General features: G+C 28.3%; 5 protein-coding genes across 6 annotated transcripts; 2 read left to right on the forward strand and 3 right to left on the reverse strand.

Annotated features, from left to right (window-relative positions):
• Window positions 1–11,532: 11,532 nt before the first annotated feature.
• On the reverse strand, window positions 11,533–14,386 carry LOC113383104 (another transcription unit protein-like). Its single transcript, XM_026621356.1, is given in 11 exon segments — window positions 11,533–11,675; window positions 11,678–11,725; window positions 11,910–12,081; window positions 12,200–12,415; window positions 12,574–12,695; window positions 12,698–12,735; window positions 12,824–12,965; window positions 12,968–13,022; window positions 13,176–13,384; window positions 13,599–14,244; window positions 14,339–14,386. Coding segments are annotated over 11 exon segments (1,839 nt in total).
• On the reverse strand, window positions 14,243–15,157 carry LOC113383745 (pre-mRNA-splicing factor CWC21-like). Its single transcript, XM_026622001.1, has 3 exons — window positions 14,990–15,157; window positions 14,767–14,881; window positions 14,243–14,563 (listed from the first exon to the last, which is right to left on the reverse strand). The coding sequence occupies exons 1-3, from the start codon at window positions 15,030–15,032 to the stop codon at window positions 14,386–14,388; spliced, it is 336 nt and encodes a 111-aa protein (XP_026477786.1). The 5' UTR covers window positions 15,033–15,157; the 3' UTR covers window positions 14,243–14,385.
• Window positions 15,158–15,359: 202 nt separating this feature from the next.
• On the forward strand, window positions 15,360–17,832 carry LOC113383735 (probable aminopeptidase NPEPL1). Of its 2 annotated transcripts, none has more exons than XM_026621989.1 (11): window positions 15,360–15,531; window positions 15,598–15,759; window positions 15,820–16,002; window positions 16,065–16,223; window positions 16,297–16,386; window positions 16,447–16,599; window positions 16,679–16,896; window positions 16,977–17,133; window positions 17,220–17,396; window positions 17,475–17,585; window positions 17,653–17,832. In XM_026621989.1, the coding sequence occupies exons 2-11, from the start codon at window positions 15,613–15,615 to the stop codon at window positions 17,767–17,769; spliced, it is 1,512 nt and encodes a 503-aa protein (XP_026477774.1). In that variant the 5' UTR covers window positions 15,360–15,531; window positions 15,598–15,612; the 3' UTR covers window positions 17,770–17,832. The 2 variants fall into 2 exon arrangements, with proteins under 2 accessions (XP_026477774.1, XP_026477773.1); XM_026621988.1 differs by having other exon boundaries at window positions 15,360–15,517.
• Window positions 17,833–21,612: 3,780 nt separating this feature from the next.
• Window positions 21,613–29,081, forward strand: LOC113383742 (transforming growth factor beta-1-induced transcript 1 protein-like). Its single transcript, XM_026621998.1, has 5 exons — window positions 21,613–21,808; window positions 27,709–27,765; window positions 27,831–28,004; window positions 28,318–28,548; window positions 28,629–29,081. Exons 1-5 carry the CDS (start codon window positions 21,806–21,808, stop codon window positions 28,704–28,706), a joined length of 543 nt encoding a protein of 180 aa, XP_026477783.1. The 5' UTR covers window positions 21,613–21,805; the 3' UTR covers window positions 28,707–29,081.
• Window positions 29,082–32,633: 3,552 nt separating this feature from the next.
• Window positions 32,634–34,318, reverse strand: LOC113383105 (protein yellow-like). The gene is made up of 5 exons (XM_026621357.1): window positions 34,187–34,318; window positions 33,959–34,114; window positions 33,506–33,845; window positions 33,016–33,397; window positions 32,634–32,913 (listed from the first exon to the last, which is right to left on the reverse strand). Exons 1-5 carry the CDS (start codon window positions 34,316–34,318, stop codon window positions 32,634–32,636), a joined length of 1,290 nt encoding a protein of 429 aa, XP_026477142.1.
• Between the last annotated feature and the right edge of the window lie 18,748 nt (window positions 34,319–53,066).

Raw genomic sequence — 53,066 nt, forward strand, 5'->3', positions numbered from 1 at the left:
AAAGATTTAAAACAATTGTTATTAATCATTCATCAATTTTTAATGAATTATTGATGAATTTTATTCCTCTAATGTTTAGTTACGGTAATAAATAAATAAATCACAATATCCAAAGATAAATTATATCTATTAATCAGTATCTTTTTTAAATAATTATATTTTAAACCAAAAATCAAGTAATTTTCTTTATAACAGCACGATGTCATTATATAATAATTTTAAGCCAATTGAATTATAGATTATATAGTAAATAATCTTAAAATGTATAGTGTAATATAGGAGCATTTATATGCATATACAGTTTCCTCAAATTTTATATTATAGAGACTTTTATATTACCTTGAATATTTTTATTAAATTTCATCTTTATAGATGCAATTTCAAAGCACAACACTTTTTGTGGGGCGTGTTTTAAAATGTTTATTTAATAGAGAATCATTTTCCCCATACTCTACATCGTCAAATATAAAATAATCAAAAAATATTTGTACAAAACTACATCTTTTAGGTATAAAAAGAATCTATTACAATTGCCATCTGCGTAGTTGTCACTCAACTTAGAGTTGCAAAAATTTATCTCCCCTTAAACCAACATTAATCAATATATGGATAAGTATTTTCTATAATAATCCCATATCAATCAATATTTTCTTACTTGATGTTAACAAAGAAATATGATTTACCATTGTGTCTCTGTTTAAATACCGGATGAGTCGAATAAGACATGAACGCCGGTTACTTCGATGAATGTTACGTGCACTTCTATATAGACAGGGTATTTTTAATGCTCGTTTCTTAATTTACTTTAATTACTATATGATGATGTAGAGACATTTTACTTTCATTTGTAAATGTAAAAACAAAAAAATATATACGGTAAAAGTACGCTTTTCAACTCAGTTTCGACCTAAATAAACAAACAATTAATCTGCGGATTTTGGTGTTTAAATCATTGTGTTATTTTGCCCATCTTTGGTACATCCCAGCATGACCTTTGGGAATATTGTAAAAAAATACAATGTATCAAAATACACATTACGATATTCCTATTATTCAATATTAGATCTGAAATTAAGTCAAACTAGGAGAAAAATAATTGTACTACACTTCCAGTAAGTACTTGTAAGTAAGTAATGATCAGTTATTAGCAAGTACTTGATCAGTCACTAATGATAAATCAAATAAAGTTTTGATTAAATTTCGAAGAATTTACTTGATAATATTTATAGACTATAGATAATGATTATAGTTAAGTTAGGTTAGATTAAAATAAATTATAATCATAAATAAATTACGTATGGTTTGTTCTAATTTCAGAAAACTGGCATAACAATAAGAAATATCAGTTATCTCTATAATTTCTAAAAATAACTGTACAAATCAGATATTTCTCTCGAAGTATTGATCAAGATGCCTAATTGATAGACTTCAACTCATCTTATTAATATATCAATAAACAACTCATTTGTTTGATTTTTATGATCACATTTTATGATATTAATCATATACTAAAAACATTTTAGCAGTTACAGAAAAAGAAATTCCGATTTGTCGACACATTCACCTCAGCTCTATAAATTTGCTTTGTGACTCATTTCTCGTTTGACTCAAATTCGCGGTTTAAAAATAACATTACAATTCTTTTTATAAACACTTATATAAAAAACAAATAATCTTCGTTGAATAATTTGAAAACATATCGATTTTTAAAAAAATTACACTACTGAACCAAGTAGTGACAACAAACTCTACAAATTGAGTTTCAGAAAATATTTATCTAAAATTTCCAATCTTATTTCTTCTGATAAATGTAAAAATATAAATTATCACAAATGTGATGTCAATAAATAAAGATAAGGTTTCAGTTAGCAATAGCATAAAAATAATGAATATCTAAGATCATATCTGTTCTGCAAGGGATTATGGTTAAATAGAATTAATTTCATGGTTTTTAAAATTAGTATTTACCATGTTATAGTCAATTCCAGTCTCTGCATATAAAATAACAGTCCGAAATACCTAATCATAGAAGACCATATGCAAACAATGTTTTTCAATGCAAATTTCTGTCATTTATGAGGGCCCATAAAATTTATGAACACACCTGCTGAATAGATTAGGATATTTACAGTTACTGTGTCGAGGAAAAATTACACCACGGTCACATAAAATTACACGTTAAATGATGTAAGTATAATTAACTTTTTAAAAATTATTTATACATAATATACATTTTAGTAATTTATTTTATAAATTTATCAAGATTCGTCACCAAAGAAATTGATACAAATGGGATGGTTCTTTTAAAATAATAGTGTGAATAATAGTAGTTTGTACAATACTATCCAACATGTGCAACAGTTAAATAATATTAGTAACTAGTGCTTCATTAAAAAAAATGTATCCGCACCTACATACACACACATAAATCAATTTTTCCTAATGTTCAGAAGCCTTTGAAATGTAATGTCGATCATACACGCCAATTCACCTAATATATTTAGGATTTCTTTAAAATATATTTAACTTTCCTTTATTTCGAAGCATTTTCAGTATTCGATTAAGTTCAATAACTTTGCCGTGAATCATTTATCGAATCTGACCTTGCTTATAAATTAACAGCAAAGCAGAAATACAATATATTGTTTATTATTAACAATTTATCGCATTTAGATCACAATAATAACAAAGTGGTGATTAGTCATGTTGATAAATTCGTCTTATCGACGCAGACTGTAGCCGCGGTATGAACATTGTTGGCAGTATGCTAATTCGTAATAGTTTGCAATTAAAATGAGTAATTATTTAAAAATTTATATGTTTAATAATGACACAGTTCCTCAATCTTTTAAGTAATACGTAATACTTTTGAAAAGCACGAGTTACAGTTCGAATTGTATTAAGTGCTAAGGACCCCCGAGGGGTCAGTGACGACATTCAGGGACTTTGGCAATATTCTTCGTGCTTTTTGAAACTGTAATAATATTTCTCAATATGAAAAGTGCTAAAGATAAAAAACTATTCAATGGTTTTAAAATAGAGAGTAGAATGTAGGTTTAGCATTACTACTGATCCCCCCCAAAAAATGTAGACTGGTCATCATTAGCCCGATGATTCCTACTTTAAATATTTGATGATAAACTTTTACTAAATAGTATTAGTTAGAATAATACAGTTAGAAATTTATAAAAAAATCATCAATATCGAGTACGTAGAAGGTCCTTGGCCAAACCCAAGAGGTTTACGACCAAAAAGTTTGGGAACCTATGATGTAGAAGTGCAGACTGATATTTGAAATCGATCATAACGACCAATACATTTTTATAATTATCCATAAGAAGCAAGTATGTACAAAAAGTACGTCGACTGTTAGATGTTTAGAAACTAAACTTCCAACGTAAAGCATCTTTTGCAAAAATAACAATAAAATTTCCCAAGAAATTCGAAATGTTTATTATTCTCTATTTGAACATAGTTTATTTGTTAGAATCGGACGATTTGTAGTGCAGTCACACGAATTAGTAAAAACAAATAGAACTTTTCTAAATGATGATTGAAAAAATAATCTAAATTGATGTTGAATATGTTTTTGATATAAAGGTGATGTACGTGCCAAATCTCTACTTCAAATAAAAAGTACAGAAAGCCTTAAGGAAAATTAAAATCACTACAATAGCTATTTTTATTTGAAGTTTTATTTAATATTAAATAGTATTCACAAAATATTTATCTCTCAATTTATTTCATGTTCAAAATAAGTATCGATTAAACCATTCTTTAGATATTTCAATGTACTTTATAGGAAAGTTTTATAGTTATTTGAAAGGCGCACTTTCAAGTTTAGAAACGTACAAATAATTACATATATAAATCATTTATCAAAATAATCATTCATTGGCAAGATAAGAAAAAATATTACAATCTAAGATTATGCTATACCGATTATGATGTATACATAATCACGAGAATTGAAAACAACTCATGATTATTTACAATAATTCGATACTAATCTGCATTTGTTATCGTTTCACAGATTCCCAACATTCTGAAGCTATGAAGTAAATAAAATCATTGGAATAGAAAATTATTTATTTATTAATTCAATGCAGCAATGTCGTGGCAGGCCTAATTTAAAGGCAAGTCTTATTTAGGTATATCATAAAAATTAAAGCCAATATCATTACTGCTTGATATCTGGCTATCTGGGTAGGCCGTCCAAGGTGGGTATCAAACCTTAAACCAAATGGCCAAAGCTCTTGACACAAGCCTACGAATAAGCCCCAAAAAATATCAGAAATTGTATTATAAACGCAATTTTGTATCAGCATCTCGTTTTATGTATTTTCGTATAAAATGGTAAAATCTGAATTTCTAACTTTTACTGCCATATTTTTAAATCCATTTCTTTTATCTAAATGCCTTAAGATAGTTGACTTGAGAACCCCCAGCAGTAGTTTTTACTTCAGTATACATGATTGATTGTTTCATTCAATAAATTGATATCCATACATCCGACGTCGAAATGATGATTCGTTCAGCAATTCGTTCAATTCGTTTGCAGTTTGATAATACAATTTATACAGACACAAAAAGAAAAACTGTATTAATTTGTCGAGAGTACAGATATCTACAACAAACTTATTTCCTTGTTAAATGACAACTTTACTTATCCAGTCAGGAAATTTATTTCATCAAAGGTATACTATTAGTTGAACTATCCACCAGTGGATTATGTATTAGACAACTTGTGATAATATTTCTTCTCTTTAACAGTCATCAGAACTACATTTTCTATTAACTGTGCTTGTCATCATATACTCTAACCTTTTCTCAACAGAGCAACCCATCGGTCAATTATTCACCCTTTCTATATGTAACCTCCATATATTGAATATGTATATTAACCAATGTTGGAGTGTATATGTTGCAGCAATGCCCCCGAAGAGCGATTTTCACTTGAAATATAGAACCTCAGATGAGAATTTAATATCATGCTGCTTGATATTGAGCCGAGACCGAAGATTGTGCAAGCCCACGTTCCTTAGCATCACACAACGACGGGCTCCTTGTGATATATTAATTGTGATCATTGTAGGATCATTATTTTATCTTGAACTATTCACAAGGCTACTAAACTTTGCATATTACTTTCTCGGTAATATATGCATCGCTATTCTTTCTCTTCTAAGCCGAAACAATGACAAAATGAATCTGGTTTCGCGAATAAAAACAAATATTATGGAAAGGCAATTTCTCCGAATTTTTGGAGTATAAAAATTTACAAGTATAATTATTATTATTTTTTTTAACAACGCTATATAATTACTTTCTTCGAAAAGACTTTACCTTGACACAATGCCCTGTGACCGTCGTGAAAGCGCGCAAAAAATACACAATGGGCAAATAAAAACTAAAAGACAATATAGAGCAAAGTTGAAGACAACATTTAAAGAAATACAAACAAAATAATGGTATGACGAAATTCAAGTGATACGAATTAAATCGGGAAACAGGAAATATTAGTTTTACAGTTACATGATATTTCGTAGAAGCAGAGTGAACGACACATTTCTTTTTGAATTTGAATGCAATTGGAGTCTTATAGTAAAATAATAAAAAATCATTAGAAATTTATCTTTGAGATTCAAATATTATCTATTACACAATATAGCTTTTACTTATAATTCCTCCTCCTCACTTCCTGAACCACTAATATTTATTCAAACAAATTTCGCATCGCAAGGCTATATATTTTTAGCTGAAAGAGTTCATTATAAAACTACCTGACCCATAATTAACATTTAGTGTTCGAAGCTAATTAACTTGAAATGAATTTTAAAAACATCATTAAATACTTAATTTGGCGTGCAAGTTCAGCGCTACTGATCTCTTTGTTCTTCGCGGGAAAAATCCTATGAACTGAATATTTACTTATTCAAGCATTAATTATTTTGTCATTCACCTTGTATAGAAGATTATTATGTTCGAAGAAGATCATGCCATAAATGTGCATGTGTTATATAATGTAATGAGGAAACTTGATGAGAATGCTAAGGATCTCTATTATACCTACTAATGTAGCAATTAAAATTGACATAATCAGTTTCGGATTACATTGGCTTTTGCAATGTAAATGAAGAGCAAGCAAACCAAGTCTTACATTTATTAACCTAAAATTAGATTCCTCTATAAAATCATGATACATTTTTCCAATTCAAATTGTTTACATACATGTCCCAAGTTTACAAATGCCATTACAAAATCAGCATGGGAGAAGTGGTTTCCTGTTAATATTTTGTATGCAAGAAACAAACTCATTCGTGCTATTTCAGTATAAATTAACCATGAATATAGACACATCTACACTAGTCAATTATATTCAGGTCGCACCATAAAGACATCCAGTAGATTAACATATTATATAATTTGGAATAAAATTTAGTAAAAAATGTATTCCTTATGTAATGTGAGAAATAAGCAGTAAAAAGCTCAGTACAGTAAAATTTTGAAACAGCAACTGTTGGAATTGATCAAATCTGTGCCTTGAAATCAATATTTTTATCATATATCTAATTTATTATTACAAGCTTAGGTAAATTAAAAAAATAAGCTGGTGTAAACATATGAAATTAAATTACAAACCCATATCACATCAGCACGTCTGATCCGGCGTGATTACGTGCTGCAAAACAATATACTTTTTTATCATTCTTTAAGATCTGTCTGATAACGAAACGTCTGTAAATGAAATTTTAAGCGTTCGGCTAACAACAATCAAAATGCAATTTCAACGCGAAGAGCATGTTTAAATGAAACATATCTACATACATGTAGTCGAGCATGGGAAAAAGAGAGCTGGTGTATATTTTCTTCCAATTTTATTGGAAATTGTTTCTTAAGCGTCCAAACATCGTATTTGATACCAAGACAGTTGTAAAATATAAGAAAGAAAATGCAGAGGATAGCGCCAGCAAATGCGCAAACGGCAATTCCACAATTCTCCTATTCTCTCTTCACACCAGTAAAATGCAACGTGTTTCCGATCACCTAGGTTTGTAGCCAATACTGAACGGGTAGTAATGTGGCAAATCGGACTACGTTTTTGTAGGAGAAAAACAAAATAATATAATTGTCATGACATTTTAGAATTTGTAAAACGATCAGAGATTTTAATACAGTTTCAGGCTTTGCTATAAAGCTCATTTTTGATACTTTTTCATGACATTTTTGATACTTGTCATGACATTTTCTAATTTGCAAAACGATCAGAGATTTTAATACAGTTTCAGGCTTTGCTATAAAGCTCATTTTGATACTTTTTTTTAACATCCACGTTCTAATTAATTGTATGGAAGTTTAAAAATACAATCATTACACAATTTTTCAACCTGCCTCAAGTCTAAACACACACAGGCCGCGCGAAATCAGTTAACACGATGAACGATATTTATCCGTAAACTATTTTCGTTCATCGCCCTCCATCTTTCAACACGAAACCATACGGTCGAAATTTGCGCAATCGAAGACATTGTGCAAGATCGGATGAAATAAATCTATATAGCTCAAAGAAAACATCTATTCACAACTAATAAAAAAAAATCTTTGCTTTTCCATGAGCCGCCTTTTTAGAATTTTATACATTAAGGATGTGCAACATCCTAAACAGATTTTAAAAGATTCATTGATAGACTATATCATCGGCACAATAGATACATCATAGAGATCACATAGATTTTATTGTATTTATATTCAATGCAAATACACACAACTAAACCACTTCTCATAAGCCTATAATATTTTATGGTTTTGGCTATTGACTATGGACTATCAATTCATGGGAAGTTTCATCAAAATGCAGAAAAGTGAATCAGAGGTTTCTCTTGCCTACAAGAAATTTTGTTGATAAGCAGCTTTTCCGCATATAAACGATTATTTATAGTACTACTGTCAGGCCATTTCAGTTTAATTTCCTTACAAACAAATTAAATACATAAGCCATACGGTGGTTTAATGTCTTTTGCACAAACCAAAATTTCATTGCGTTAGAGTACATATTACGTAACAGATAGTTATTTTAAGATTAAGACAGATTGAACCCGACTTCCTTAATAAAGAAATTTGAGAAGAATTCACTGGAAGAATATTTTATTATTCAGGAAATGAACAACAACTAACGCCTTTGAGATTCATGAAATACTGTAACTAAAACCGAGGATTTTTCAAAAACAAAATGCAGGCATGCCAGCTAATTGAATAACAGTAGTTTATCATAATTATCCATAATATGAAAATTTGTAAGAATACTGGCTTTTTTTCATTCCTATAATTGCAGTTTTAATAAATATAATGGAATTAGTATATTCATTCAGGATGCTTGTGAAATTCCATTATTCGCTACACCTGAATTGTTTATTTTGCAAATTCCATAGCACTATAAACAATAAACAAATGATTGATATGAGCATGCATGTGCCGGCTCTGAGGTCATAAGCCCTCAGTAGAATTTGTTATATTGACCCTAGACTTCATAGATAATTCAATATCTGTTGTTTTTACTTTTATATCTTAAATTGATAAATCTGCATTTGAAGCAAAGTATATTAATGACCTAGAATAATAATAAATTTGAAATGTGATACGCACATGTTATCTTTTTCGAAAAGTATGCTGACATAGAAACTATTTGTTTTTCTCAATTACTAATATATTTCGTTCCAATTTTAAAAAAATGCAAAACACAAGGCTTACATTGGTAGACAAAAATTACAAAGTAGGCGCCAACTTTTGATAAAATATATCCAATACGGAATTCCGTGTAATTGTTCCTCAAAATGATAACGAAGAAAAAATTCATTTCCTGGTACGAAAATATTTCTATACTGCATGAATTAATAATGATTAATTAGAAATTCGAAATGAATACAATAATTCATTTTGCAGAACTAATTTTATTTGTTAATAAATGATAAAATTAAAATTTATCAACCAACTAAGAATTCAACAATGAGAACTTAATTTGAAAAAAATGTATCATGTCTATCAAAAATGCAGACAATAGAACTTATTTATGAAAAACTTGAACTAGGAAATTCCAAAACAAAACAAGGCAAATGGAGTTAATTACGATAGCCTTACAGAAGCAATTATTTATTAATTAATATCACAGCCTTATTTTATAAGATCAGTTTCCTAAATCTGCACTCAACAAAATATATCAAATGTATACATCCACCAAATAACTTTCTAGAGTACAATCATATTCACTTTTACACATTTCCTAGTATTAAAATGTAGAGCAAGAACAAGAGAAATAACATTTATTTCAGATCAATGAACAAGTGAATGCAATTAATCTATGAAAGTTTTTAATTGTGATAGTCGATCTGATTGCAAATTTGCAGCTTTTGTATAAATCAAACTGCATACTGGAAATGAAAATCAAAATCCCCGCTTATTGCTTTTGAAGAAAATTAAACTCTATATGAAAAGCTTCAATAATTCTAATACCGAGTTGATAAAAAACAGTAAATTTGTCATAGATTAGTAATAATCTCAATGAATAGAAATTAAATTTCATTTTAGTAATTCCAATTTCATAAATTGGAAGATTTCTATTGCCACTTATTATAGAGAATTTATATATTAGTAGTAGCTGTAGTTTAAAAAAACAACTACTTCGATTGCTAGGATATATAGGACATCCAATTTGAAAATCTAAGTTGAAATCCAGTTGAATAATTGATTTATGATTATAAACATATAGCAGACATCTATATCTATTTATAACACATTCAACAGGCCTAATATTCCCCTGACACATTTGTTACAAATTAAATAGAATATATGTGTGGAAGTAAACACAAGTTTTAACTATATTCGCGCAACTCGTTAAATATTCATAATGATGGCATTACAACATCACAGAAATTAAACTTCCAGAAAGCAAAAGATATACAGTAAAACCTAACAATCTTTAAAGAAAATACAGGCAAATATGAAAACATATCTAAAAACGGTATCTGACATAAAAATTTCATAAAATTATTGCAGTTAACATAAGCATAATGTTATGTTAATTCCTAACAAAGTTATTAAATCTAATCTACTGCCTGTATATATAGCGAATATAATCACTATATCTCTACAAGAGGGACTAAATAAATATATTTTACTGGGAATACACGGCCTAGGATAAACTTGTCTCAGAAAGTTGAAATGTATCACATTTCCATCACCTCTAAAACATATTTATTTACTTTCAAGTGAAAATCGTCACTCACTTCAATACCACTGAGTTAGTACAAATTTCAAATTTAAGGTTTTAGGAATTTCAAATGCTAATAAAGCATTATATAAAATTACTAACAATTGTAAGATTCCCCAACTCCTATCTCGAATAAAATTGGTTTAACGCTCATATGTAAAAGTATAAATATTAAGATGATATCCAAATTCTTCATATTGAGAAATATATCAAAGTAAAAAGGTAAAATGAAATCCAAAATACAAAGTACAAGTTATTATTAGAAATAGGACGATAGTCAAAAATATATCTGCATAGTATGTAATATATTGAAATAATATCAGCATAATGTTATATATATATATATATATATATATATATATATTATATTATAAGTATATATTTATATATGTATGTTTATATACAATATCCAAGAATCAAAGAAAGCTATCTGACATTTCCCAAGTTTACATACAAGTGCTGAATATATTTTTATTTGTTTCCATATTAATAAATCAAAAACTTACATTATGATTCCAAAAAACTCTGTGTGGTGAAAAGTTATCTCATACAGAAGAGAAGTATAAGTAAAGCACTATTTTTTCATTCAATTACATATTAAATCTGCAAAAAAAGAGAACTTAAATCAAAAAGTTTTCAGATAATATATTTATAAAGAATTATTTAACAATGTAGGAAAATCTCTACATCATCAAATGAATGATATAAAGAGTTTGTAATTAATAAATGTTTGTTTCTGTTAAAAATAACAGATAGTTGAAAGCAATACTAATAATTTCAAATGATTGAACCAACAATAATATTAAATTTTACCTTTCAGTCTCACAGGACACGTTATTAGTATTAACTAATAAATATGCTTTAATATAATAAAAACACTCATATTCAAATAATTAACCTTAAAACTGTAAATATTTGACATCGACATGCACTGGGACATCTGATTTGTGCGTCATAATGGCGTCCTGTCAATGTGAAATAATTAAAAGACCTGAAGTTATATGCGGAAACCAACTTCACACAATAACCACAATTTCGTTATGAAATATGAAATTAATTAATAATGAGCTTTTAATACTTTTATTAATAAAAGCTTTACCTTAGTACAATACATTCAAAATACAAATCTATAAGTAAAAAAAAATATTAATTTAAAACAATCTTTATAGGTGTTTAATAAAAAACACAATTACGATAACAAACCATAAGATACATGATTTTATGTCAATTTTATTATTTATATATAATTATTATTAATCATTAAGTGTCTAATCATCATCTGACTTATTAGAATCATTATCAGCACCAGATTTGTTAGAAGTATCAGCATCATCATCACCACTTCCACTAGCCGCACTGCCTTCATCAGAATCCTGCAATGCCTTAGTTTTATCAGTTTTCTTGGCTTTGTGGCTTCAAAATCTGAACCATCTTCATCAGAAGAATATATTGCCCCACCAGCTATAAAAAAATTAATAAATTTTAAAAACATTATTAACCAATAATCTAATGTTTGAACTTCTATCATTAAATATTGACTTATAAGGTTTAAAATTAATTTTTATACATGATACAAAACTAAAAATTAATACCATGAAAAAATTAAAATTAATAATATACATACTTTTTGCTGAACCAGATGCACCATTTTTTGGTTTATTAAATTTATTTTTGATAGCTGCAATTGAAATGGCTCCTTCATCTTCAGATCCCTCATCTTCACGAAATGCTGTGTGAGCAGCAGAGTCCCTACTGCGTTTTGGTTTTGATGTTGGACGTGATGATCGCATGGCTTGTCGGAGCTTCTCTTCCTCTTTCTATAATAGTACCAAATTTTATATATTATACCAGTAATAAATTACAAAGCATTAAAAGTAAATTTAATTTTTTCACTGTCTCTGAATATTCAGAATATTGGCATGCAACTAGTATTACCTTCAAATTCCACTTCCTATCTGCATCAGGATCATGACCAACTTGTGAAAGAATTTTGATACCAGTGGTTTTTTGTGACCTATCTGCCAGTGACATTGTCATCTTTCTATGCGTAAATGATTCTGTAGAATGTGGACGGAAAGTCAATTTATTTCTGAAAACAGCTTGACCCTGCAAACCAGTTCCTTGTCGAATAAATAGATGATTGTGGTCTCCCTGTAGATGAAAACAAGTAAAGATATACAACTTTATTTTTCTGAGGTACAACAGTGTTTTAATAGTTAAAATCAAACAAGATTCAAAAATACAACTCACTAAAACAATTGTTAATATTAATATGATTAAATAATATTTAATCAACTTATAATATATACCTGCAGAGGTTGCTTATAAACATCAAAAATTTCAGAACCCAAGTGAAGACTCAAGCTACCATCAGACCATTTGATAAATCTAGCATTAGATTCCTTAACAATATTTCCATCTTTATCAAAACTTCTCTCCATCGTATTGTGTTTTCTACTTTCAATTTTAATCTGTTTGGAAACAATACATACATATATATATATATAGATATATAATATAATATATATCATTTGCATAAAACTGGTGAAAGAGGATTACCTGGCTCTACCCTCTTCATCAAGAGTTTCTTCTTCATCAATTTCATCTTCATAGGTATCTTTATCAAAAGGCCTAGGTTCAACAGATAAAAAATTTGGCAACTTCACAAAATGTAGCTCCCGACCCAAATCTATACTAATTTTGGTATTTCAACATCAATTCTAGTCTCCGGGATAGGTTCTGGCTCTGGTTCTTCATACTACAACAAAGACATTAAAATAAGTCACTTAAATTAATTATTTATGTGTAAGAATATAAAGAACATTGGTACTATTTTACCAAAATATAAAAACTCATATTAAATTTATAGTAAATAATTTTATATTGTATTATATAATAAATGTCTACTCACATCTTCTAATGTAGTAACTCTTTGTGTTGATTGCTCTCCCTCATCATCTGAACTCCTTCTTCTTTCATCATCACTTCTGGCACGTTCTTCTCTATCAGAATCAGCTCTTCGATCACTTTCACTCCCACTATCTCTTGCATCAGACTTTCTGCCCTTGTCTTCTTCACTACTGATGTCATCAGCATCTCCAAAAAGAGCATCCGCAGTAACTATTGTTTAAGAAAATATTATATTATATAAAGTAATAAACAAAAGAGCCAAGTTTTGATAAATGTGAGTTTAACATTTAACAATATTTGAAATTATTCTTGCCATTATTTCAATTCTTTTATAATGTGATATGTGCAGAAATAAATGATCTAAAACTGCATTCTAAAACTTATGTATATATATATATATATATATATATATATAATATTATACCTGTGTCATCTTTTGCTTTCCCGTCACTATCACTACTATCAGAATCTATTCTTCCAGCTTTAACTTTTTTCCCCTTTTTCTTTGTATCAGAACCAGAACCGGAATCACTGGATAGATCGGCACGTTTTCTTTTTGCTTTGACATCAATATCACTATCCTCTGACATTGGTTGGCCATCTTTATCTTTACTCTTTTGTGACCTGTCACTCCTGTGTGATGCTTGTGACTCAGTAGGGCTTTGGGATCTGCTACGAGAACCACTTTTATTAGAATGTCTAGATCGTTCTGATCTTGCACTTTGAACAGATCGTGATCTGCTTCTGCTTTGACTTCTACCTTTACTTGGACTTCTGCTCCTGCTTAATGTTTTTCTTTCATGAATAGTTCTGCTCCTGCTCTTACTCCTACTTCTACTTTTACTCCTGCTGCGGCTTTTACTTTTGTTTTGACTCCTACTTCTACCTTCACTTAGACTCCTGCTATGACTTCTACTTCTGCTAGGACTTCTACTTTTGCTTCTACTTCTATTGGAAGTGTGACTTTTATTTGATTTTATGCTATTAGCAGGGCTACGAGAATCAGATTTTCGTGAAGGGGATGGAGATGCAGGCTGCGTGAATGAGCTTTTCCTGATTCTGAATGATGACTAGAAGCTCTTGAGGATCTACGAGATCCCCTTGAAGACTTTCTGGAATCTTTTGAAGATCTTCTTGAGGACCTTCTAGATGAATTTCTTGAACCTGATCTATGGGAGTCAGGGCTGACAGAACCTCTCTGAGAACTAGCATCAATCTGTAAATTGGGAGAATTTGGACCCACTATAATGGCCTCCTGATCGAGCAGGGCTGGCAGGTTCACCACTTTGGTGTGGAGAATTGCTTCTATGAGATGCAGGTGAATGAGATGCTGACCTAGAACCTGGTGATTGTGGTGAATTTGATCTATATTCCGCGGGTGAATTTGATCTATAAAACACAAAATTAAAGAAAAATTGAAAAATAATTGTAATTGGCTTCAGTCATTTACTATACATTTGAAAGACAAAATTCTTCACAGAGTTTACAAACAAATATTTTTACAAAGACAACTAACCATAGATTAAAGTAGTTGATAGATAAATTGAACCAACAACGAGGCACAAGAAAGTTGTAACAATAAAACAAATTACCTTGACTGTTGCTCAAGAGAATAACCAGGAGTTGGAACTGGATCTTGATTTACTGAAACAGCAGGACTGGGACTCCTACTGCGAGACGAGCCCGAATCCGATTCACTATCAGATCCTATTTATAAAAGTAGTTGTTTAATACATTTATTTATGTTAATTTTCTTGAATATGTTTAATTGTATTGTGGACTAGGTTATAGTAAGCCTATAGGTTATTATTGTACCTCTATCATTATTAGAACATTCTCCCCTTTTCTTGGGGCCCATATTTTTATAGTAAATATTATTTCAATTATGATAATAGTATCTTGAACAACAGCCTTATATTGATAGCACAAAAGTATTTACAAACTCAAATATTCACAATATAAACTTAACCATGATGTCAGTTTGACAATTCCGGCAACTAATTTGACACAAAGCAACGACTTGCCAACTAAATATGCAAAAACCAGATTTTATTTTTTTGATTTCTGTAGCAACTTCACAGCACGCCAATCTGGTGTTTTTGGTAAACGTCAAATTAACAGATATTAGTTCCTCTATATTTTTAAGCCATTAGAAAATTTAATTTAGAATTTTATTACTGTATAATTACAGTTCGTTGTTATACAATTTAATATACCTTTCTTTACATATAAAATTAGATAGAAATGTTAATTTAAATCAAACGGTTTTAGATGTATTATCAAAAATAACCACTTGTACTTTGTACTTGAATGAACTTATGAGATATATTTAATCCCAGAAAGGTGGTGTGATATAAGTATTGAAATATTTGTATATTTAAATTAAAATAGTTCTAACATATTGAGAATATTAATATTTTCAGTATTTAAAATATATCATGACTGCCACAATTGTTTATAAGTCTGGTCTGACAAAGACAGACCCCCAGTCCCATCCAGTATTAATATTGGGACAATTGAAACACCTGCGCGCATTAAAATTCGAACAAGTCGCTTGCAAATTGCAGCCACATGTCACATCCGAGGTAAGTATGATAAGTTTAAAAATAATTACTCTATATAAAATTTGCCTATTTCTTTTACAGACATTTTCAACAGCTGTATGCAGTTTGAACCCGTCCCCAACTGATTCTTGTCCTTTATATTTAAATTTGGCAACAATTGCTGCTTTGCCAGTCAACTGTAGCCGTCATAATGCACCATCTCGTGCTCATGCACTTACAAAACTGATTAAAATTTCTAGTATTCCTGTGACTGAAACAATAGTGGTACTTATTAAATTGTTATAATTAATGTGTATACTTTTATTAATATCTATTCATGATATTAGATTGTATGCACTCGAGAAGATGCTTATGCAAGTGGTTGTGCAGTAGCAAGGGCTTATCCACTGTATAATAATAAATCAGGAAAAACTCGTGCTGATTATACAGTCAATGTTGAATTTTTAATTGTAGATTCTGAACCCTTAACTAATGAAGATATTGAGGTAAAATATAGAAATTTTGCATATTTCATTAGATATATATCTATACTGCACTTTATATTGTTTATGTTCTCAGTGTTTAAACTACACAGCCCATGGGATTCGTTTAACAGCAAAAATTGTAGATGCCCCTACAAACTTTATGAATGTTCACCACTTCTTAGAGGTATTATTATTATTTTTCAATTACCTTTACAAAAATAAAATCAAAATTATTCTGCCTTAGGAAATAAATAGTGTTGGAAAAAGTTTGGGTATAACACCAATGGTCATTCGAGGTGAAGATTTGAATTCAAAAGGTTTTGGAGGTATTTATGGAGTTGGTAAAGCTTCAACATCTCCTCCAGCTTTAGCAGTTTTGTCTTACAAACATCCTGAAGTAAGCTTTATAAATTTTTACAAAGATATCGATCAAAAATATATCCAATTTCAAAATTTGTCTTCATGATTTATGATAGGCTACAAAAACAGTAGCGTGGGTTGGCAAAGGTATAACTTATGACACCGGTGGCCTTAGCATCAAATCAAAAACAGGAATGCCTGGTATGAAACGTGATTGTGGTGGAGCAGCTGCAATTTTAGGAGGTTTTTATGCTGCAGTAAAAAATGGATTCAAACAAAATTTACATGCAGTCTTCTGTTTGGCTGAAAATTCTGTTGGTCCCAATGCAACTAGGTACTAATTATTTTTAGTTTAAATTTATTTGCTTAATTCTTAATCTAATTTAATTTTTTTTTAAAATTTTTGTACTAAAGGCCAGATGATGTTCATACACTTTACTCTGGTCGTACTGTTGAAATCAATAATACTGATGCAGAAGGTCGCCTAGTTCTTGCAGATGGAGTTGCCTATGCTAACAAAGATCTAAAAGCAGATATTATACTTGACATGGCAACTTTAACTGGAGCACAGGTAAGTTTTGCCTGGCAAATCTTATAATTTTATTTTATTTAAAATAGCATGTCAAGTATAATATCAGTATAATTACTTCTTATTAGGGTATTGCTACTGGTGCTTACCATGGTGCAGTGTTGACCAACAGCCAGGAATGGGAAGTTGGGTGTGTTGCTGCAGGAAAATCTTGTGCAGACTTAGTTTTTCCAATACCCTTCACTCCTGAATTACATTTTAGCCAGTTTGATTCTGTTATAGCAGATATGAAAAATTCAGTTGCCGTATGTATTTCAAAGTATTTTCTTATTTTATACTACCTTATTTGAAATGCATTAAGTTGATGCAATGTATTTATTTAGGATAGAGAAAATGCATTAAGTTCCTGTGCTGGTCTTTTCATAATGGCTCAGTTAGGATTCGATTTTCCAGGTGTTTGGATGCATGTTGATATGGCTTATCCAGTTAGCTGTGTAAGTTTATTAAAACTAATATACAATATATAACTCTGAGCCATTATATTACCTTTTTTTTGTTTAGGGTGAACGTGGAACAGGATATGGAGTGGCGTTCCTCTGCACTTTGTTTGGAAAATATTCAAAGTCCAAAATGTTGCAAGCAATTTCTCCAGATGTAGATGCAGCATCTACAAAATAAAATGCATTTTATATCATTGTTATTTTTTAACTAGACATAAGTATTACTTTTTTGTATTATTCTCAAAGCTCTTATTTTTAATTTTTATATTTTAATTCCTTAATTAATTGGTGATGTGTTTTATTGGTGTTTAACTATTTTATGGTGCAAATAAATAAAAGTATTTGTATCATAATAGATTTTTGAAAAATAAATTCTTTGCAACTGAGGATCATTTAGTTATTATTTGAGACTAGACATCAGATATTACAAAATTTTTGATAATTGCATTTATAAATTTTGTACAGAAAATTGTTTGACCAATTAGGTATTAAATTTTCATACTTTTTTTGTAATGGAGTAAGGTAATTTTTACAGATTTTTTTAATTTAAATATAATATAATGTAAACATAACACAAAAGATCTCTTAATTGTATTTTATAACTTGCAATAAATATATTAAATAGAGTTGATATACGCTAATTTCATTTATAATTACATTTTTTGAGTTGTTTTTAGAATCTCTTCCAAACAACTGGTTTTATAAATTCTTATATTTTATGGAACATGAATTATATATAATATAAAAAATATTGATCTTTTTAATTGACGTTGTACATTATGTAATGTTTATGAATGTTAAACTATTAAAATAGTTGTTATTGTTAATTGTTATGAACTATATCAATAAAATGTGTAACAAGATAATTAAATTTCATATACATTCTTAAAAGAATTATGACTCAATTAATAACGACGCTTTTATCAATAATAAAAACCGACGTCACTTCGAAAAAAAGTATAATAATTTTTATGATTTTATTTATAAGTACTCTACTGATAATTTTTTATGATATATTTATACAATGTTAAACAAATATATCCTGATAAAAATATAAAATTGCATTCGTATTTTATTAATTTTCGCCTTTTTCATATGTTCATCGCGGTGAATTAATAAAAAAATATTTGAGCAGTTTTAGCAGAAAATTGTATTAGAATTAGATTTTTTTATAAATATAGACATTTGATAAAGAGTATATCAACTGTTGGAAAATTCTGTGCCTGGTACTGAATTACCATCAGGTTGGTCTTAAATATTCTGTGACCTAGAATCACGTCCATGTGCGTGACTTATATACATATTTTTTGGAAAAATGGGCCACTTAATCTATATATGAAATGCTATCTTTAAGGTCTTCTTTGTGAACTTCTGATAACTTAAATAAAACTCAAACAAAGGTGTGAAAGATAGCATTAATCGATATCGTAATAATAAAGGTACTTTTAATTGTTCGGTTCTATAGTAAAATAAATTAACTATAATTATTGCTGGCTTTTGTGAAATAATTATTCCAAGAAATATTAAATTAATTAAGATATGAAGGTTTTCTTATCATTTTTATTTTTTACATCATTAAGCGACGCACTTGATGAATCAACAATTTGTTACCAGAGGAATAAGACTCTTAGCCTGGATGCATGAAACAGAAAGAGTATGGGTGCAATTTTATAATAATTTTAGTCAAATATTTTTGAAAATTCCTTACAACCCTGAAACTATTTTCAATCAATCGATCACCATTTAATCAGCTCTATCTTTCCTGATATCTTTTTTCTAATAAAACAAAAATCGTTATTGTTCATGCCGTGTGCAAAACTCGGTTAAACTTTGATCTAATCACATCAAATTTATTTTTATCAAAACGGATCAATAACATGTTCCTTATCTAAATTATTACTGAATTGTTATAGTGTTCAAAACAATGATAAATATTTATGAGGATGTAATTTACCGTCGAATTTTAATTGTCATATGTAATCCAGGAACTGAATGATGTAATAAAATGATAATATCGGGCAAATAATATATATTACGTACATATGTTCACCGATATACTGCCTTCTATATTTTCAATTGAAAATCGAAATCACTACCGCTTGATATTAGACTGTCCGAGGTCGTTATGGAACTTGGAACCGTAGTTGCAAAGCCAAAGCTTTTACCACAAGGCCACGGAAGAGCCCAGCTTATATTATTTATATTAACTAAAAATTTTATGGTAAAAAGTAATAAGAATCAATTATGATATAATTATTATTACATGCTTCGAAAAATAATTGCATTTATCTAATCTTTCAAGTGTTAATTTCCTTGATTAATTGAAAAAATAGATGAGAACATTTGATTTTAATAATTAAAAAAAATAGAAAAATGAAGAAATAACAATAGAAAAATTCACTTTATTTATTAAAAATTCGTACAACCGATAAAGTATACGATGATTTTCGTATATAATCATTTTATATGTTAATTCCTCGAAAAATAGATGTATGCAAGTAATCCTCTTAAGTGGAAATTTCCTCGATTATTTGAAAACTATCTTATCAATAATAATTCATAATTACGCAGAATAAATCAATTATGTCATACTTTGGGTGTTGTGTGCAAAATCTATAATAATTTCATAACATTGATATACTAGATAATGTAATGATGACTTTTATAATCGAAATTTTGTGGTTATAAATTGTGGGGACTTTATAATTGGAAATGACTCGACAAATTGGGCGTGGAGTAAGTATGGATATTTAAAAAAAAAAAAAAAATTCAAAATTAAATTCTTCTTAAAATATTTGCAGAAAAATCAAGTAATTTCTAATATTTTATTACAAAATTCTATATAATTTTTGCAGTAATATACTATGGGCATTTAATAAAAATATCAAGACATGTTTAAATAAACGACTTATTAAAATAGCATTATTCCAAATTTTTATATTTATTATTCCAAATTTTTATGAATTTACTTTAAACACACATACTTCTTCCAATTCTGATGTTAAACGATTCAGAATAGTTAAAATGCTATTGTCCAGTCGGATTTTCTTACGATTTTTCCTAATTTGAAGAAGAATAGAACCCAAACCTTTAGGTATAAAGAAAAATGTAAAAGGATTTGTTCTCTCTGATCTCTCTAATCCAAATTTCATTTTTTTATGATCAACTAATTCCAAATATTTATGATTTTTTACACGCATATACAATTACAAATTTTGGGGTTAAACGATTCAGAATAGTTAAAACGATATTGTCAAGTCGGAGTTTTTGCGAATTTCATAAATTTCTCCTTCGGGAAGTTGAAAAAGCTTAGAACCCAAACCTCTAGGTATAAGGATAAATGTTGAAAAAAGTAAGGAAACGTTTTGTTCTTCTTTAAGAAGCTGGATGGTGTAATTTTTGTTGGAATAATGTACAGTAGAATTTCTCTAATCCGGCGCTTCTATAGACCGACACTCCAACAGTCCGACACCCTCGTGGCCGAAGTTTTGGACAATTTTCCGGAAATTTTTGGACATTTCCGATATCATAAATGTATTGAAAATTAGACTTCACTATGATCTTGTAATCTGAACATTCCAGTAATCCGGCACCCGGGTTTTTAATAGAGCCGGATTAGTGAAATTCTACTGTATTCCTAAAGTTGGAGAAAAATTGAAAAATAGTGTATAGATGCACCATGTTTATAATACAGCAACGCATCTAATCAACTCCAATTTAAACAAAAACTCCTAATTAAATCACAAATTATATTTACATTATCCGATATAAATTTCCGTTCCGCCTTTAATAAATTTTCATTTGAATTTTATAGCATGTGTGCAATAAACAAATTCTTGAATCATTAAAATAATACATATGTGATAACTGACCTGGATGTTCGGCACGTCACCAGGGTGGGACGGTTGTTGTCCAAGTGTTTTGTACGATGGCATGAGTAATACTAATAACTCTTCGGCGCAGAATCAGATGTCCCCAAACTGCGTGGTTCGCGAGCGATAAAACTGGATAACTCACATGTCGGGAATCGCGTAAGCCGCCTTGCAAATTAGTTTCGCTGGAGCGCTACGGGCGAAAAGTTCATTAGCAATAATAATTAGAGAACGATTAATACCATTTAATTATTGATATTTCTTTAATTTAAGTAATTTCAAGTTGTTAATTTGTTATTTATCAGTTTTGTTATCGAGTACCTACTAAATTGTAGATTCACAATGGTAAGTCTTAATACTTTATATTATTAAAATTTATTTATTTTATTTTTTGCATATATATGCATATATATATATATATATATATATACACATATGTGTATATGTAGAATTTTGTATTAGTGGAACAAATTTTAATTATATAAATAAGAACACTATATTAAAATTTGATTCACTAATAATATTTTCCACTAATGATAACTTTAATACGTGATACTTATTACTTATTACTTTATATTATTAAAATTTTTTTTTATTATTTGCATATATGTATATGTAGAATTTTGTATTAATAGTGGAACGAATTTTAATTATATAAATAAGAACACTATATCAAAATTCGTTACATTAATAATATTTTAAACTAATGATAGTTTTAATAATTGATACTTAACTTAATACTTTATATTATTAAAATTTATTTATTTTATTTTTTGCATATATGTATATGTAGAATTTTGTATTATTAGTGGAACGAATCTGAATTATGTAAATAAGAACACTATATCAAGATTGGTTCCACTAATTAAATCTTCAATACTTAATACTTAACTTAATACTTTATATTATTAAAATTTATTTATTTTATTTTTTGCATGTATGTATATTAGGGCGGGTTAAAGGTCACTTCGGCATATATGATTTTCGGATACTAGGGATCAAAATAAGATACTTTGCTGAAGAAACCATACCTCTGAAATGAATTCTGATGTCCCGTGAGTTGACCCAAAAATATGGGCATGGGTGAATGGGCTTTCCAAAGTTAGTGGGGGTCGGTCATACATTTGGACTAAATGGTTCAAAATGGAATTTTTCAAATTTCAACCCTTATTTTTGGGCAATTGCACGGGACATCAGAATTCATTTTAGAGGTATAGTTTCTTCAGCAAAGCATCTTATTTTGATCCCTGGTATCCGAAAATCATGTGTGCCTAAGTGACTTTTTTGGCGCATACTAATGAATATGTAGAATTTTATATTAATAGTTTTTTAAAAAATGTCCCAAGGACTACCATTGAGTTACCTACCAAAAAGAAATATATCAATTGTGTATAACAGATTACTATTCATTTTCGTATATCTTAATTTCAGTTTATAAATCCTACTCATGGATTTATTTTCAAACTTTAAATATCGATTCGTACATTTTAATTCAGTTTACTTTGCTGGCTTGATTTATAGAACAATATTCATTAATCGCTTAATTGATTAATAAAGTCAGCTATAAAGTTCAAATATATTTCAGCAACAATTTAAATTAAAGTAATAAACCATAAATAATTTATATATTGCATGTTCATAAAATTAAAATTAATTTTCCATTGTTCGAAAATATTCTCATAAATCTTCCTTATCGCAAATCTTCGTCATTTTACCATATGTTTAGCTAAGAATGATTAAAAACTGATAAATTTATGATTAATAGAATAAAGAATTAAAGGAATGAATACTTTATTTCCGTATTGAACATTTTATAAAATTTAGTCGTTGAACTATCTATACATATAGTTTAACGTCTAACTTTGAATTTGTACATATGATTTTTTAATGTTTTGAGGAGGGGTTTTTATTTGCTTATTTGAAATTGAAAATATTAGTTAATTGAAATTCTAATAGTATTTAATATTACTGATTACAAATTAGAGAGTAAATTCATTAAATTGCCATTATAAGTTCTGATTTTTAGTAAAAATTATATATAGCACCAGGAACGTATGTGGATATAAAATCCTTCATAAACAAAATATAAGGCTATATATATATAATTATTACTCATTTTTTATTTATATTGTTGATATAATGTTGTGACTGGATACAAATTGTCTTTTGTTTACGTGAAGTTAAAAGTTAATAAAATTCATGATAAGTGGTCGTACTGATACTCATAAATTTTTTGCGTCTTTTTATTTTATAATTTCAACAAGGACCCACGTTTTTTTAAATTTTATAATCATGAACAAATTGTTTGGATTTAGTTAAACTATAAATATAAATCTTGATCCGTGAGTAACAGACTGTTTTGAAATAATAATATTTATGCCAAATAAATACTATCATTTGATTACAAATTAAATATAAATACAAAGATACGACTCTTCTTACGATTAATGGCAAAAACAAAACCGTTAAGTATTCTTTTTATGGATATTCTTATTATGGATATTAGTCAATAGCGAATATAATTAACAATTGTGTAAAAGAGTGAATTAATTGCAATATCTATGAAAAATTTTCATTTTTATCAAAAAATTTATTGTGATAAATTTTTTGGACATTCTATCATATTACTTATTAAGAGCACCAACATTTTATTGCTACTTATTTTATTACAATTCAAGAATTATCTTCTTTGCGGTATTATATTTATATTTCCTTAATCAAGAATTAGTAATGATTCAAATTAAATTCGTTTTAGTAATTTCTTGGAACGTAGATTACACCATATTTTTGTTTGTAATTTTGTTTGTATTACACTGCTATTAATACAAGAAACTGGATATCTCACTTCTGTGTAGAAACATTAGATTTTAATAGGAAATGCTAAATATAAATCTAATTAGTAGTCTGTTAATAAAGATTACGGTGGCATATTTACATGAACGTTCAATCGGATATAGCACAGTGCAAAAGAATTAATTGAAACATAGTAAGAAATATTTTTCTAACAATAAATTGAACTGAATTTAAAGATAAGTTAGATGAAAAACGCGATAGGTATAAAATTCTTTCTGAAAGTTTCTTATTTCAAATTATTTTTAAGTAATAATGAATTTGGAATTTGTGCTTCCTCAGATTATTATTTCATGCAGATTTGCCCACATGCATGCATGGTAGGCGAAAACTTGTAATAATAATAATAAACTGTATGCACGTTCACTGCAGCCTACATCATTATAAATATATATATATATATATATATATATATATATATATATATATATAAACATATAAATAACTACTAATTTATATACATATATATGTATATGTATATATATATATATATATGTAGAAGGTAACCCAATGGTAGTCCTTGGGACATTTTTTAAAAACTTTTTTGCTGTGATGACAAAAAGGCTATTTTTACTTGAAAGCATATTTTTTACTTATATAGTTACCTTATTATGAGCTTCAGGAGTTCAAGTTTCTATACCGAGATAGAAACAACCTGGTGTCAAGCAGTAGTAACATCGGTTTTAACTTGAAAATATAGATAGCAATACGTTTTCAAGTAAAAATAGACCTTCTCCGACATTGCTGCACCCAATAAAAAAGTCATCATCAGTATAAGAATTTCTAATAATAAATTTATCAAAGAGATAGGACAATAAATTTAGTTGGCAACTATAAGGCTATTAAGAAGTCATCATAGTTGCTTATAGGACTTGTTAGAGTTAGAGTTATAGATTTTTTTACGTTTCATAGGTTTCTGAACATTTTGGCATACCTCAGAAAAAATTTATGTATGTGCGTGTATGCCAAATGTCATGTCAAAAAATTTATAATTTTCAAAAAACATGAACATTTTAAAAAAATTAATATTTTAGGATGCGAAAAATTCTTAATTTGCCTTAAGGCACGATGCCTCTAGTTTTATTTATAAGGTTGCCAAAAAAATTGTCTGATTAAGATACAGTACGTATGAATCATACCAAATAAATAATTACATGAAAAAATATATTAACAAAAGCTTCACATATGAAAATGATTTTGCAATTAGCAGCATATTTAAAAAATACCACGAAAATCATAAAATAAATAAAAAAAATAAAAATTAAATTACCTCTTATCTGAAAGAAAACACGAATTTCGCAGTTCCTTCCTGTATTCATAATGAGCTGGCTTCTTCCATATATGCAGTCGTTTCGTTTGTGTATATTTTGTTGTAAAATTTTTGCGGTCGACCTTACACAAGTGCATATGTATTGCAAATGCGATAATGCCATTGAATTGAAACAACAAATCATATTGTGCAACTTCTTATTAAGAAATGAATCACGAATATGCGACGTTAGGTTCCAAAATTAAATGGAGGAGAAAACTGAAAAAAAAACAAAATTTGAGTAATAAACTTAATTATAAAAATTGTAAATGGATTATTATAAAATATTATAGACTTTTTTGTGGCTCTGTGGTTAACGCTTTTGTCTTTCAACTAGGTTTCTGGTTCGATGACCACTCTTCGGAGAGCCTGATGGCAAGTAGTAGTTGAAGACGTTTATACTTAATTATGGAATTTATAAAAAAAAAATGTCTGTAAACTATTGTTGGATTTTCCCTGGCTTAGTTGCAAAATTTTCTGTTTTCCAACTAGGTTTCTGGTTTGATGGCACTACTTCGGACTGCTTGATGGCAAGCAGAAGTTCTTTTTCGTCCTTCTCCTTTTTCTACTATAAATCCAAATTAAATTTCATTTTACAATATTAGATTCACAAAAGCATTCTAATAAAATTCTTCTTACCTACCCTTTTCAAAAGAACTTTTTCATTTGTCATGTAATCCATATCATTTTTTAGGAAAATGAATGAGGGCGAATGCCTGATGCTCATATTAATAATACTAATTATGATTTTTCTAAAAATAACTTTCACTAATAAAAGAATGATAATTGTGTATGATGACCAATAAGCTAATTTATGATATTACAGAAATTATCTCAAAACGGATTTTGTTCTGATATCGTAATGTTCTAGTTATTCGCTAAACTAGTTTCCTGGCAGATTTGTATAAAATATAGATTAGCTGATAAAAAGTTGATCATTTCATTCATTACAATATTTACTTAATCAAAATTATTCAACATTCCGTAATGAAAGTTATATATATAAATATATTAATAAAAAGATCAAGGAGACATCTTTTTTGAACAACTCGTTCCTTGATATATAATTAATTTGCCTATGTAATAAGCATTTTGGTATTTATGATTTCCTTAAATTTTTATTTGGATGCTTTCATTATGATAGGTTTATTGGATATGATAGTACTTTTACATAATATTTAAAAAAAATATATTTAACTTAACGATTCTTTCATATCGTATTTTAAAATTTCAATACTCATATGACATGCTCGATCAAATCAACCAAGGATAGTCAAAACCTTTTGTTATTTTTTTTTTCAAATTATATTACAATCGTAGTAAACTAAATTAATTTTAATCAACAAAAAACAACTATGAACTGCACCATGCATATAGTGTGACCAAAATACATCCAAAATTTTCATTAATAACGATTATATAAATACAAACTTCTGGCAGAGCGGTAGTAATTAGACGAAAATGGTATGTGATGATTATTTTTTATAAATTTCTGAAATTTTGGAAATATTCATTTTTCTAGAACTTAATGATACTGTCATATCAAATGTGTCAGTTGAACTTATGTATTCAAAGCAACACATGAGTTCAAATGTTACATTTTATAAACTAAAATTATTTTTTATATTTTCACATTGATTTTCCTGTAAATTTTAGTAAAAACTTATGTGATTTTATTTATTAATGTGTAAAAAATATATGTCACTAAAAAGGTATTACTTGCATTTAACTGAAGGTTTCTTGGCAGAAGCTTTTTCTTCCAAATCCTGTACCGCATTATTTGCTGTAATTTTTATGGCGCAATTTTATTCCTAATTATCACATGCAACTTTTGTATTTTAAATAAACTCAGTTACGTATTTGCTATATATAAATAATATATAAATTTATGCACAAACATGAATTTTATTACTTCTCACTGATACCTAATACAGTCGCGTCACTTAGGAATTCGCAACGATCGTCTACGTTCACTGCATTTTAATTAGCAACATTAAATATAATGATAATATTTATTAATTAACTTGCAATAATTCATTAATCAAAATTTATTATTATTATTAATTTAAATATTTTTAATTTATAGTCTGCCACCGCACCTGCTATATCCTGCGACGCTTGTCATGAAGTAATACACGGAAAGGTGGGTAAAATGATTTTATTAAAAAATAAGTATCTTTTTTAAATATTTTTAAATTTTTTTTTCAGATTGTTAGTGCACTTGGCAAGACTTGGCACCCGGAACACTTCAAATGTGATAAGTGCGATAAACCAATTCAAGGCGACACCTTCAACCACCATGAAAATAAACCATGGTGCCAAAGCTGTTATACAAAACATATGTTGAAATCCTGCCACGGATGTGGTAAACCTATCACAGAGGTAAATTTATCACTTTTATAAAAAAAATTTACTTCTGCCTTGGTAGAACATTTAGCCACATATGAAAATTTAATTTATTGAAAAATGTGCTGATACTGTATCCCAGATAGGTAAATTGTTTAGTGGGATTACAGCCAAGAAGACTTTTGAAGGCATAAAATGAAATTTGTCGTATTTTTAATTGTTAGCAAATTTCTGTTATTGTTTTCGGAATCAGCGTCTTCGAATTACTCAAACAATCATGACATCTCAGGAAAAAAATGTGTCGCGCAGACGTTATTAAATTTTTTACTTACCTAATTTTTTTTTCCAGAAAGTGATCGTCGCAGCAGGCCACCATTGGCACGAGGAACATTTCGTTTGCGCCGCCTGCAAGAAACCCCTTAGCGGCCAATCTTTCTTCCAAAAGGACGGAGGAAATTACTGCGCCAAAGATTACCAGGATAAATTTGGGAGCAACTGCAGCGGCTGCAAGAAACCCATTGTTGATAGTGCCATCGTGGCCTTGGAAGGAAAATGGCATCAGGCTTGCTTCACTTGCTTGGTAATAATAAAAAATTAATTATTTTCCAATTATATTTATTTATAATATTTCCAATTATAATGATTCCATTACCTTTTTAGAACTGCAAGAATCCAGTAACCGAGTCAACATTCCACGTTCGCGAAAATCGTCCATTGTGCACGAACTGTGCAAAGTAAATTAGAAGTCTTCTCAACAAACCAAATAACACCGAATCACAAAATATGAAAAAATTTATAAAAATGAAACTAACAAATTGATAAACAGTTTCCGTTTTTCTTTATCTCGTTACAAAAATGAAAATAGTTGAATATAGTTTTGTATAGTATTTTTAACACTTTCTATTATGGTCTTATTGCAAATGTATTTAAAATTTTGATCAAAATTTAATTTATATATATTTTATGACAGTGTGATGTAAATATACTTTTTATATAAAAACAGAGACGATATTTTATATTTTACTCTAACAATAAATCTTAGAAAAATTATCTTAGTACCACTACAATCAAAAATTATATTTTGCTTATGCATTTCAATTATTATACCCATATATTATAATTTTCAATATTTCTTTATATGCTACAGAACCAATATAAAAATTTATTTTTCTAAGTAATTTTATAAAAAAAATTTAAATAAATATGTACCCGCTGCTTTTATATAATTATAAACTATAAGGTATTATAAATAGTGTAATGTAATATATGTAATAAAAATATTAGTAGTAAACTATAAAATAATTTAAATAAAGAAATTTGAAAATTCATCATCTTTTTGAAATTTAAATATAAATAAGTTTATTATTTTAACTATTTAATTTATAAATATGAAGAGACTATGATTAACAAGGAAAACAAAAACTACACGTAATTTTACAAAATGATTTTACGAATTTAGTTTTTATTTTAAGAATATTTTTTTTTAACTTTTTTATGATTAATAATCATAACATATTTTAAAATTAAAAAGTCTTTGATCTTATAATAAAAATGCTTCAATATATTTTAATTATATTTCACATACTTCATATAATTTACGGTTATAAACAAACAGGTATTTCTGAACGTAATATTATAAATTTTAGCAAAACGGAATTGCTCAATACTTTGGATGAAATTAATTTTATAAGTTTGCCACTAAAAGCGAGAAATGATATATGGGAAAAAGTTAAAGGTTTGATATTAATATTTTGGAATTTATTCAACTGTCAATAATAATTTTACATATAATTAAAAATTAGGTGGTCGAGACGTACTTGAATTATCAGAGGAGTTTATGAAAAAATGTGGTCCATTGTTGCCTTACATACCTGAAAGTGATTTGTATTTAATATCCACACGTGGACCTGAGTTTACAACAATTTTAGAAACCTTAGATTTTGATAGGAGAAAATTGGGAATTATCTCTTTTGCCATTGTGAATAGGTAGCCTAATGTAAAATTCTTCGTATCAATATAGAAATATTATTACTATTAATTTATTGTTTGTGTAGCCACAGTAATATACAGAGCATATTATCAAATGCATCAGCCATAAATGAATTGAAAAGTTTGCTCTGCGGATTTTCTTTGTATAATCTTGAAAATATATCACCGAAAGTGATTTTTAATCTAGAGAATAATGCTTTTAGCCGAGTTCATCATTGCAGTATTGAACAAAAACGAGTTAAGTATAATAATTAATATAAACTAAGTGTAAGTGGCACTCCTAGAGTCAAGGAGCACGAACTTCCTAAATTGAGATTTAGCAACTATTCCAAATTCATTACTGCTAGAAACTCTATATTTATACAAGGTTTCATCATAATAGTCATATAAAAAAATATCAAAAATCAATTGAAAAAACGGCCTGGTCGATCTACTACACCAATAGCTCATCAGCACGATTTACAACTGATATCTTTGGAATGCATTTTAACTTTTCTAAAAATGTTTAATAATAAAGATTCTAAAAAAACGGTTGGCTAACCATTTGGTAAACTAATCAACATTTGGCTAACATATATGTACGTACATATAGATATCTACTTTTTCCAATACTGGTGTCATACTATTCAAGACGACTTGAAACGTTAAGGCAGCATTAAATTAGAAAATTGAATTTGCTTGAAATTTTTTTTTTATCTTTAGAAAGATCATAATACTTGGAACTACAATTTTTCTCTTCACTTTCTTGGTGATTCCCTTCGCCAATCGTCTGGCAATGAAAGTGGATGTAACTCCATGCTAAAATTGTTTTGTTAATTTCGGCCATAGTAATAGTATTTAATTAATCTATATTTAGCTTCACGATTCACCAGTATTTTACAAAGTTACATCTTATCAGGCTCTCCTGGACGTGGCGATGAAGTCTTCTTGTTACGGTTTTCCTGGTGCCTGGAATGCCAACGTGACCCACCGCCTTGGCTTGCTTCTTTGCTCCCTAACTCCCATAGAAATGGAATCTTTAACTTTGGAAGCAATGGGTGGTATTGCTAATTACACCATCGATGAAATGCCACTTGAATTACTAGAAGATTTCTCAGAATCCCAGGCGAGTAATAAATTAATTTGAAATTACAAAACATGTCGTTGATTGTGATAAAAACAATCAAGAAACTCTTCACACTAATCTACTCTAGAATTAGAATTAATTTAGAATAATAATTAGGGTTAGAATTAATTTAGAATAATAATTGTGATATTACGTGGTGTTTTTTTTTAATACAAAATATGCATAAGTTTATTATCTAACCCACCATTAAAATTACTAATTTAAAAACCCAGTTGAAAGTTCTTTTTTCTATCCAGTCGGTTCATTTATATGTTTATTTTTCTAAATTAATTAAAAATATTTATAATTATTAATAAATAAATTATGTTAGAATTTTCTCTCTGCTCTCAGGAAATGTTACAAAACCACAAAAATTAGTAATAGTTATATAAAAAAAGCTAGAGACAATAATCTTAAGAACAACATATTGAACAATTCATGGTAATATTATTGAAATATTATATTCTCAAACTATGTTATTGTTAAATTAATTTAAAGCAATAAATTATTGATTTTTTCAATTGCAGATCAATCATTTATCAGAAGCTGCTTTGGTGCAATATTATAAGAAGCTAGGTTATTTTACTGCAAAATCTGGCGTTGAAAATATTTATATAGAAAATATTTTATATATTTTAATTTTATACATAATATTATAATTAATTTTATATATATATATATATAAATATATATATATATATATATATTTATTATTGAACATTTTATTCTGAGGCTATTTTTGAAGTTTCTGAAATACCTAACGCCATTAAAATATTAACAAGATATTTTATAATTATTTTAAAAAAGATTTATTTAAGTTTTACAACTTAGATTAGACAGATTATTACTAATACGAAAATACAAAGTATTTACAAATAACCTAATCTTCTTAATATAAAATTTACTCATCTAGGCTTTTCTAGAAACGCTAATATTGATTTTAGTATAAGATTACGTATTTATGTTAAAGTAGATGAACCTGATAAACATATATCTTACATACAGATAAGAATAAAAATAATTTAAAATAATAAAAATTACATGCAATTTACTAACATGTATATTATTAAATTTAAATTATATACACAAACAAAAATAATAGAAATAAATTAAAAATAAGGCTGAGGAGATAGAATGAGAAAATCAAGTTATATATACAAATGATAAATGGAAAATGATCAAAATACTGATAGAATGAGTATGTATCATATATATATATATATATATATATATATATATATATATATATATACGAGTATATATATTCAAAGATTTGTGCAAAAGGTAATTTTTTATTATGTGTATTGTAATGTGGGCGCAAAAAGTTACCCGTCTATAAGGCACAAGTATGATATAAATCAATGGCAGTTGTCTTAAATTTTTTACTCATCGTGATATTTTTAAATAATTTAAAAAATATGAGTAGATTTTTTTATGTATAATTGATTTATCGAAAATTACCTTGAAATCAAACTTAGCATTCAAATGTTGCAGTTCTGAACCATACCTTAAAATCTGAACCATACCTTGAAATATATTCGTCGAACATGAATGCAATTTCAGAACTCAATTTACAAATATCTGGATGTGGAATTTGTGTCTCTTTTGTCCAAGTATTTTTCTCTATAGTGATCCAATGTATTTAAATAACTCCATTGAGGAATTGGAGGTCCGGACTGAATTGCTTTTATTGGCATTCGGACGATTCGCAGGTTAGTTTCATGAGCAGACACATTTCTTAAGAAGAACTTCTGGAAACGAGTTGTAAGGGCCCATAAGAACCCAGGATCCCTTTCTGGAAGACGGACGTCGGCCGTGAACTGGAGACGACTATTGTCAATGGCTAACAATCTGAAAAAAAAACAAATTAAGTTAATAATAATGATACATATTTTGCAAAAAATGTATCAACCTAATGCTTAATCAACTATCAAATTTTCTTTTCTCTGTTACCTCTGATGATTGCTATGCGGATTCCACAAAGCCAATGATGTCTCAGTAGTTGTACTAAAGTAAACAGTATCATCATCATAATCAACAGCAATTCCCAAGCCCTGAGAGCTTTTTCTGCCCACCAATCGAACTTGCAATTCTCCACCCAAAGGAACTGGACCTGATCTGAGCACGGCTGTAGGTACGGCAAACAATCTATCAGATGCCAATGGTTGAAAGTATAATGTTCCAGTTTTAGGAGCAAATGCCAATCCTACAACTCCATCCATAAGGCTAAAACTTTCGCCTTGGATTTCAACTGATGCATGATTTGGGTCAGGGTACATGGATGGATGGATGACACGCCAGGAAAGGTCTCTGCCGGCGTCGTAGACTATTAAACCTGGATAATAAATACATATTTATCAATTCATACAAAACTTAGCACTAGTAATAAACATACATTTAATGCCAGTTAAAAAAATTAGGAGTAAAAACTATCTATTATCACCTGGGGCTGCGGTATCGCTAATGTACGCAAACAGATCATCACAATGATTGGCAGGATCTGATGTAGTTTCATCCAAAATGATATTAGTGAGCAGAGATGAAGGTCGAAGAACTTCGCGTGGAAAAATAACACTTCTGATGACAGTATCAGTAGCAGTGTCAAAAATTAAAATTTTAGGTGGACACATTCTCTGGAAATCGTCTAATGAGTTAGTGACACCAGAATCTACAACCCATAGACGGTTGCAGGAATCCAAACGTATTCTGTAAACTGATACTAGGCCTGTGCAATTTCCGAACTCGTCTCTGGCAGCACCGTGGAAAGACCAATCGGGATAAGCCTAAGTATAAAAAAAACATACAAAATATTCATTATCTAAAGAAATCGATGTGATATTAAAACCTGAACCTTCTATATTTTCTTAATTATATATGTGTGTGTGTATCTATTAACCTGCAAAACTGGGCTAGATCCCGGTGGAGTGTTCCGTGGAAATATACTCAGCGTAGCGCCTACGCCCAACCGTAGCCGCGGCGTAGCTACGAACAATCGGTTCCAGCCGACCTCTAACCCTGTTGGAACTGTGTTTTCAGGTTTCAATTTGCTCATCTAAAAAATAATGGAATTGATTGTAAAATATACAATATTATGTATTTATCTACAATAATTCAATTAACTTACAGTGACATGATCCCAGGGTAAATTATATTCCAGAAAATTCCATTTGAAAAGAGTGTCTAAATTTGGAGCAACTTCTTGTAGCGATAACACCGATGGCACGATTGCTATTAGAGCCAAAATTGCCAAAGCCATAATGGAAAACTGTAAAAATAATAGTACAATTAAAGGAAAAACTCGAAAGAATGTATTTTCAAGTCTGGTAAAATATGAATAATATTTATGAAAACATAAAGGTATCATATATATATATTTATATATAACCTATTTTAGTATTCTATTGTGACCAGTAACCTATAATTTTAACCCATTACATACAGAAAAAACTAGCTAAGGTCAAACCTATATCAGACCAAGTAATTCACTCCTATCACCCATATATGTCCATTAATAAATTGTATAATAGGCACTTGTCTCAAATTACCTACATCATCTCATTAATTCACAATATACGCCTTTTAAAGCCCTTTCAATGTGCTTCTGTACGCCTCGGCGGGTGCAATTGCACAATTGCATTAGAAATGCAACATTATCACTAATTGGTGCATTGATCTAATAATTGCTGTATCAAACGATAATTGTCTATTATTACGAAAAGGTGCCAGTGACTAGGAAACAAATTCGAATCTAAATGTTGCTCACCTTGCCCAGAATTTCGCAATTATTGTATTATAGTAACATGGAACGACAGGCAGCAATTCTACTGCGTGGGGTGGATTTATTTAAAGTTCAAAGTAAGACAACTATGTACAAAGATATATAAAAATTTATGTAGTTAATGTCAGTAGATAAAAGATTTATATATATATATATATATATATATATATATATATATATTAATTATAACATCTTTTCCCGAGAGTGCGATTCTGTTCAATGAAGGTACCTTGTCCCAAAACGTAAGCTTTATTCTCCTTTTAGTTTTTATAGTGTAAGTTTGAAAAAATATATTTATTTCTAGTGTTATATAATAGAATATTAATCTAGTTATTAAAATCATCTTAAATACAAACATTTTTTATACCTTCCTATATAAGATTAATAAAAAAAATCAATTCATTGCCATCTAATATTATTTTGAAATCGTGGTGAAAGGAAGGCATGGCATTTACTTTAATTTATAGCCTATACAATTGTTCTATGTTGTTTTATTACGAATGAGTATGTTTTAGAATTTAAATATATTTCTTACAAACATATCATCGTAGTTGAGAAAATATCTTGCAAAAGTATTTCAGTCTTTGTTAAGTAACATCTAATGCATGCGAGTGATATAAAATTTCAAGGATTTTTCAAGAATTCCTACGCATGTAGGAATATAAAAACAAACAAAAATTATCATAGAACATCTGGAGAAAGAAAAGGAAACTGGGTCAAGTCCATGTTTGGAAGAAGAGCAACTTCTGCACGTCGTCTTCGAAGGCAAAATGAAAGAAGGGATGGTCAAGGATGAATATGGGACACTGGATGACTTATGTAAGAAGAAAAAATACTGGGAATTGAAAGTTAAGACACAAAGCACAAAATTATGAGAGAAAAAGTTTTGGAAATTTAAAGTAAATCATAAGAAAAGAAAAAAGGCTCTAGCATCAACAACTTGCCTTCGGCCGGAATAATTTTAGGTAATCATTTCGTAAATAATAGAAAGGATCTGGGAGTTACTAACCGTATTCCAAGCATCGGCACTTTTGCAACGAAGCAATAAATCATAAAACTTAAAATAGAAATTGGTGCAATGTTTGCAACATTTACAAGAACAGTTACATACAGTTCTCCAAATACTTGCAAGCCTATATCAGATTCCGAGTACAATATAAATAATTTTGCAAACAAGGAAGACATTTCAAACATGCATGGTACTGCTAATATAAAGTATAAGCCATGTCACGATATATGGTATGGAATTATTATGCAATAAATACAAAATTTATCAGTAGAGAATTGCTGAGCATGTAAGATTAGATTGTCTAGCCTATTTTATAAATGTGAATGTTATTACACATTGGAATATAAAGACACGCCTAAAAGGAGCATTGATGACCCAGGGCCGCATTTTGGAAAGGATTGATTTTGCCAAAAAAGAAACAGCATTTGCACTATCTAGCACAAGAAACTGGATAGTGTTGCTTAAAAAAGTTCATTCTTTCCTAAATAGAAAAAATAATTAAATTTAATATATGCATGTTTGTTGTATCACTTTAGTCCACAAGGGCATTCAGAAGAAAAACTCCCAAAAATTGAATCTGATTTCATTTTTTTTCAATGTGAATAAAACATGAGTTTTATGCTTGTTTTTGGAAATACTACAACATAGCAATTTGGTTTTTTCAAATTTCTCTACCGGTTTGGAGAATATGCGAGAAAATATTTAGAAATTGCGCAAAAAGCCAGTTTAGATTCTCGAAACCAGGTAATTGCTATCGGCATCAGGAATGAGACGATTTTTTGGAACTGAAACCACTTGTAGAATTTATAACCCATGTCCAGACTTGTCTTGTAGTTATAAAAATCATTTATTAAAAATTGTGATGTTAAGACCAAAATAGAGTTTACCCATTGGTATAACTTTTTTTGTGTAATACTAAAAAGATTACAAAGATAGAAATTGACGAATAAAAAATAAAACTTATTGATCAATAATATATCTACTTAAATGAAAATATTTCGTTAATTTAATTATGTTTCAAATACATTTATACTAAAATTATCGTTTATTATTTTACTATCAGCAATAAAATCCTAAATCCGCTCCAATGTCTTGTACAGGTAACATTTACCTGTGCAAGATTGCAATTAACGATTCTCGAACTAATCGTAAGTCATTGTTAATCTGAATTGGAAACTGAATTTGAAATTATTATATCTCTTGCCTTGTGAAATGATATTTGTACCTCTTTTTATAAAACATTTATTTATATTAATTTTTATTAATTGATATGCCGCAAATAGACGATTGACACATTAGAAAGATATGAATAAATTAGTTAACACGTTGGATTTATTTCTATGGCTATTACAATCTTTTATTTAGTTTTTATAACATAGGTAAGGTAATTAATTCAAAGATTAATTTGATAAAACTATGTAAATATTATAAGACTGGGTAAACTTGTTTAATGAACATATGATTCAGAGTATTCAGGAAAAGTAAAGTCAATAACAAGTTGTAGATTGTTGACTTGGTTTCATCAAAATATAAATGCAATTAATACTGACATTAGAACAAGTAATGATTGCCAGTAGATCGTAATTTCATCCTGAACCAATTTGAGCTGCTGTTTAAATTTGTGTGTTAATATCACAGAAGCAATTGTCTGTGAGAAAATATTTTTACTCTTAATAAAATTCCAAGGTTTTTTACATTGGAAATTCTTTGAGGTCAAAGGAGTCTCTTAATGTTAATGACTTACTACAAATCAACTCCACCTACAAGTCAATGTTGCTATAATAATATGACATCATACTTTCACCTTTGTCTACTATTTACTATCAGCCGAGGTGAGTTCATATATAACTATATAAAATAAATGAACATGAGAACAAACAGTAATTAGTCTATTTTTTGCAACAAAATTAATTTAATTACTGGATGTGTAGCAATTACCGGCGAGGTGAAAAAAACCCAAGTTCACGCACGATACTGTGATTTTCCGTAAGAAAATAAAAACATTATATGTGTTGCTTAATTTTAGTTAATTTCATTAACATTATTTAGGTCAAAAATTACTTTGCACTTTCGTATTTCGACGACATTGTATTGTATTACAACGTTCCCTTTACTTACAAATTTCTGTTATTATAAATGTGGTAATAAAGCACTTCTTGGCCATTCGAGATGCAAGCCATTTATCCTTCATTATAAAGATATTAATGGAAATTTAAAATTCTAAATATGAACTACGTATAAGTGGCATTTTTTATTAATTGCAGCAACTTGCTAACATTTTTTTATATGTGTATATAACAATAATAATAAATGGTAGTCTGCCCGAAGGCAGGTCTATGGTGCGGGATCCACCACAGTAAATATCAATCAAAATTAAAGTTACATTTTTTTAAATTAATATTAAATATTGTCAAATTTATCCTTATTATGCAAAAAAAATCAACTTTCAATTCAACAAATTTGTAAGAACTTCTAAACAAGTTGCTAACTTCCGCAAAGAATATTGCAATGGAAATTATTGGAATTATTATACCTATCACTTCCTGATTATAAACATAATACCAAAATTTGAATATTTAACAATGGCACTATTATAAAAAATAAAAGTATATAAATCAATTCATTCAATAAAATATATATCAAACAATCGGAGTTTATAACGTTACAAAATTGTTTGTAATTATATATTACCTACATAGAATAAAAAGTGAAATTAGTGCGTGCAATTAAAATGAGTAACTCTTTATAATTTATGACATTTTGACAGTATTGAATTAAAATAAAAATTTGATATATTATTTAAATCAATTAAATCAATCCACATTTTAAATAATAAAAGATACATAGACAGTATGTAATTTATCCATCAATTGCAATTGCTGAACGATGTCAGAGCAAGAGCGAAAATTAATTGCCGATTTCTATAAATATTTTATATATTAGTGTAATCAGAAATTTATATAAAATGTCTTATAATTAACACGCAATTAGGATTGCTGCGTCGAGAAAATTTTATAGAGCATTTTTATCAAACAAAGTTGCGGACAAGATTATGAAAGTATTTATTATAATTAGTACCTACTTATATAAAATCAATGTTTTGAAAATATAATGTATCTAAATAATATAATTAACGTAAATATTACATTCAGAAAACAATGTTTAAAAATATCCGATGAACCTTATTATTTAAGATTTTTTAAAAATTTATTCTATTTTTTTCAGTCAAAAAAAAACAAAACAATCAGCATCAAAATCATATTAATACATCGATATTTTTGGTGCCAAAAATTAAACCGACTTTCATCAAAAACATTCAGCACGATTTCCAACCAATATTTTAACAGTTTTTGAATTTTTAAAATCCATTCAGGATTTTTGGCTAAAGAATGAACCAAAATTTTAGTACTTTTCTGCTAAAATGTTCTGGAAAAATCATGATCTTTTCTGTCAGGAAGTTAAAAACATCTATGAGCTAGGAACGCTAGTCAGACCTGCCGACACTGTCCCTATAGTCAAAAACTAAACTAGTGGGCCGTATGGCATCGTGCCTTAAGGCAAATTGCTGGAACTTCCCGTACCAATTTTTTTTTTTTAAAAAGATTAACATTTTTAAAAATCTACGCATTTCACTTTCACGTTGCGTACTGGTATCTGCCCTACAATTAAGTTAAATGGACAGGAAATCCCAGTAAAAGATAGCGTAAAATAGCTCGGAATACACCTAGACTCAAAATTGAACTGGAGAGTTCACATTAACAAGAAAAAAACAGCAGATTGGCGAACTATTTAAAAAACATTACTGGCTACTGAATAAACGATCCGAACTGTCGACAAACAACAAACTAATTATTTACATAGTATTTTCAAAGCAGTGTGGTCTTATGGGATTCAACTATGGGGCACCGCCAAAAATAGTTAGACCTTTCCAGATATGCAAAAAATAGGCTTCCCTGGATCAAATTGGATAAAAATTATATTCTTAAAGTAAATATATAATCAGCTATCTCTCGAACGATTTCGATCCTTTTGCCGCCAATTGCAAAATTGTTTCAGATTTCGAGATTCAGCTATAAATGTGAACTTGATTGCACAAGTCCGAATGCTTCTCACAATAAACTATATATAAATTTCATATAATAACCGCACGTACCTAATTTCGTTAGGTGATTTCGTCGACGGTGTGCAATTGGCAAATGTGTCTAAGTTATTGCCATATTGCGGCCGAGGTACAGTTTTCACGGCCATTAGAGAAAAACGAACGGGTTTCTAATTACGGGCGGCGCTGTGGAAAATCGCGGGCTCGTGTCTCTACTTTTCATTTCACGAATTCCCATTTTCGTGTGAAATGTGCCGTGACATTCTAATAATAAAATAATAATAGCGAATAATTTGCGGTAATTCGTGTATGCGTAATGGTTTAGGTATTGTTTGCTTTTGAAAACGCCGCTTTGTAATAGACTAGTTAAATTTAGATTGGTTATAAATATTTGTTTTATTGCCTTGTTTGTAATCTCAACGATATCTTTCGACATTAAAAATTATTTATTGGACATATTTGTTTATATTATGTAATGTACTTTACGATAAAATACATAGGTCCACAAAATAAAACGGTATTGGGTGTGCGGCATACGTTTTCCAATGTAGTTGGAGGGTCAATTGGCAGAAATTGGAAAAAAACAGAAAAACGACCAAATCTTTGATCTAGTGCATGTTACTTAAAATCCTATAATTTTTGTCATTTCTTGGCCCTTCAGTGACCTTATGTGACTATTGAGTATTCACTTATGATCTATTTTTTAGATCTAAGATTTAGATTTATTTAAGTTTTTTTTGTAGAATACAGAAGTATTTTAACCAACATATTTTTAGATATTCAAATTGACCAATGGTTGCAGAATATCCAGTGGAAATATGTTTGCAAATTACTGCTGAATTACACAAAAAACAATAGATCATTTTATTGAAACTTATTGAGTTATTTAAGGTTAAAAGAGCCAGGGCACAAAAGAAATTACTAGATTTATATTATTATGTAGAGCAGTAACTAAATAGGAAATTTTGTCATTTTTCAATATTTTTTCTTAATTTTTTGCCATTTGACACCCCAAATTTTGATATTAGATTCGTGTTCCCAAATCAGAATTTTCCAGAATTTTTCAGTATTGCTTCATTAATAACTTTAGAAATCATCAATATTAAACTTCTTCTAATAAAAAATATCAAATATTGATATTACAATCACTGGATTGCTTTCTAAAAAAACATGTAGTTAATAGGTATCATTACAACAACTTTGATTGATATTAAAATATTATTAAATTACACCTAATATTAAATATATATATATATATATATATATAATGTTAACAAAATTTTTATTATTTTGTTAAATTCTATTTTGCATATTAGGTATATATTATATTATAGTAATTTATTAATGTATGCAATGAATTAAAAATATGTTTCTATTAATAAGAAACAATTGGACTGAGAAGTGCATTTTCTTATCATTGTTACAAATACTTATCTAATTATTTTAAAATATGCATACTTTCCAAAGGAAAATTCTCTACATATTGATGTGCAATATAAAATAAAAAACGTGATAATAAATTTGTTTCAGTAATAATATGACTTTCTTCTCAAATAAATAGAGCTAAAAATCTGTAATATAATTTAAATTACAGCACGAAATCTATAGCAATCTTTAGTAATATTTTAGATTTCATAATAAGTGGACACTCTATTATCAAATATGGAAATTGTATCTCATTGAGTGAATTGTATCGATTTCTTTTATTGAAAATAATGTATTTTTCGATTTTAAAGTATTGCTAAGAATAGAAATTGTTTAGGTTGTGGTAGAAAAAGTTACCAAATACTTGTGTATTACATTTTACATGATTTTTCCACAATATATTAATTCCTTTTATGGCGTATTGTACAATGTGAAAGGTGTTATATTATTTCCTTATTGCATCTGATGATGTTCACCAGCAATTAATTAGATCAAAAGAAAAATATACATTAATTACCTAACACTGTGAGATACCTTAGACAAAGTTAACTGCATTTGCATATATATATATATATATATATATATATATATATATATAAATTATTTATATACGCATATTAATTGTTCGCAAACATATTCATACTACTTGTCTTGGTTCTAGGAAAATTTATGTATGTATGTCAAAGGTATTTTTGTCACATCGATCATATGTAGTAAATGTGTATATTAATAATAGCTACTCAATTTACAATAAAATATTTTGCTTTACTTCAAATATTTAATTAATTCTTCCCCAAAGACAAAACATCTATTTTCTTGACTGATTTAAACCAACACTGACAAATCTAAAAGATCACATAGTATTGCTAAATAATTGCAGTACTCCGTTAATGTAATTGAAAATCAATAATTACTTATAATTATTATTATGAACGTATCTATTGAATGAATGTAATAATATGTTTCTTCGACTATCAAATCAATAAAGAGCAGACCGTGTTTTTCTCTAGAAAGTTTCTATGCAATGGGTCATGGTGTATTGTTTATATGAAGTTTATATTGATATGCTGAAAGCATTATAGTAAATATAAAATACAGTAGTTTACTAAAAATTTATAATAATTTTTGAATAAATTATATGTTATTTTCGAACTACGAAAAGATACCATACATTTATAGTACATTTATTATACATTTATGGTATGGTATATACGTCGAATTAAAAATAATAAATAAATATAATTATTCATTTGTACCAGCAAGTTGACCAAGAAGGTTGATATAAGCAGATATTAATTTGAAAATTTTGGCAAAAATCTAAACTTAACTGAACTTTGGTGAAATGCATGAATCATTTAGTAAAATATATTTAGAATATTTTATATAATATTTTAATAAATATAATTTCGCCTAATTTAATCTAGAATATTTCAATCGTATGAAGATGTATTTTATGAAATATTTTTTGCTTGTGCTCTCCTTGGTTAATATCCAAGAATATTTTAAAATGATTTATGTACGATTTCAGTCAATATATTCCTATTTCTAATAAATTCATCGAAAGTCACTTAATTACCCAATGTTTCACATACAACATGAAAAATCGTTTAGTTTATTTCGTAAAATCAGCACCATATAATGGAAGGAAACCTTCGTGCAATGTCAGACTTTGAAAGTCAATATAATTTCCTGTTACCGGTTTAAAGTATAAAAAATTAACTCATTTTTATTTCAAGTTTAGTAATCACTTTAATGACTGAATATTTCGTCGAATTTTCACTTTCACGAAATTGGTAAAAAATTGGTAAAAAATGATTTTATAAAATTTGGATGACCGAAGGTAATATCATAATTGTATCAAAAATATATATGTATTTAAAACTGTTATTTATATTATAAAAACGTTAAGTTAAATATTTAATAGTAAAACCGAATTTGATTTTACATTAGCAAGTGATCGATTTTTTTAAATTAATTTAATGTATGGTATACAAATTTGTATAAAATATATAAGAACCTTATTACATTCATCTATTTGGCAGTAAGCAGTTCTGTTTATCAATTTATAGCTAATATTTAATCTGTAGTTAAACTATTAATAATAAATGATGTATAATATTAATTTAGTGTAGATTCGAAAATACAACAAAAATATTTAAAGTTTTAAATATTTAATAAATTAAAAGTGATATATGTTAGAGCCATACGTTTGATTCGAAATTTGACAATTCTTACTCAAAAAAAAAACGAAATCCAGACATAATAAACAAAAAGCTTGAATAATAGTCATATTTGTGAAAAATCAATATACAAATAAAAAAATGAATTAAAAATAATATATAACCGAGAACAATCTACGAAAGGGAAATTTCAAACATACAAATTTATTTAACATAATTTAGTTTTATTTTTAATTGCTCTTTAGATGATTAAATGCATATTAAAAACTAAAAATGTCTTATATATATATATATATATATATATATATATATATATATATATATCTGTGTATATAAATAACAGCTAATTTATACTGATTTTGAGATAGGGTTCAAAAAAGAGAGATAAAGTATGTTTGTTTGAACAAGTTTCTAAGTGATATCGATAACAAATTTGAATTTAATTTGATCAAAAGTAAGTTAAAATATATTCAATAAATATGTAAAAGTTAATAAAATTTTGTAAAATCCTCTGCTTTCGATTCAATTCCACAATATTAATATAAAAAAATATAAGCAGTAACTAATTTAGTAAACGTATTTAAATTATAATTACTTTAACCATTTATCTTATGTATAATTTTGATTGAATTCCACAATATTAAATTATACAACATAGTCAATAAATAAATTTAATAAATGTATATAAATCCTAATTACTTGTTAAATCCTCCGCGGTATAAATTCCAGTAGCCCAAAAGTAGTCAACACAGTCACATTAATTTTCAAAAACGCATCACAAACTTTCAAACAGATTTATCACAATATTATTATAATCGGCTGTTATCATAGCTGTTGGAAATATTAAATAAGAATAATATTAATCAAGAGCAAACGTTTTGTTATTAAGCGTTGACCGGCCTCCCTCCAGATAGAGAGTACTGAGTGGCCAAGTTCTCCCATACAGTTTTATAGCAACCGACGGCGACTGACTAACTGGAGTCACCGACTAAATCCGCGGACTCGGACGCCCGTACAATAAAGTAAAAGTGAATGCAGAAAAGTCAATGAAACGACGGATAACGAACAAGTTCGAATAACTTTGAGATGCACTGATTGCAGAGACAATAGGACGAGGATTAGCAGAAGATAATTTAACATGGGTGTGACCAGAAGGTATTTTCATTAAGCTACTGATTGTTATAACTTACATAATAATTTAAATAAATTCAAATTTATTATCCATATCACCTCTTTGTAAGTTCCTATACTAAGATCTTTTTCGAAATTATGATATGATTTTATAGGAAGAGTACATGGCGCAAGTAGGTGTTAAACCTTCAGCCATGCACCCTGATATAAAGTAGTAGTAATGTCCATTTTCATTTAAAAGTGTAGCCTCGAATATGTTTACAGAAAATCGAGAATTAGAAGACGTGGATCATTTCAAATATTTAGGGGGCCAGAGACGGATACTGCAGAGTAATCAGGACAAGAATCGCAAAAGCCAAGGCGGCATTTTCGAAGAACAGAATGTTACTGACGAGAAAACTGGGTCTCGAATTGCAAAAGAGACTAATAAGATAAACGGATACATAAACGGATCAGAGGCATGGACCCTAAGAAAGGCCGACAAGAACTATCTGGAGAGTTAACGACCAAGTTTAAATAACTTTGAGATGCACTGATTGCACAGACAATAGTAGCACGAGTATTACCAAAAGAAACAATTGAACATGGGTGTGACCAGAAGATATTTTAATCAAGCTATTGTATATTATTACTTAATTTTCATAATCAAAATCTCATCATTTTCTAAATTATAAAATGCTTTGATAAGAATAGTACCTATGTGGGGCCAATGGTTAAAATCCTCGACCTTGCAACCATAAGGTACATGCACCCTAGTATCAGGCAGTAATGATATCCGTTTTCACTTGAAAACAATAGTCTCAAATATGTTTCTAACTGAAAATAGCTTTTCAGAAAATTGCTGTGGGATCGACTACTCCTATTCTATTAGGATGTCTTTTAATAGAGCTCAGAAGTAGAATAAATATATATCCTAATAAGTGAGGACAGTCATTGAATTATCTTCTAATAGCTTAGAAGTGGAGCAAAACCTAAATATGATTATAGGAATTTTTTAAGCTTCCAGTTTGATTAAAGATCTAATTGTTTCTATACGTTATAGAAGAAAGTTCATGGGAAATGTAAGGTTTTGGTCTAGAAATGCATATTTTTTGCCCTCAAATCCATAGATTTACCTCAACAAACTATATATTTTAAAAATTACGATCATTCATCAAAATAATGCTGAGATGAAAAGAAATCGCTGAAAACATTGTCGATTTCCAGTATGCAATAATTTAGTAATTCAATGCGTTTTACAACCAATTAACAACTTTTTACGATTTTACATGAAATTAGTTTATAACATAAACGTATATACATGTATAAATCTACATATACCTCCCATATAAATATCTTTCGTTACACATACTTTGCCTCGGAATGCTGCATATTTTGTAAATTTGCATTTTACATGCATCAATATAGAAAATATTTAATTAAAATGGATCTTATTAAAATAATATTAAACATATTAAGGAAAATAAATAAAAAACTAAAAAAATAAAATTAAAATAATTTAAATAATTTTGTAATAAAGTAATTGCTGTTGTTTGAAATAATAATCTTTTCAACTTTAATTTGTAATTACATTGTCTCAACCTGTCGCAGAACAATCTAGATTTTGAAAGTGATTTTTTCCTGAATTACAATTATTTTAAATACAATCTAAAATGTAAATTACTGTTCAACTCCGGACATAGTCTTAAATTCTTTAAGAATTTTAATTATTCTATAAGCAAACCTCGAATTTAGAGCGGCGAATAAATAAATATTGAATAATAACTCCGGCGGTAGTAAATTGCTACGTAACTGCGAAAAGTTATCATTTATTTTAATAACCCTGAAGCGTTTGATTTTGAATTTATGCCATGACACATGTCATATATGTTGAGAAATACTGGATTGACATTCCAGATAGAAAATGACGGAATAAATATTTCATGTATATTTGAGAACAAAAAAAATTGCGCGGAGAACACTATTAAATCATAAGTCACCAACGAATTTTGTTATCGAGCTTGTTGTCCTTATCGCTACAGGTTCCAGCTTCTGTTTCTTTCAAGAACAGCTAGAAATCAAGCAGTAGTGATATCAGTTTTCAATTGAAAATTCAGACCTAAATATGATTTTTAATGAAAAAAACTTTGCATAAAAGCTCATGCAAGAGCTTAGCATGAAAGCTCATACTTGTTCCTTAATAATTTATGGCATTGTCTCAACCCTCAATTTTACATGATATTATAACTAATATCATAATAATATAATAGCATTTATTCTCCATTTTATCCTAACTTAAACATCAGATATTCTTAGTCCTTCGAAGGATCAAGCTTTTTCTCTACGACACTTTTCTCTTCAAAAAATCGAGCTTTTTTCTACAATGTTTGTCTCTACATTTTAAAAACCATACCATTTCATTTTAAGATCAATATTTTTTGCAGCACTTTAGATCGACTAATTATCACAAGTTTTTTGGAACTTCCCCGAATTATCTTCAACATCATCCTTTCTGTTTTTTTAATATTTTTTTTCTATTTATTGGGTAATATTTTGTAATTATTTTAGAACTGCTGAATTATAATGCATCAAGGGTTAAAAATATAAAAAAAGAATTTTAAATATTAATTACTTTTTTAACTAAGAGGTATCATTTTATAACTAGAGTTAAATACATTGCTCCTAAATAAGGTATCAGCTAATTATTAATTCTGTATCCAATTCATTTAAAGCGAGAACTGCTTCTTGTTGAAATTATAATTTTATTTGATTTCTCAGAATTATTTCATAATATAAATCAATTACATTTAATTTCAAAATAAAAATTCCAGCATCATAGTTTATCCATTCTCTGTAATAGTAACTGCATCTGAATGCAGATCCTTAATCAGATATACGGTTTCAATACTTTGTTACAAGTTATCTGATAGTTTGTATCAAATATTTATCCAAGATCGACTTGTATTTCTAAAGTAATCAATATGTTTCTATAATATAACAGATACAAATACTTCTTTTTTTCAATTGTGCTTAGTGATGGTAAGGATTTCCCACATATATCATTTGTTGATTAGTCAATCTGTGTCAATTGACTTTCATATTTTATTTTCAAAAGTTACCAATTGTAATATAGATACTGGTAAAGCTCAAAAATCTTAATTAGACAAGTATTGATATAAATTTATATGTGATATTATTTATTTTTTGTTTTTATAATTTTTACTCAATTCAGCCTTAACCTAAAAAATAAAAGCTACTCACGATTTGCCATCATAAAATTGTAGTGTTTTCACATAAAACTCTACTGAATTAAATTACATTTTTTCGAAAGTAGTTTTCTCTAATTAAAAGCCTATGGGTTAAATTATGAAGCGGTTAAATTTTTCACCTACCATTAGTATCTCTATTAGTTTAATGAAACTTGTTTATTAATTTTTTTGTACTAGTTTATTAAATTGTTTGTGTTATTTAGAAAACAAGGAAAATAGATTTAGTTTTTCATTTGTATTGTACTACAATTACTGAGTTTTATTATTTATTCATATCAAATTGAAGAATTACTAAAAAAATCTAAAGACGCTATTCAAAAATTGAATCACCTCTGAAGTAATTAAATTTATGAATAAACCTATAGATTGATATGGATCTGAGTAATTTTATATTATAATATTTGTTATAAAAATGGAATGCGCATTAGTTAGCTATTAAAAATAATTAGGCTTCCTTTATTTCACAACAAAACTGGTATAAAATATAGAAAAGTTGCTTAAAAACTGGAATAATTTTTAGTGTTATGGTCACTCAAATCTGTGACGCGCAATTTGTCTAGTACAATATTGCCTTAATAGAACGGATATCGGATTAATTTATAACATAAATTAAAATAATAATTTTCAATTACATGTTTTAATCGCATTTTTAAAGGAAATTTAAAAAACTTGATCGACCAATAATAGAATTGGATAATAAATACTGGCATAAGATAATAAATCCTTTCAGAACTGTAAAGTTTTGGATAAAGGAGTAATTGGTAAGAGCAATAAACCGCAAAATCATTCACTGTATTAAATCATTAAACCTGTTCTTCTTATTTAATCGAATCTATAGAAACATGAATGTTCTGTATTATGTCACATAAAGATATCGACCCAGTTACAAGTATGTAAAAACAAAAAGATACGAAACTAGAGTTACCGAGATGTTTGTCTCTATACACGAATGATATTTTGTTCTGCACAAGATTAAGAATATTTATAATTTTGTTTTCATAAAATAATATTATATTAAAGTATTTATATTCATAACTAGATATTAATCATAACCAAGATTTTAGATGATTAAAAATAAGTTATAATTAAGGATAATGTAATTTTGAACCTCAACGCAATATTAGACCTCATTTAAGCTGCTTAGAAATCATCGTTACATTGATTAGTTAAAATAATAAAAAACTAGTTTGAAGTGGTTTTGGAAAATAGTTCCAACAAATTTGTAATTGACACTAATATTAATTATTCCATGTCTTGTAATCTTCATAATTTATCTCATTTATAAAAACATTCGGTAATCTCTATAAATATTTAGATTCGGCACGCTCCAAAAGGAACCAGTTCATTGCGTATATGTATCACGCTCCAATTAAATTTGTGGGAGAGTTGAAAAAAACCTAAAGCCGAAGCTTATAAACTGTTTTTAAGTATATTCTTCAAAATATTGTAACTAAGTATTTAAGTACAAATTCAAATTACTGGTTTCAAAGTGGCTTTCACCAGCCCCTTTGGGGTCTACTCGTTACCTAGCATTAGAGCAGTAGAGGAGGGAGGACTATAGTAAGACATTATGGGTATCTATTTTTTATCTATTTTTTTTTAAATCCAAACATTTTCAAAAATATCAAAAAATTTACATTTTTTTCTCGTAACTAAAAATGCACGTGATGTTTGGGGAGGAAATTTTAAATATCACCACTTATCACCAAATGGGGATGGGGGGTCCAAATCCTTGAAAAATCGATCACGTGATCAATGAACGTTCCCTATATTTTATTGTTAGAACTTCTCTAGCACCGATGATTTTGAATTCGGTGCAGCAATACCAGGAAGAGGGGTTAGTTAGTTATCACTTTTTCAATCAGTTACAATTAATCTAGCAGATGACCCATCAGCTTCTTGTTTATTTTCCTTGGCGTATTTTTAACCAATATTCCGCATACTTGTATAACGCACAATGAGCCGTCCATTTCAAGTGCAAACGGCCGGTTTGGGTGAAAGTCGAAAGTGAAACCATGCATTCATTGATCGAATTGCGCAACAAACATATATATCAGCACTTTTAATTTTTTAACGGGCATTTATGTATATTTATCGTGTCATACTGTCTCTCAGTTGTTGATTAATTGGAAAACAATTATTTTGTCAAATGTAGAAAACTCTTTAGCAACTATGCTTAGTAATACCTGGAAATGGTAGATGGTAACTGTATGATCGATGAGTTAAATATTTAAATTGATCTGAATCAGATCTGTCAGCATATAACTTAACAAATTTCAGAATTAATTTCTAAAACTCTGATTTGTATGACATGTTGGCTGTTAAAACAGTTTTCCGGTGTAAAAACCCATTTTATACATGTACTATGCATGTGATCTAAATCCTAAAGTAGATCATTCACCTATTGGAATGACGTTATTAGGATTTTTTGTAGGTACTGGTGATATATTTTGAATTTAATGCAGCAACACCAGGAAAAGGGCTGCTTTGAAGTGCACATATATTTTAGATCTATATTTTCAACAGAATATAAAAAGTTTTCAACAGATATCACTATTGCTAATTGAAGACTCCGAAATGGGTGTCAAAACCGGATCCTTGGTTTGCCAAAGCTCTTATCATATTTTTTTTTAGGTTCGATGAAATAGTTTGAATTTGATGCAGCAATGCCGGAAAATGCTGTTTTGATGTGCTCACTTATTTTAGAACCATATTTTCAAATTAAGTCAGATGTCAATACTGCTAATTGGTGGTAATGGGTGTTAAACCCGGAACCTTGGGTTGCCAAAGCTCTTGCCAATAAGCCAATCATCAAAATCAATAATCGATAATCAATTAAATAATCATGAATTTTTAGACAAAAAATTGGAGTACCTATCAGAAAATGGTCCATTAGAAACAACAATAACTAACAAAAAGCTATATTTCACTATCATGTCTATATCAATATATTTGCAAATTTCTGTAATAAAATGTGTATATAGATTAATTTCAAATTTTGATAAATTATAATTAAAGAGGAAATGCGAAATATCCAATGTTTTATTCATATTTCAATTTGGTCACGTTCGCTCTGATTTCTAAATTAGGCAACGTTCAAGAACACTCATTACAATATTTATTATCCTATAAAATCATTTAAACTTTTGCTTAAAATTGTTTATCGCAATGTAATAAGCCAATTTGAATTTGTTGTTGTATTGTAATGCATAATTTTAAGGTCGATTAACTTTATAGAATTCTATTCAATAAAAGTTACTAATATCAAATTATTTCCTTCTGTAATAGTAATCATAAAATAATTATTATATGTACTTAATAGATCGTTGGATCTAATATGATATGAAAGTATCTTTGGTCATATATGGATAGATAGAAGATTTCATCTTCGTTTAGTAATGGGACAAATAAAAAATTGCAATAAAATTGCTGTAATACTATAACAATTTAAGCTCTCATTATAAGCTAGTCAAGTAAAAAACTAAAAAAATTAAATAAAGTATTTGGTATTGTTGTAACGTATAGAATAATAATGTAGAAGTATATAAGTGAAATCAATTACAAAATATACTAAGAAACTAAAAGAAAAATCCTACGTTCAAATTCTAAAATCCAAAGAAATAATAACAACTGATTAGTGGAGTTTGAGAAAAAACCAATGAACTAGGTATTTCCTAATCAAAATAAAAATTTATTCTATCTTGCAAAACTATAGTACAACATATACCACAGGCTCCTAATAATGTTTGACATATTTTCACTTAGCACACATAATTTCAGCATCATGAATAATTTCTCTTGTCTTCTAGTAACCACATAAAAGGCCAGTAAAGTTACAATGGAAAAGAAAAACTACTTCATAGTAAGAGGATTATTTTTTTTTTTTTTTTTTATTTTATTTTTATTCTGCAATCAGTAAGAGGATTAGTCAACAAATTTTCAATAGAGATATAATAGAGTAAATCGGAAGATTGCTACATGATAAAAGTTTCGTCAATTTTAACATTCCAAGGATTTTCTCTACTTTACTTGTATCAGCTAAGTAAAATCAATTTGCAATGCATTCCATAATAAATCTAGAGTAAATTCTTTTATATTTCAAACAAACTGTGTACATTATGCACATAAAACAATTAAAGCAAGCAAAAATAAATTTATTCCAAAGTTTATTATTAATTCTTTTAGGTCAATTAGTAGTTGTTCTAGGTTAGACTCTAAGTAGACACCAGCTCCTTTTCTATAAATTTTATGATAATATGTGGAACGTTCTTTTGCATTTCGAGTAAAAGCTGATGTTTCGTTATCTTTTGTCCGGATGATGACATGGTAATCAGCAGGCAGTAGATGTCTACTACCTGGCTACTTCTTAACCTCAGTTGTTTATAACAATTTTATAGCCAATATACCTTCTAATCTTAAATAATTTATATCCATAATTCTTGGTGTGGTGAAAATAAAAATAAGCTCCTTGGTAAGAACCTGCAGTTGGTGTTTTAAATTATAGTTGTGAGTTCCTGACCCATCTTAAGCAGCTTGATATCAGGAGGTGTTGATTTCAAATTTGGACAAGTAGAGGGTTTCCTTATAAAAAACTTTGTAAAACTGCTGTTGATGCACCTTGGTAAGTCCGCAATATGACAATCCACGTAAATTTGAAAATACTTTACTTTGACGAAATAATTCAAGATAGAAGCAGTACTCATGCATAAAAAATTGAGGATCATCTAAATGAGTTACTAAGATTGGTTTGGTAAGATCAATGTAACTTAAAACCAATACTGTGTTAAGTTTTGAATATCTATATTGCATAAAATATATCAAATGTTTTAAATCCCTTCTTTATGGTGCAACTTTCCCAAGAGACGACTATCATTGTTTATCATTTCCGCAGATTTTCTGTCTCGGCTAAGATTTCCGACATGTCCTGTCATATCCACAAACTGGTAAATGTCATAAGATCACGATATTATTATGATTTAGAATGGATTCTGAAATCTTATATCTGGGTAATAAAATCTAGGAATCTGCGAAATATTATGTTTCACCTTTATCAAGTTACTTTATTGTTATATAATATAACTATATTGAAAATATCCCTTTCCAATATTGCTGCATCATGTTAAATATATCATCA

Source organism: Ctenocephalides felis, unplaced genomic scaffold (assembly GCF_003426905.1).
Source record: "Ctenocephalides felis isolate EL2017-DRISC unplaced genomic scaffold, ASM342690v1 CF-g0.4_SCAFFOLD_03570, whole genome shotgun sequence".
Lineage (NCBI taxonomy): Eukaryota > Metazoa > Arthropoda > Insecta > Siphonaptera > Pulicidae > Ctenocephalides > Ctenocephalides felis.

Bases quoted from the DNA above. Each gene is read 5' to 3' on its own strand.
- LOC113383745 (XM_026622001.1), bottom strand. From the start codon at position 15,032: ATGGGCCCCAAGAAAAGGGGAGAATGTTCTAATAATGATAGAG. The intron at 14,882-14,989 runs GTACAATAATAA...TTTTATAAATAG, and splicing joins ATGTTCTAATAATGATAGAG to GATCTGATAGTGAATCGGAT. The intron at 14,564-14,766 runs GTAATTTGTTTT...TGTGTTTTATAG, and splicing joins TCTCTTGAGCAACAGTCAAG to ATCAAATTCACCCGCGGAAT.
- LOC113383735 (XM_026621989.1), top strand. From the start codon at position 15,613: ATGACTGCCACAATTGTTTATAAGTCTGGTCTGACAAAGACAGACCCC. The intron at 16,600-16,678 runs GTAAGCTTTATA...GATTTATGATAG, and splicing joins TGTCTTACAAACATCCTGAA to GCTACAAAAACAGTAGCGTG. The intron at 17,586-17,652 runs GTAAGTTTATTA...TTTTTTGTTTAG, and splicing joins TGGCTTATCCAGTTAGCTGT to GGTGAACGTGGAACAGGATA.
- LOC113383742 (XM_026621998.1), top strand. The intron at 27,766-27,830 runs GTGGGTAAAATG...TTTTTTTTTCAG, and splicing joins ATGAAGTAATACACGGAAAG to ATTGTTAGTGCACTTGGCAA. The intron at 28,005-28,317 runs GTAAATTTATCA...TTTTTTTTCCAG, and splicing joins GTGGTAAACCTATCACAGAG to AAAGTGATCGTCGCAGCAGG.
- LOC113383105 (XM_026621357.1), bottom strand. From the start codon at position 34,318: ATGGCTTTGGCAATTTTGGCTCTAATAGCAATCGTGCCATCGGTGTTA. The intron at 33,846-33,958 runs GTTAATAGATAC...TTTTATACTTAG, and splicing joins GATCTAGCCCAGTTTTGCAG to GCTTATCCCGATTGGTCTTT. The intron at 33,398-33,505 runs GTGATAATAGAT...TTTATTATCCAG, and splicing joins TAGCGATACCGCAGCCCCAG to GTTTAATAGTCTACGACGCC.